Source organism: Tamandua tetradactyla, chromosome 6 (genome assembly GCF_023851605.1).
Source record: "Tamandua tetradactyla isolate mTamTet1 chromosome 6, mTamTet1.pri, whole genome shotgun sequence".
Classification (NCBI taxonomy): domain Eukaryota; kingdom Metazoa; phylum Chordata; class Mammalia; order Pilosa; family Myrmecophagidae; genus Tamandua; species Tamandua tetradactyla.
In genome coordinates, this window is record NC_135332.1 from 125687044 (window position 1) to 125759132 (window position 72089).

The 72089-nt window shown below is 35.4% G+C and overlaps 1 protein-coding gene across 4 annotated transcripts; it reads right to left on the reverse strand.

Moving 5' to 3' along the window:
- Positions 1-2082: 2082 nt before the first annotated feature.
- SNX16 (sorting nexin 16) lies at positions 2083-35727 on the reverse strand. 4 transcript variants are annotated; one of them, XM_077167099.1, is made up of 8 exons: positions 35345-35727; positions 33180-33653; positions 23972-24058; positions 19780-19928; positions 11718-11787; positions 5124-5218; positions 4493-4612; positions 2083-3792 (listed from the first exon to the last, which is right to left on the reverse strand). In XM_077167099.1, the coding sequence occupies exons 2-8, from the start codon at positions 33552-33554 to the stop codon at positions 3696-3698; spliced, it is 993 nt and encodes a 330-aa protein (XP_077023214.1). In that variant the 5' UTR covers positions 33555-33653; positions 35345-35727; the 3' UTR covers positions 2083-3695. The 4 variants fall into 4 exon arrangements, with proteins under 4 accessions (XP_077023214.1, XP_077023213.1, XP_077023210.1 ...); XM_077167098.1 differs by having other exon boundaries at positions 5124-5260; positions 35403-35726; XM_077167095.1 differs by having other exon boundaries at positions 5124-5260; positions 35345-35725.
- Between the last annotated feature and the right edge of the window lie 36362 nt (positions 35728-72089).

A 72089-nucleotide genomic window follows, 5' to 3' on the forward strand; every position in this document is an offset into this window, starting at 1 on the left:
TGGTTTACACGTACCCTCACCAGTATCTATTATAATAAAATGCTACCTTTTGTTGATCGAGTATACATTGACTGTATATGGCTTACTTTTTGTGTTTTTTTTTCCCGGTTTTTGTGCAGATAATAACACTAGTCTACTTTATCATGAATGATAAACATATGTGAGTGGCACCTGGGGTCTGTTATAATTTGAAGCTGTGGTTAAAACCATGAACCCGGTTTTAACCAACACTACTCTGGCCAAAAAAACTACCCACAGCGTACCATTAACTAGCATTTCTAAAGTTGCAATTACATGTTCACTGATCTTGTTTTTTTAAAAGGAAGAATAACTTAACTTTTTGTAATTACTGGCATTATTACTAAATGGTGGCTGTAATTGTGCTGGAGCATGGACATGGCTATGACAAGTTTTTATTTAAATGTAATCTAAAATGTCATTCAAATCTGAGACTATCGGGACAAATATATCTGTGTTTTAACAGGATAAATTAAATAGGGAAGGCAATTAGCATTAAGAAAAGTTAAAGTTATGATTACTACACAAAAGCACAATCCATAGATTCTATACAGTAGCTGGAGGTGAATTACAGTTTGGCTTAGAACTCACAAAATACAAAACAAAGAGGTAAACCTTTAAGAGTAATTGAGTCTAAGATAAAAATAAATCAACTGTTTAGGAGAAGAACAGGATTTACTGGTACTGAGACCTAAGGGAATTTTCTCCCACGGGGCCTCATAAAGGGTACACGATGTGATTTTGTAGCCAACAGCCTTAAAAACTCATGTACTTATAATACATGTTTTGATAATTGCCTTTTGCTAAAAAGTGGCCAACAGTATAGGAGCACAACAGCAAAAGTGCAGCAAATGCAGTTCTATGAAGAGACAAAATGTGGATCAAATATGTAGATCTCTGAAGATCTCCCAGAGGATAAAATTTGGACTTCTGTTTTATTAGTTGGAATACAAACTGTTTTTTAACATAATCTTAAAAACTCCTCTAATCCCACAAGTAATAAAATCCATTTCAAAACCACAAACTATTTTTAGATTTAGGCCACTGTTCCCTTCTAATATGACCCATAGCTGAACATAAATCATTTATCTGAGGAATATAGTTTTCTTTTCTAAATGAGCTTTTACAAGGCACATCTGAGTGCAGAAGACAGATAAAATACATTTAAATACATTAAAATATATATTTAAAAAACACATTAAAATACATTTTAAATGCCAAGTTTCATGGTGGCACTACCAATATGTGAACTTAAATTTTGAATGGTTAAAAGATCATCCACAAAAGTGTTTTCCTTTTTAGTGAGGTTCATTTTTAAATTAATATTGGTTACACTTGAAGTGCATTATACCTATTCACAAAGCCTTAAAATGATCAGTAATATAAAGGGTAAACTTACAAAGATTATCACAGACCCATTCCATATCTGTGAAATGAAGACTTAAACACAATTCAATTTACAATAATAGTAGGAGATAAAGAAAAGAACAACAAAACTGGAGGGGGAAAAGTGGTATTCAACATCCAAACAGCACAGCCTTTATTGTAATGATAAAAATAATTTATTATATGAATATAATACTGGGAATAAAATGTTATTATGAAAGGAAAAAAGTAAATTCTAAATATAAATAACTGATATATCTAATTAGCAGAGTTATTCCTCCCCATCCCAAACTTCAAATTTATTCTCCTGAAAGGTCAGATTTTAAAAGTGTTTGGTTCACTCTAAAGCAGACACGGCACTATAATATCCAAAATTTGGCAAACATTTTGTTTTACCAGACTGGAAATGGCAGTAATCAATGTAAGTGATTATTCTTTTTAAGTTTTTTGTAAGATCTAGAATAATATTTCAAAAATGAACAAGTAGACCAGTTTGCTATATTCATTTCTGTCTCTAAGAACAGTAAACACATTTGTAACATACTTTGTGGAAAATGTTCTGATACAGGGTATACTTATGAATTTGACAAAGACTTAAAATTTTTGGTACTTTAGAAAAATAGGCTTTTTAGATCAAAGGTTAATAACAGCTATTGGATGTGTTGATTCATGTCAGTCAAAATCTTTTTTTTTTTTTTTTTTTTTGCATGGACAGGCACTGGGAATAGAACCCAGGTCTCTAGCATGGCAGGTGAGAACTCTGCCTGCTGAGCCACCGTGGCCTGCCCTATGTCAGTCAAATTTTAAGACAACCATTTCTTAATATGCACATTAAGATACTGATAAACTTTCACATAGTAAAGGAAAAAAAAAGACGGAAATTGTTACTCTATTTCCCCAGTAAGTTTCCTTTAATTTTTAGAAAGCATATGCAGTTTAATATACCACCAGGATTTTTCAAAACGCTGGTATGATTACAATGCATATTAACAGTAATATGTAAAGCAGTAGAAAACAGAAAATAAATGAGTACCTCCAACTATGAAAACGAAACAAGGCACTTTCAACATCAAATGCAAAGTTGAAATAAACACAAAATATTTTTTCCTAAAGCTGACTCAATCACAGACCCTAGTAGGCTTTCGTAAAAAAGTGAAATAGTGAAGGCACTACCTATTTTTTCCTTCTAACTCCACTTTCTAAAGGAATTCATCAATGAAACTTGGCACAAAAGAGTTTAATTAGCATAAAGTGCATCATTTGGCTAAATATATTAAAAAGAAAATCTGCATAATACATTAGCACACCACCTTCACATATACAGAAATACAAATGCAATGCCAGAGGATTCAACCTAATTAGGAACTCTACAGTATATATGGCTTTTTATTTTGTTTTCTTTTTGTAAACTCCGTATTGCTTAGCATCTTCACATAATTTTTAAAAAGTATGGTATGCCTTGATTAGCAAAAAGAGGTAGTGTTCTGAGAAATGCAAATTCACTGATTCTATAGGTTAAGATTTAAGATAAAGATTATCTTAAATAAACAACTAAAACATATTATAATAAGGTGGGACACTTATAATACCCTGATATTAATGAATTAGCTCTTAAAATCAAGGCTATTTTATCACTTTAACTCTGTGATTATAGCTTGTTCAAATAGTTTTCCTTTGGTACTAGAAAGTCATCTTCCTCTTTTAAATAGCATTAACATTCCAAAAGAGCAATTTTTATTTAGAGATGGTAAAAATGTCAACATTTAAAATTCATCTCATCTTGACCTTTACTATGTTGGCCATTAATTTAAACCATTAATGAAAATATATTATACGAGAAATACCAAAAAGCATATATCACACAGATAGCAACAGGCAATTAATTTCTATTTGACTAACTGGTGAATAAAAAAAAACAACAGCATATGTATATATATATATATATCTACACACACACACACACATACACACACATTAGTTTTGAGCAATATGTTGACAAAACAGCATAATAATTATGTACAGTATTGAAGAATGTAGGCCTTGGTAATAGAATTCTAATTATACTTTTTTTTAGTGTATTAAATATAAAGGCTGGAAAAAAGACAAAAGCAGCTGGGAATATATTTCCTATTTCAATAACTTAAAATTTTTTCTTTAGGTAAACTTTATACATGTGCATTCCTGTTTTTTTCTGTACATGCTTCACAGTCTTTTTTTTTTTTAAAGTAAGATTTTCCATTCTATTATAAATTTGCTGAAATGTTAAAACAGAGGAAAATGCTTGTATTGTATTAATTTTCTTCAGCATTATATGCCACTTCTGCTACTTCTATATCCGATACAGAATTTTCAGGTTCACTAAAATTTATGCATGGCTCATTATCAATTCTGCAAAAAAAAGGAAGAGAAACATATTTAATGAAGGGATTGGATGCATGCTATTTCACTTTACTATTACCTTTAAAAATATTTTACCTCATGTAAATAACCTAAATATTTACATATCCAACCACAAATTTAATATCTTTAACTTTTCATTGTCAGATAGCGCCTTTAGAGATAAATTTTAAATTTTTTCAGCTCTCCAAATTACCATTTACCTATAAAAACCTAGTTTGTAATTACTTTTACCATAAAATTTATTCTTATAATTACTACCACTAAAATATTAACAATGAACCCAGACTTATATGCAATAAAAATTCTATGTGCTTTCAAACACACTCTTTTCATCATTCCTATTAGGTAGGAAGGGAGTTTGCTATTATAGTGTCCCCCTTTTTGAAAGGAAGAAAAGGGGATACAGAGGGAGTAATTTGCCAAGATTTACAAAATTAATCAAAAAGTGAGTCAGAGTCCAGTTAATTCAGACATATCTTCATAATAAGTAATAAGGGAACAATGGCTTACGATCTTGACGCCAAAGACTAATTTCTAGGGAGAGCCTAGAATATCTATAGTCCTTCTCTCTTTGCTCAACAGATTCTTGATAAAATAAAATTGAGTTCAAAAAATTGTTCTATACCTTAGAACCATTTCACTCTAATTATTCAAATGATTAGCCTATAATAAACCAAATGTTGTATACCTAGATTTGCCATCCAAGACAACCTGATCAGCCTCAAGTGTAGAGGACTTCACCTTTAGGATCTGTCCACAGTCTGTTTCTGACACGTGCAATGATTCGTCAGTTTCTAAAGACAACGTTCTAAAAGTAAATAAAAGCAAGAAGTTATTTTTCATGAAGAAAATATGCATATGTTTACTATTGTGCATATGTGGCTCCAGTAGTCTTCAGCTGTTATGTCTAATGTAATAAAGTGGTTAATAAATTGCTGAATCAAGGACTCAGTAGAGAAATTAACAATTTTGATTATTTTATAATGATTCTAGCATGAATTAAATATATGCTAACGAAAAGGCAAACTAGAGCTTCTGTAAGTAAAAAGTTGGCATAAATGCCCAGAAACAAATTTGATGTTTAAATAGGTTAAAATGTCTATGTGTTGAATGGCTAGAGGTTTATTTTCCCGAGGTTTCCTATCCTTCAAATAGCCTCCTAAATAAATAAACAAAAGACAATGGTCTCAGTCCAGAAGGAAGGGCCTACAACTTTTGGAATAAAAAACTTCTTAAATTACATTAAAATACAAAGGGCACTACACTCAGATATTACAGGTTGAATTATTCAGACTAAAAACGCAAGTATCACGACATACCTGATTGTGTTCTCTAGGCTGTCGATATGAAGTTGCTTCTCACTAAGCAGTTTCTTCAGTGATTCTACCTCTTTTTGTTTTTCAAGCAGTTCTTTCTGTAAATGGTAATTTGTTTCTTCTAAAGTTTCACAGAAAGCCTAGAACAAAACAAACAATCCCCCCAACCCCAAATACATGAAGAAAAACAGTCAGCTTGATTACTTATGCAGCATTTTCTCAAGAACAATACTGAAGAGTCAAGGAATATTGATAATCAAAATAGTATGTATGCAACCTAAATGATTTGCTTTCTATCCTCATCTTTTTTAATGTATCTGCTAGCCTGGTTCTCTTTTCTCAGCTCCCACCCACCTGGAGGACTTATAAATCCTTCTAGATTAGAAGTTACCAGGGGATGGGATGGGAGAGAAGAAATGGTTGCTTGGTGGGTGTAGAGTTTTTGTAAATATTGGAAAATTTGAAAATCATATTTAAAAATCTACCCCAAAACTAATTAACTGAATCAAATATCAGACTTAGATTGTTTTAGAGGTAAGTTTTATCAAACATTCAAGGAATAAACAATCCAATTTTAATCAAATCATTGTTAAGAACATAAAAGGAAGGAACATTCCTGAATTTTTCTTATGAGCTGGCATAATCTTGACACATAATCCAACAAGAACAATGACAGGAAGGAAAAGCATAGGTTAAAATTCTAAATAAAAATTCTAAATAAGGGTGGTGCGACGATGGCTCAGTGGCAGAATTCTTGCCTGCCATGCTGGAGACCTGGGTTCGATTTCTGGTGCCTGCCCATGCACACAGAAAAAAATTCTAAGTAAAATCTTCACAATCCAAATTTAGCATTAAAAAAAAAGACTATGCTGAATTTATCCCATAATGAATATTTTATCATTTGAGAATTTGAGTGTAATTTATCACATGGAGAGATTAAAAAAAGAAAAACCATACGGTCATTCTTATTGATGCAAGCAAAAAAGGATTACTAACCCATCTTCTCTCAAACACACACACACACACACACACACACACACACACACACACACACAAACACTACGGCCTCTTAACAAACTCGAAATAGAAGGTAAGTTCCTTATCCTAAAAAAGAAACACAACAAACAGAAATAAACCACAACCACTAACAAACCTATAGAAAATGCCAAATCCGATGATGACATATAGAATCACTGCCTACTATAACTGTTTCTATTTAATTCCATATTGGACATGAAGGCCAGTACAATAATACAGGAAAATGAAATGAAAGGTACTAAGGGTTAGAAAGGAAGTAATATAATAGTACTGCAAGATTACCTATATAGAAAATTCTAAAGGATCTAATGAAAGATCAGCAAGGAAGTGACATATAAAATAAACACACAAAAATCAGGACTACAACAGCAATAATTAGAATAGAGTGAAAATACCAAGTACGACATCTACATAACTGTTAAAATACATCCTACACAGTTTTCCTTAGAGTTTAAGGGAAAAAAATGAAACCTTTATCGAAGTACCTTTTAAAAATTTAAGTAAACACATAGCTATTGATAGGAATATTCAATATTTTAAGGACAAAACTCTTCAAAATAAATATAATTTTAAACAAAATGCTAATAGGATTTTGTGTGTAAATGACAAATCAATTCTAAAAGTCATGTGGAAGAGTGACTAGCCAATGAAATGTTGCAGAACAATATCTGTCCTGCCAGATATTGATTATTTGTAAAGTGTGGTAAATAATTCTTATTCTTTATAAAGATATAGACTATAGAATAAAAATATAAAAGAATATATAATATATAGTGATATATAAGAACATAAAAGAATCTAAAATATATAAAAGAATCTAAAACAATAAAAATATAAATTCTCTATTATTTATAAAGGTAAATAAATAATTCCTTATTTACAATAAATAAAAAATCCAAAATATCTATATCCAAGTTAGAGAAAACGTTTTCCCTGAATCAAGCTGAATTTGTAAGACTATTACCAAATAGTACACAACAGGGGAATATATAACAGATTCACTTAAAAGAACATGTTTTGGTGAAACAGATCTTAAACATGTGGTTTCATATGAGAGGCTCTATTTAGTCTACGTGTATTCAGAGACATATTTCTTATCTGACCATAGTTCAATATCAAAGCTGGACAAAGACGTTACAAGAAAGAAAGCTACAGAACAATATCCTTCATGAATATAGACACAAATCCTCAAGAATATAACAGCAAACCAAATTCAGCAAAAGGACTACATTATGACCAATAGGAGATAGCCCAGGAATACAAGGTTGTTTGAACATAAAAAAATCAATAAAATATACCATATTATTAGAATAATGGATTAAAACCATATGTTCATCTCAACAGATGAAGAAAAAACGTTTGATAAAATATAATCCCTTTATGATAAAAAAAAAAAAACAACAACTAAGACTAGAAGAGAACTTTGTTACCCTGATAAAGGGATTCTAAGATAAACCGATAGCTAACATAATGATGAAATACTAAGTGCTTTCCTCCTAAGATTGAGAAGAAAGCAAGAATGTTTGCTCTTCTCATTTCTATACAGTGTTGTACTGGAGGTTCTAGACAGTTCAATAAGGAAATTAAAAAACAAAGAAATTAACGACGCTCATACTGACAAGGAAGAAGCTAAAATGTCTTTATTTATAGATGGCCTTATCTTATATGTAGAAAAACCTAAGGAATTCACAAAAAGTTCAATTAGAATGAGTAAACAAATTTAGTAAGGTGTGATCACAGGATCCATACTAATATTAAAAAAATCTATTATATTTCTATATACTGACAATGAACTTTTGAAAATGAAATTAAAAAAAAAGAACAGATCCATTCACAATGCAATTGCTTGCAATATACTTAGGAATACATTTAGAAAAAGTAGTACGAGATTAAGATACTTAAAATTTCAAACACTGCTAAGAGAAATTAAAGATCTAAAGATATTTCATGTTCAAGTATTGCAAGACCCAAAACTGTCAAATGGCAAGTCTGCCTATCTATAGATTCAATGTAATCCCTATAAAAATCCCAGCAGGCTTTCTTGTAGAAATTGATAAAGCAATGCTAAAGTTTTTTTTTTAATTAAAAGGTTATATATTTTTTAAAACTTTTTTATTGTATAGTATAACATATATACAAAGCAAAGAAATAAAAAAGCAATAGTTTTCAAAGCACTCTTCAAAAAGTAGTTACAGGACAGTTCCCAGAGTTTGTCATGGGCTACTGTATGATCCTCTCATATTTCTCCTTCTAGCTGCTCCAGAATACAGGAGGCCAGAGGGCCAAAATACTTTCCTATTATCACAATCAACTCTTTTTTTCTTCTTTTTTTTGTGAACAATAACATACACACACAAAAAACTATAAATTTCCAAGCACAGCACCACAAGTAGTTGAACAACATATTTCAGACTTTGACATGGGTTACAATTTCACAATTTTAAGTTTTTACTTCTAGCTGCTCTAAAATACTGGAGACTAGAAGAGATAACAATTTAATGATTCAGCATTCACATTCATTTGTTAAGTCCTACCTTCTATGTATGATTCCATCATCACCTTTTATCTTTCTATACCTCTTATTGGGGTTGTTTGGGCTATGGCAATTCTAAATTTTTGATATTGGAAGGGTCTGTTACTAATATGGGGTAGGGAAATGGAACTATCTGGAGAAGCTGGGCTAGGTTTCAGATTTATCTGGACCAGGGACCCATCTGGAGGTTGTAGGTTTCTGGCAAGTTACTCTAGTACCTGGAATGCTAAAGTTTTTATAGAAATCCAAAGGATCTAGAATAGGCAAAGCAATTAGAAAAAAAAAAGTCAAAGTTAAAGTTTTTGTTTCACCTAATTTAAACTGACTATAAAGCTGATGTAAACAAATCACTAGTATTGGCCTAAGGATTGGGAAATAGATCAATGAAACAGAGCTGAGAGCCCAGAAATAAACTCTTATGTTTAGGGTTAATTAACTTTTGACAAAGGTGCCAACATAATTTAACAAATGATGCTGAAACAATTAGATATCTATAGAAACTTGACTCTCATCTTGTACTGTGGTAGTTAGATTCAGTTGTCAACTTGGCCAGGTGAGCGTACCTAGTTTTGTTGCTACGGACATGAGGCAATGGTACGTGAACCTCATCTGTTACTGATTTACATCTGCAGTCGGCTAGGAGGCGTGCCTGCTGCAATGAAGGACATTTGACTTAATTGGCTGATGCTTAAATGAGAGACCACAAAGTAGCACAGCCTAAGCAGCTCAGCATTCCTCTCTCAGCACTCGCAGCTCAGCCCAGGCCTTGGGAGATGCAGAAAGAAGTCACCCCTGGGAAAGTTGTTGGAACCCAGGGGCCTGGAGAGAAGGCCAGCAGAGACCATCCTGTGCCTTCCCACATAAGAAAGAACCTCAGATGAAAGTTAGCTGCCTTTCCTCTGAAGAACTAATGAAATAAATCCCCTTTTATTAAAAGCCAATCCGTCTCTGGTGTGTTGCATTCCAGCAGCTAGCAAACTAGAACATGCACTCATTAAGAAAAATTAAAAATGGATCATAAAAATAAATATAAGAGCTAAGATTATAAAACATCTAGAAAAAAAGTAGGAGAAAATCTTTGTGACCTTGAGTTAGGCAAAGAGTTAACACGATTCAGTGCAAGAAGCATTAACCATCCAAAAATAAAAGATAAGATGGACTTCATCAAAATTGTATCCAGAATGAAGATAAAATTTATTGTTATAAGAGAACACAACTGAATAAGATAAACAGCTTAATTTAAAAATGGACAAAAGACTTGAAAAGACATTTCATCAGTGATGATACATGGGGGTGCATGGGTAGTTCAGTGTAGAAATCTCGCCTGCCATGTGGAAGACCTAGGTTCCATTTCTAGTCCATGCACTCCAAAAAAAAAAACATTCAACAAATGGTGCTGTAATAACAGGACATTTAAATGGCAAAGAATGTAATGTGACCCTCACACTGCACAGCATACAAAAGAAAAAGAAAAAGAAAAAAAAAGATATATGGCTAATAAGCACATAAAAAAGGTGTTTAACATCAGTAGTCATTAAGGAAATGCAAATTAAAACTATAATGGAATACCACCGCATACCCATAAGAATGGATATAACTGAAAAGACAGAAAACACCAAATGCTTATGGGGATATGGAGAAAATGAAACTCTCAAACACTGATGGGAATGTAAAATGATGGTACAGCCACTTTATAAAACAGTTTGTCAGTGTCCTAAGAAAGTTAAACATAAACTTTCCACATAACTAACAATTTCACTCCTAGAGACTGACCCAAGAGAAATGAAAACACATGTCCACACAAAGCACTCTACAACATCGCATTGTTCACAGAAGCATTATTCATAATAACAGAAAACTACAAACAATTTAAATATCAATACAATGTAAAACCATTCAGTAGTAAAATGGAATGAAATACTGATAGAATCTGGATGAGCCTCAAAAACATCATACTAAGTGAAAGCAGCCCAGTGTGAAAGATTACACAGATACATTTTTATTTTTGGTATGATTCTATTTATATGTATGAAACATCCAGAAAAGGTCTCTGTAGAGACTGAAAGTAGATCAGTGGTTGTCTGGGGCTGTGCATGTAGGCTGACTGCAAAGAGCTTTGTAGAAATATTTTTGAGGTGATAAAAATATTCTAAAACTTGATTGTAATGATGGTGGCACAACCTTATAAATTTACTCAAAATTATTAAATTTTGCATTTATAATGAGTGAATTTTAGAGATGAAAATTTTACCTCAATAATTTTTTTTAAAGAACTATGAGGGTGGGTGATGGTGGCTCAGTGGCAGAGTTCTCGCCTGCCATGCCAGAGAGACCAGGGTTCAATTCCTGGTGCCTGCCCATGCAAAAAAAAAAAAGAAAAAAAAACTATGCCATTCATTCTAATACAAAGAACTGACTTAATTTTACTGAAAAACATTACAAAGCTACCAATTAAAATTTCCATTTAAATACTATTAAACATTTGAGAAAAAACTTGCATAAAATCCTAGCTAATCTATTATTACCTGTTTCACAGAATCTGTTTTGTGAATCTAGCCTACTGCTTCAAGAAATAGGCCACTGTAACACGTCAATTAACGTAATTTGAGTAGCATTAAGCGTAAGCGGAATTATCTTTGAAGATAAGCTCTAAATTTAATTTTAACTATAAGTTATATTAGATGGAATAAAACTCAGCAAAAAAAAAAAAAGTACTTTTAAGTGTAGTAAAATAAATTTCCCAATCATTTTCTTTTTTGCAAAAGTAAAAATAGAGAAAAATGCGGATTTATTTTCAGGGCTTCATCAATCATAGGACATGCATTAATTTTCATTTTTTAACTAAAGTAGCTTCATGTACTTCAATGAAAGAAACCTTAGACTTAAACATTAAAAGCTTTTTGTACAAAACTACCATAGTCTGAAATTATATTATTTTGCAATGTGCCATTCCATTCAAGAAACAATATAGCTATTGTACTGTATTATTTGTTCCTCTTTCATGTGATATATAATACAGCACTTACCCTGCTTTCTTCTAGACTATCAAATGGACCTGGGGGATCATCCAGACAAAGAAATTCTCTCACTGCAAGGCTTTGCAAAAAAAATAAAAAAAAAAAAAAAGGATCTGGAATACAAATAAGTTTTCAAAAGATAGCAAAAAGCAAAAGTCATTTTGAAGCTATGTAATTTTTTTAAAGTCAAAATAAGCAATTTTGTTTATGCATTTTCACATAAGTAACCAAACACAAATATTAAATTTATAAACACACAGATTTGTAAGCTTCTTTCTAAGATCTTACGAATTTGTTACATAAAAATATGGCATAAGACATAATTTAGAAAACAGTACAAGAGACCAATTTAAATGGTGAATAGCCTCCTTACTTATTTTTAAGAAAATGACCCCTAAAGAAATATTAGTCTGAACTAGACTAACAAAGCCCATATCCTCTTACGAATAAATACAGTTTCTAATTTGTACTTCAATTGTTTATTTTTCAGTAGGTGCTTCTAAAGTACCTGAAAAGCATTTATTTTGAAGCAAGCTATAAGATTTCCCTCGCAATCCTGTTTTTATTAGTTATTAAATATTTTCCCCAGATAGTTTTAAGAGGAAAAAGTTCTGATTATCCCATTTCTGAATTACCATACATTTTCAAAGTAAAATAATGAATAAATATGGTATTATGCTTGCACTTCAGAAAATAAGAAGGTAGATACTCAAATTTCCTTGTAATCTCCCTGTAATACCCCTCTTTCTAATAAGCAATTTCAGATTAAGTAAAATTCTGTATTCATTTTAAAATATAGATGCGGAGTCTTAATTTCTGTTTTAATTGTAAAAGAGCAAAAATATGATTTCTTGTTGTACAACATAAAGGAGACGTCAAACTATGCTGAAAAGGGAACAGGGCTTTTGGATTCAAACTGAGCCGGATGGGTTGATGATGTTGGGATGGTCATGAAGAGATAAATACGATTTTTAGTGAAACATTTCCTAAAGAAAAAAATTGATACAGAGAAGTGGTATTAAGAAAATAGTCTGTAAGATTTTGAAGACAAAGATAGAAGAAAGGTGGTGGTGTGGTATTTAGAGAAGCAAACGTTTGGATTATGAAATCTTGACAACAAAGGCTAAAAAAAATTTACAAAAATTTATTTCAGCTCAATAAGTATTTATTGAATGTATACCCTGTTCTGCTCAGTGATTTTTATATATTATCAGTTTATGAAATAAGTATTTATTGAATGTGTATCCTGGTTCTGCTCAGTGATTTTTATGTGTTATCAATTTATGATTTATAAACAAATCAAGTGAATTTAAAAATATATATTACCAAAGTCTATATTATTAAATGGTCTGTGGATTAAATAGAAGTCAAATAAAAAAAAATTTGTACTGCTTTTTTTTTTAACTTGTTCACTATTAGGTTCAATTTAGCCCCTAATCTGTGAACCTGTAATACCTGTGCTTCCATTTGACTATCACAGTGAATACGCAAGAAGCAAATCAGGATAGGAGAGAAAGCTATCTGATTAAGAGAAAATCTAACAAACTGGAATTAAAAGGCAAAAGATTCTGAATCTTTCTATTCTTTATATTATCTACAGTATCTTTTAGTGTGCTTGAGAAGACTCTTCTAAAATTGAGATCAGTTGACTTAATTTGCCTAAAGACAAGAAGACCACTGAGGTTTTCTTTCAGCACTGTTTTTATCAGAGCAACATTGTTCTATGAACTTCAACACTTCCTTTGATTTCTCTTGAAAAACTTTTCTTTCCAATAGTTTTAATGCATTTTAAACTTTACTCTCCCACTTCTCATAAAATATTATAAACTATATAACGATCTCTTTAATTCTCATTCATAAACAATTTCATCTAGTAACCCTTCTATTTACTATTACTTTTCCTATTTTTTTTTCATGGCTATGTATCTGTTTACTTTTTACAAATTTTCTTTAAAAGGCCAGTGATCTAATAGTGAAATATGCTTTGTCAAAATTCATGTTTTAAGGGGAATATGCCTTCTAAAATTAATTACTAAAAGGTCAACTATGAACTAAGAAAAAATGTACTAAAGTACTAGATACCAATTCTGTTAAAACAAAACTAAGCCCTCCCTGCCATTACTGCATAAATACACTGAGGGCCTTAAGATGAAAATATTAGATCAGTTAAATATTTCTCCTCAGTGTTCTCTGCTGGTCAAAAGAAAATAATAATAATAAAAAAATGGACATTAAGTACAACCTTAAGGCTAAGGACTCAGGGATCAAGGCCTGTGAGTGAGGCTCAGAGACTTACTTGAGTCTTGGGGTGGGTGGGTGAGAGGCTGAAGGGCTCTCATCCTTAGCCTTGTGTGGAGATGTAATGGCCTGGCAGTGGGGATCTAGTTTAGACTTTATCTTTCACTGATGTCTCTGCTTTCAATTTTATCCCTTTTAATCCACAATATTTCAAAAACAAGTGTTTGATATTAAACCCAGCTTAAAACCCACCTATGTTTCCTCTAGCAAGAAGAACAAAGCCAAACTCTTGGCGTTGGCATAAAGCACCTGCCTATATTCAAGTTTTAATGTTCTCTTTTATTTCATACTCCAGGATTAGTCTATCCTCATGCCTATCATGGTGTTTCATGCCTCCATGCCTTTGTTCATGCTTGCTGCTATTGCCTGGGCACTCTCTTCCACCTCTACTTGGCTAACTTACTTATTGTTCAGGACTCAGCTCAGTTATTTTCTCTTCATGGAAGTTTTCTCTGACTAAACGCCCTTTCCCTATCCTTCACAAGGTTTGTTATTCTTTTATGTATTACCATCCTTTTCCAGAAACCTTATTACACTGTCTTATTAATATTTGCTTACCAAGCAGTCTGCTTCACCAAAAGGTAGATACAAATTTCTGGACTGTGCAGCTCATATCCAAATCAAATAATATAGCACAGCATAAAAATTCAGTAGGTAATGAATTGCTTCTTAAAAGCTATGTAATTAGAAAAAAATTAATAAAGCTATTAAAAGCATCAGAAGAATTTCTACCCACTGTTGGTATATAAACATTACTGTACAATTCTCAAATTTGAAAAGGATTTTAGTTTTCAATAGATACTTCTACTTTCTCAAGGTAAGGCAAAAAGATACTACCTCTTTGTTTATGGCTTCCTTTTCTTGATTTTGGTTGAGGATATTCTATCTCTGTATTCTTGCATGGTTTCAATGAGATGAAACAAGAGTAAAAACTGGTAATAACATTCATGTTATTGTGGAAATCAGGAACAAACAGAGCATTGTCCTGTAGTCTCAAATGGCTCATGATAGTAAGTTGAGACCAAAGGTCTTATGATTTAAAAAGGTTAGCATTTGGCTGTTTTGTACATTATGACCTCAAAATTCACAAAGAAGTGCAACAAAAAGAATAGAATATGAAAAATTTAGAGTTGAAAGGGGATTTTTAGGGAATATCTAGCCCAATTACCTCATTTTCCAAATAAAAACAAGTGTAACATCAATGAAAAATTTGTTGAAATTATTTTGCCACTGGCATGGTCAGGTTCATATGTCAACTTGGCCAGGTGGTGGTGCCCAGTTGTCTGGTCAGGCAAGAACTGGCTTGTCTGTGGCTATGAGGACATTTCATGGACTTAAATCATGATCACACTGGCTGCATCCACAGCTGATTGCACTTGTAATCAGCTAAGGGGTGTGTCTTCTGCAATAAGTGATGCTTAACCTAATAACCAGAAGACTTTTAAGGAGGATTCAGAAGAGACACTTCTGCTTCAGCCAGTGAGCCTCTCCTGTGGAGTTCATTCAGACCTTTCACTGGAGCTGCCAGCTTCTAGCTGCCCTACAGATTTTAGACTCCTTCATTCCCACAGCTGCCCAACCAGCTTCTCCTGAGAGTTCACTGAGGACCTTCATCAGAGTTGCCAGTTTGTGGCCTGCCCTACAGACCTTGGACTCTACATTCCCAGGGTCACGTGAGTTGCTTTTATAAATTTTATATCTATGGATATCTCCTGCTGAATCTGTTTCTCTAGAGAACCCTAGCTAAAACACCCACTAAGCCTACAAAATTGAGTTTTGCATAAGGTCTTGTAGACCCAATTTAATTAGGTAAGAGTTTATATATATATCTGAATATAAAATATTTGGCTTTATTCAATGTTTTGATTTTCATAATTGAATTTCTACCAAACTAACATTTGTAACCTAAATCATTCAACCAATCTTAGCAATGTGTTGATTCTTATGAAATTCCATTCATCATATGAACTACTGCATATATAACTGAATTCCTCTTCATTTTATAGAAAACTAATACCTATCCAAATTCTCTTAATAACATATCCTTATTAAATAAAAACATTTTACAGATATTAACAATAAAAATTTCTGTGAGAAGACAGGTAAAGTTGAAGAGTCTATAAATAGTTACCACTAAGTGTTCTTGTTCAAGAATTATAAAATTAGTGACTCTCACAACTGGAAGAGACCTAAGAAGTCATCTAACCCAGCTTATCATCCCATTTAATAAATTCCCTATCAATGACATTAAAAAATAATTGTCTAGCCTCTTTAAAAACTAATAAGGTAAAGATAAACCTTCTCAAAAGGTAAGACATTTATATGACAGCTTGCCATGGCATAACTTTTTCTTATTTGAGATAACAGTGCCTTCCTCTAACTCTCACTACTGTTCCTAGTTCTACACTTTAACCTTGTTTTCAAAGTGAGGTCCCTCAATCAGCAGTAAAAGCATTACCTCGAAACCTATTAGAAATGCAGATCTTTAACTCAGACCTGCTGAATCAGGAAGCACTATTTAACAAGATCCCCAGGTGATTCATATGAACACTAGAGTTTGAGAAGCGCTGTTCTTAAAGATAAATATCATCTGATCAATCCTTCTAATCACAATCTTTCAAATATATGAAGATGGCTTCAAGTTCTTTTTTCTTTTTAAAGAATATTTTTTTTACTATGAATTGCTGTTAATTCAGATTTATTTTGAATTTTGTTTTAAATGGATGTAGGATTTAAGACACTGAATTTTGACAAGGAAGCCTTTACTGATGAATGGGAATATAAGGAATCACATGTAATTTTTTTCTTTTTTTCACACGGGCAGGTACCGGGAATTGAACCTGAGTCTCTGGCATGGCAGGCAAGAACCCTGCCTGCTGAGCCACTGTGGCCCACCCCCACAAGTAATTTTAATTCCTGTATTTTAAAGAATTAAAAAAGGAGGAAAATTTTAGTAAATCAGAAGATATCTAGAATATGTCTGAAAATAGAGCCCTTCTTCATCTTCTTTCTGTCAGTCCAGATCTTACTAATTCTTTAAAATCCAGTTTGACTGTCTGTCTCCAGGAAGCCTCCTCTAATTATCCCAGCAAAAGTTCTCGCTCTGTTTCTCCTCTAAAAGAGATTAAATCTCTATCCATTAAAGTTATTTTGGACATGAAAACAGGATCAGCATCTAATTCATCTTTGTATAGTTGCAATACCTAATATATAGAAGACCTAAACATATTTATTGAACAAATGAAACCTTTAATAAATCCTTTCATCATGGAAATATTAATCTTTTTTATCTGTTCTCTTATTTCATATATTTAAATGCATCTGAAAATATTATTCTCTTAAAGCAATCAAACTAACAGTTCTTAATATCAATTTAGATCTTATTTTCTTCCACGTCTGCTCTGTAATGGTTAGGAAAGTTATACTATTAAGTGCCGCCAACTGTGTAATGGCAAGTTTTTAGCCAACATGAAGGTTAAGAAATAGTTGTGCTATAAGCTGCTAAGGATATCAGAAAGGAAAGTCAAAGAACTGTATAAAGAATTAATATCAAATATTTATTTGGTCATATAAAGATAGTAACCTTTTCTATGCTGCTATTCTAACTGTAACAGGACACTAATAGGTGTTACAACATGTAATGTACAACTAACTGATGTTTTAAGAAGTGATTCTTAAATGTAGTTTTATGTTTTCATAAAGAGGTGTCAGGGATTTTTTTCTTTTCCTTAGGAGTTATTTCCCTTCTTTTTAATTGTAAATAATAAAAGAACCTTTTTTTCACATTTCTCCTACAATTTTAGATACAATTAAGTTTTTGTCTGGTGCACTGCCTTATAAGCCCAACTACTATTTTAATTTAGACTGTGGAGCTATTTAAAATCCTTGCTGTACAGTATAACAGTAAGAGTAACACTAATAGCAGAATCACTAAGGTAATTCAGCTCTAGACGCTGAGAATTAGGCATTTATTTTAAAGAAGGAACAGTACTGAGGTCCAGGGACATATTTCCTACATATCTTCTAATTATTGTTTCTGACTTATATCCATCCTACTACCCAGAATCATAATCTAGCCCTCAAGGCTCTTGAATCCTACCTCCAGGGTTGTCTGATCATTGCAAACAGGACTGACCTTCCCAGCATTTAGACTTTCTATGAGACACTATGAGAAAAGAACTATCCTGGTCTTCAGTGGTGGTGGTGGGTGAAGAAAGCCAGTTACTAAAGAAGTAAAGTCTGTGTTGAAATATGAAAGATGCACAGGAGTCACCTAGGCCAGGGTTGGGTGGGGCAGTAGTGTGAAAGACTGCTGCGTTTCTAGGCAGAGGGAATAGGAGAGGTGAAGACCCTAAGGAATAAAGTGATTTTGGAGAATAAACGGAAGCCCAATATAGTTGATTGTGGGAGGCGGTGGGGAGAAGATAGAATACAAAACATGAGGTTGGAAAGCCAGGGGACCAGAAAGAATAACTTCATCAGACTGCATTACAAAAGATCACTGTGGCTCCAATGGGCTACAGCATTAAGTGGATGGGAAAGAAGACCAATGGGGAAGATTCTGCAAGCAGTAAGGCGAGATAACTGTTTGGCCTAGGATGGTGTTGGCAGGGACTGAGAAAAGTAGACAGATTTGAATGATATTTAAATTGAAAAGGAAGGAATAATGGTAGCAAGGTATATGTGAAGAATGACTTGCAGGTCTGGATGGAGGATGGTGCTAAAAAATGAAGAAGGAAAAATTCTGGAGAGCAAGCTTTTAAGTGTTTTAGGCTTGAGGTAACACAGATATCTAAAGGAGATGTTAAGGAGGCAGTGGGATTTTATGAATCTGGAGTTGAGAGCGGGGTCTGGCTTGTAGTTGTTTTCTTAGAGGAACACTTGATATAATAAGAAGATATGGCCAGGTATTTTGAGAAGCCATAAAACTTAGGAAGCGCACATTAAGAAGCAAGATATGTATGTATAGTATGTATGTTGTACATCAAACTAATACACATAACAGAAGGATGGAGAAAAAGAGGGTAAGAAGAGTGAGACGTGAGGGATCTCTCAATTGTTTCCCATCCTTAAATGAAATACTAGAGATGTTACAGATGTAGATATGTATACAATATGCTATTGCTGCATTGTAAATGCTATTTATTTTCAAAATAGTTCTAATTTATCTGATAATGTAAATTCCAGAATTAGATACCAATTAAATTGTATTAAATTATAAAGCACTTTACAATATTAATTGTAAAGCACTTTTTTTTATATATTCAGAAGCAAAAAACCCCATATAGACCTTTTCTCTTCCTTGTTAAAATGATTTTTAGGATTTTCACTTTGCTGTCTCTACAAACTAATCCAACTTTCTAAGTCTCATATTTTCTACTACTTTGGAGAAATATAAAGAATGATTATCCTCAAAATTATATAGTACCATGTTAACCAACAGCTTATTAATATGTGAGCTTATTTTGTTTAAATAATTGTTAAAATATTGAATACTAAAATCAAGTTTACAGTTGGATGATTTGAGCAAATGGTAGACTGAATTTTAACTCTGCTGACTTTTTTAAAGCTTACTATAAAAAGCAAACACTAAATAAAGTCCTTACTGAAAGAAAGCAAGAAAATCCCATGTAACACCTTATTAAAGAGGACAAATAATTATACTCCTACTCTGTATTTTTGTGCTTGAATAACTCTGTTCCTAGATTTATTCCTTAGTTTATGCTAGTTGTTGGAATGTTTTGATAATCTCTTACTTCAATTTGTTACATACCAGTTAGCAATGTCCTTGTGGGCTACTAAATTTTGAAGAAATGCTTGTAATCCTAATTGTCTATCTTCTAAGAAGTCAACATTGTAATTATCCTTAAACCAGCGTTTTGGTGGAAGTGCTAATCGAAACCCTGGAAACATCTCCTTTAACTGAAAAAGAAGAAAAGAGAAAATAAAATGCTTAGTTCAATTATATCAATTCTACAAAATCTAGGCTGTTGACTATATTGAAATTATTCATGAACTTAGTTTAAAACACAAGAAATAGAAAGTAACTTGGACAACTTATTTGATTTCCAAATGAAACTAGATATCTAAGGTGGTCTTGGATTTTGCTATTTAACAAAATCCAAGCCTACCTCATTTTCTTTATCAAGGAAAATAAAATAATAAATGTCATAAGGAATATATAAAAATCATTTTATTAATTTATGCTTTACATTTTAAATGCCATTTACATCCAAATATATGGTTACATATTTTTTTCCTTAAAAATTTACTTTCAGAAGAGAAGGAGATGTCCCACAACTGAATCCCCACAGTCTTTACATTATGTTATACTTACTCAATTACTTTATTTTGAACAACAAATTACAATTTGAAGACTACACATTAGCTTGAAAGAAGTTGAAACAATACTAGTTTTTTTATTTCATTAAATTAAAATATTAATACACTTTCTGAGAAAATGACATCATGGCAGGTATTTTGATGTGTCTATAAATAAGCCTTCAAAAGGATAATGCACGTTTTGGGGTATAAAATTCAGCATACTCATTAATTCAGTTTACTTGTGTAGCCTCCCTATAACTAGAATGAAGAACAAAAAAACATATTAAAACAATATTTGGAAACTAAACTGTAGAGTTAGATTGGTAATTGTCTTAGTAAAGTCAAGAAAAGCTGAAATGTAGGAAAATCTATTTCAATTAAATATGTACTACAGAGTCCTTCGACTACGTAGGAAATGGCAGCACCAAGCAGGAGCTTGGAAGGCACTTCTCTGGAGAGTTAGAGCAACTCAAGAGGAAGCCCCAAAGATACTGACATCAGATCTCCAAAGACTTTCAAATCACCTAAATCCCCCTACAGTGAAGCTTAGTTAACAAAAGCCTTATCCATGCAGTCAGAGATTCCAATCAGCTTTTAGTACCCAACTTTTAATCAGGATCAGACCACCAAGAATTATTACTATTACATTACAACATACACAGCTCTCTCAGATGGAAGATAAAGACAATGAGAAAAGGAACTCAGAAAAAACAGACTACACAAGAAAAAGAGAACATAAAAAAGTCAAAAAAAAACAAATAAAAATATGAAAAAGTAGACTAAGATATTACATTCAAGAAATAAGAATAGAATGATAAAAAAAGGAACATTCTGAGAGTAACAAAGATGCTCTTAGAAAGAGATGAAAAGTCTCCACCCAAATAGCCAAAAGGATAGAGAATAAGAAAGGGAAGAAAAGATAAGGAAATTAGACCAGCTCAAAAGATCTATTTTAACAGAAAGAGAAGTTATAGAAAAAGAGAACAGAACATAGAAGGGAAGAAATCATTAGTGAAGTAATTAAAATACTTTTATTCTGAATGAAGGATATGAGTTGTCAGATTAAATGAACCCAGTGAATGTCCAACAGAAAAGAAGAAAACAAACCCTACAGGGCATTGTGAAATTTCAGAACACTAGGGATACAGAGAAGATTCTAAAGCCTTCTAAAGAAAGAAGAAATAGGTCGCATACAAATGATCAGGAATCAGAATAGTTTTGGACTTCTCAATAGCAATACTTAAAGCAAGGTGACAATGGATTAATGCTTTCAAAATTCTGAAGAAAAACTATTTCAACTAGATTCTATACCTAGGCCAAATTTCAATCAAGTATGAGGATAGAATAAAGATACTTTCAAACATCCAAGGTCTGAAAAACATACTGGATGTATAATCTTCCTCAAGAAGTACTGGGGAATTTGTTCTACTAAAAGAAAAGACTAATTCAAGAAAGAGGAAGACATGGGGTATAGGAAACAGAAGCTCCAACAAAGGAGAAAAATGAAAGAACCCCCAGAAGGATGAAAGCCAATCTGTGATACCAATCTATGACAAAATTCAGTTATACAACATATTGGGGGCAATCAGTTCAGGATAGAGGAGTATAATTCAAGGGACAGTCACATTAAGGACTACCAATGAAAGCTCTTTTAATGTGAGGAATGAATGCCTGGTTGACCTGGTCCAGATTTTCATACGAACTTGGCTTGTTTGGACAATGAGCTGGTAGCAATCCTGCTCCCCCTCTATTTTCTGCTGCCTGAAATTAGCTGAGAACAATACATTAACGCACAAAAATGTTCTGCTTTGATCTACTCCTATGACCTTAAAAGTAGAAAATAGTGAGCTTTGAAGTAAACATACAGAATAACCTACTTCTCATGGCCATAGTTCTATATCCTGCGCATCACTGACTCATTAAGAGTTCATGCATTCAAGGTGCCCCCCCACTGTTTTTTCGCTTGTAACTTTTTTCTGTGAAATGGGGAAAACTACCTGATATCTGGATGTAAGTTTTTGACTACAAATACAGTAGTCAAAGTTTCAAGTTTCAAGTAGTTCAAAGCAGTGGGAAGATGGCAGGTGGAAGAGGGTAGGATCAATAAAGTTTTCTGCACTAAACACCTGTCAAAATAGGGAGTCGTTTTTCTGTATTTTAAGGTCATCTTACTTGGTCTCTCAGAAGCAATATAAATCCCTGGCTTCTTCTGGAAAAATGGTCTTTTTCTTGGCTTCCAAATGCTAACCACTCTCTACTTGCCTCATCTTTCCTTTAGCTCTCTGTATAGGTCAGCTCTTCTAACTGTATTATATTCTAAATCCAATTCATTTAATCAATTATTATTGGAAATTTGGGTTGCTTCTAATTTTTAACTCTCAAAAGCAAGTAAAACACAAACAAATAGAATAACAATAAATAAAAACCTTAAGTACCCTTACAGCTAAAAGTTGCCCATATTCATGATTGATTATACAGGATAAATCTCAGAAATATCACTAGTGTGTAAAATTTATATAAAACTTCAGGTTTTTTCCAAGAAGCTTTATAATTCTAACATTTAAATCTTGTCAACTTGGAAGGTGAAAAGTAGTTTCTTAATTTCTTTTCTTGAGTACTTATGATATTTAATATTTTCCATTTTTGTCAGTCATTAATATTTTTCTGTGAATCACCAGGATCATATCATTTGTTGTAGTTTCTACTTTTGTGTTTGCTCTTTATATATTGAGACTTATTATTAATGTCTCAGTTTAGTTCATATGTGCATCAAAATTTTAGATGATCCCATGACTTCTACCCCTGATGTTGCTTCTGGGATTTACTACTTTACATAGCAGAAGGATCTTGCACATGCAATTAAAGTTGCTAATTAGTAGACTTTAAGATGAGAAGATAATCCAGGTGAGCCTAATCTTAGCACATGAAACATTTAAAAACAGTTTTCCTTGGCTGATGGCAAAAGAGGAAGTCAGAGAGATCAAAGCACATGAAGAAATGTGATGTGCAGTGGCTGGCTTTAAAGATGAAGGGACCAGGTGCACTGGAGACCCTGGTGCAATTCAGCTGCAAGGAACTGAATTCTGTCAACAACCTGAAGAACGTGGATGCTAACTCTTCCCCAGAGCCTCTAGCTAAGTGCCCAGCCTGGATGACAGCTTGATTTTGATCTTAAGAGACTCTTAGGAGCAAAGCCAGCTGAGCCCAACCAACCCATGAGATAATGAATGAGTGTGGTATTAAGCCACTAAGTTTCTAGTAATTTGTTATACAGCAATAGAAAACTAACACAATATTTAAAAAATATTTTGTGGTCATTCTCTTATAATCATATAATTTGATTACATCCTTTCCAAATCCACAAGATTGTATAAATAATCACTTACATTTTCTTTTAGTACTTTTAAGGTTCACATTTCCATACTAAAAATATTTTTTTCCATAAAAATGAAGTTATATATAGAGATGGAAGTTCGAGCAACTGAAGTGAAATAAAACATTTAACTTTCTCATAAGCTTGCAAACTTTGATTTGATTCATATATTATTAAGCAAGAAAACCTACAAGTCTAACAGAGGAAGGGAAAGGAATATGGTAATTCAAAATCGAAAAGCCAATTTTGGATTTATTTAAGTACTTACCCTGTCATTAAGCCTAGAGAAGTCAGTATATCTTCTGAAAACTACCCAGCTTTCTTCTGGGGTTTTCTTTACTAGTATTTTATAAACCTGTGCAGAGAGAGAGATAAAAAGTTTTATATATCACATATCTAGGTATGTGTGTGTGTATATATATACACACATATATATACATACAGATAAATAAAGCTATTTAAAAACTCCAACTAAATATTTTTAAACCTTTACTTGACAACACAAACAAAACATCTCCATATCTTTTCTTTTAAACTTTTATATATAAGGGTTAAAGTTGTGGTACTTTTAAGTGATGCTTTCCCTATTAGGGACATGTTCCCCTATTAGGGAAATTAAGCAAATTCTACAATTTGATATAAACATCTATGCATATTATTTAACCTTTAAGATAAAATCACAAAGGGATGTTATGAACATTATGATATAAAAATATCAGAAATGAGTTAGACCATCAAATGTACAGTAGGCACCAAAAGCAAGACTTTTTTCTTAAGAAACATGAATATGACAAATATGAGAGAAAATAACTTTTCTATGCACATGAGTAATGAACCCATCACCTCCCAAATGCTTTGTCAACATATTCCAAAATTGATAAATGAATAGATCAAGTTTGAAAAACTGTGAAAAATAGTCACTCTTGTCCTATCTAAACAATTATGTTTAAACCCAATAACTATCAAGCAAATAAATTTAATGCTATTATCATCTTCAAGGTTCAAAACAACTAAAATAATATCCACAGTAGATAAGATTTTACATTTCTGTAATTATGCACAATTATCCAAGCTACTGAACAGAAAAGCTTGGTGGAAGCAAATCAACATATTTTAAAAAGCATATAATGTGAAAAAATTAAGTTCTATTTTTTATAAGTATAATCTTAGAATTTATTATGAGAAAATTCTATTAATGACAGAATCCCAGAGAAATATTTCTTATTAGTTTCTGGTGCAGTATTTTGGGTTCAGATAAATATATGGCACATATGAGCTTCTTAATAAAAGTCTGATGAATAAATGGAACTCTCAAAAAGAGTAACTTCTCTTCTTAAACTCTGCTGTACAATAATTTCACTTGTGGTTCTAAAGTGGTGCTGTCCAATATGGCAGCTACTAACCACGTGACTACTAAGTACTCAAATGTGGCTAGTCCAAATTGAGATATGCTATGTCTGTACAATACATACTGAACTTCGAAGACTTCATACAAAGAAAGGAAAAATAACATAAAATTATTTTATATTGAAGACAGTGAAATGAGAATATTTTGGATGTATTAGGCTAAATAAAATATATTATTAAAAATAATTTTACCTGCTTATTTTTACTTTTTTAAAACATGGCTACCAAAAATTAAAAATTACAAATGTGACTCAACCATAGCTGTAATTACATGTCTACTGAGCATTGTTGCTCTAGAAACAATTCCTTATTTACGATTTACTTTTTCTCCCTCACAGACACGTTTTTCAGTTTTTATAGGAAAATTAGTAAGGTATAAGGTAAATCCTTTAACTTTGATGTAAAAAAACTAAGTAATTTATCTTTGCAATAAACAAAGGGAGGAACAAGCTTGTTTGGATACCCTTTAAAGTGTGCTGATCTAAGATAGCTGCAATGGGAATACAAAGGAAACTTTCTTTGAGTTACTAATTAAAACAAAAGGGATAAACCGACTATAAAATTTTGAGGCTCAATGACTGACACATGAAAGAAGTCAACTTAAAAGGGGAAATTGCAGGTTATATATATTATAAGAATAAAAACGAGAAGAAGTCCATAATGATGGACTATGGTTAATGGTACAAGTATAAGAATATTCTTTCATGAATTGTAATAAATATACAACAATAATACAAGTTAGTAATAGGGTGGCATATGGAGGAAAATATGCTTAATAGAGGTCATAGATGATAGGTAATAGTACCATTTTAATAATTTTTCATCAATCGTAACAAGCCTAACTGTTAAAAAAAATAGTACAATTATAAAAAGTGCTATTGTCAATTGTAACACATGTTCCATGCCAATGCAAGGTGTTGACGTTGGAGTACTATATAGGAATCCTGTATTTTATGCATTAATTTAAAAACAAAAAATCAACTTCAAATACCTAGGTTCATCTGCAAATAGTCCCTATCTGCATTATTTTCCAACTTTAGAAAATGAACCCTTCTGTCTCACTAACCTGTGCTCCACAGTGGCCCCAATAACGTGTAAATTTTCATGCTTTATCTTTTCAAGAAAACTCTACCATCCTACTTGTTTAAGTAGTGCTTTCTCAATGAAAACTTTATAGACAGTACTGATCATTCCCTCCTTCAAGTTCCAAGAGAAGTTACTGTTACCACTTTTTATTTGAAACTTAGTGTGATGTTTAAGTTCATGTGTCAACTTGGCCAGGTGATGGTGGTCCAATTGTTTGATCAAGCAAGCACTAGCCTGATTGTAACTGTGAGGCTATCTCATAGACTTAAATCATGAGTGAGTTGATTGCATCTATGGCTGATTCCATCTATGGCCAACTGAGGAGATTGCCTTCAACAATAAGAGAAGTCTCATCCAATCAGCTGAAGGCCTTAAAAGGAGAAGTGATGATTTCAGCAGTCAGAAAGGATAACTTCCAACTCTACTTCAGCCAGCCAGCTTCACCTGGGGAATTCCTTGAAAACCTTCATCAGAGTTTCCAACTTGTCAACTGCCTTACAGAATTTGGACCTGTACAGCTTCACAGTTGTGTGAGACAATTTTATAAAAATCTCATAATATTTATAGATATCTCTTGTCTTTTCTGTTTCCCTATATTAATATACTTACTATATACTATCTTACATTAATTTTTTTGCAGTCCCTCAAGATTTTTAAGTAAATCATAATATATCTAGAAGCTTGCACTGAATCATAAAATAAATAAGGTATATAGATAATAAATTAAAAATGATGAATTTTTGGAAAGTGAACATAGTCATGAAGCTAGCACCCAAATAAGAAACAAGATATTGCCAAAAGCAGAAGCACATTTCATTCCCAACCCTCTTAACCATTCTACAATTCACGTAAGCAGATTTTAATTAGAGAAGTTATGGATTTACAGTACCATCATGCATAAAATACAGGATTCCCAAACACTACACGATCACCACCACCCTACATTAATGTGGATCATGTGTTACAATTGAAGACAGCACATTTTTACAATGTGATGTTAAAGTCCACAGTTTACATTAGGGCTCAATGTTTGTATACTATAGTTCCATGGGTTTTCTTTTTTTAATTTTTATTCTGTTACCATATATATGATGTACCATTTCCCCTTTTAATCATATTCAGATATATATATTTCAGTGTTGTTAAATGCATTCATGATGTTGTTCTATCATCACCACCATCTATTGCCCAAATATTTCCAAACAGAAACCCTGAACATTTTAAGCCTTAACTTCCCACTCCACATCCCAACCCGGTCTCCTGGTAACCTATATCTCAGATTCTCCTTCTTATGAGTTTGCTTATTCTAATTGTTTTAAATCAGTGAGAGCATATAATATTTGTCCTTCTGTGGCTGCTGTATTTCACTCAATATGACGTCTTCAAGTTTCATTCATATTGTTGTATGTATCATGACTTCATTCCTTTTTATGGCTGAATAATATTCCATTTTAATGTATTGTATTTGTTTGCTAAAGCTGCCAGAATGAGATACAACAGAAATGGAACAGCTTTTAAAAAAGGAATTTATTACATTACAAGTTTTCAGTTCTAAGATTGTGAAAATGTCCAAATTAAGGCACCAACAAGAGGCTACCTTCACTCAAGAGAGGCTGATGCCATCTGCAACAACTTCTGTTAGCTAGGAAGGCTTGTGGCTGGCATCTGCTGGTCCTTGTTCCTGGTTCTGTTGTTTCCAGCTTCTGACACTAGTGTTTCCCCTCTCTAAGCTTCTCTGGGTCTTCACTTAGCTCCTCTGAAATAACAACTCTGGATTCTGGCTTGCTTAGCATCTCATGGGAAGGCAGATGGTGACATCTGCTGGTTTCTGACCATGTCTAGGCATCTGTTCTGTCGGCATTCCAAGCATGCCCAAACATCCGTATCTGTCAGCTTTGAGGCAACTGTTCTCCAAGCATCTGCATTGAGGTTTCTCCAAAATGTTTCCCCTTTTAGAGGATTCTAGTAAACTAATCAAGACCCAATTTGAATGGGTGCAGTCACACCTCCATCTAATCAAAAGGTTACACCACATCACTGTGAGGATAATCTAATCATAAGTTTCTGCCCCACAATCTTGAATTAGAATGAAAAGAAACAGCTGCCCACTGCAAGATTGAATCAGGATTAAAACATGGCTTTTCTGGGTACATAATAGTTTCAAACTAGCAGATGTATACATCACATTTTATTTATCTATTCATTGTTGATATACACTTCTATCTCTTGGCAATCGTTAATTATGCCGCTAGAGCATCAGTGTGAAAATATCTATTCACATTGCTGCTTTCAATTTTTGGGGGTACATACTTAGTAATGGGATTGCCAGATCATGTGGTAGTAGTATACTTAGCTTTCTGAGAAACCACCAAACTGTCCATTTTACATTGCCACCAGGAATGAATAATGCTCCTATTTCTCCTCATGCTCTCCAATATTTGTTAGATACCACTTTTTCAAAAAAAAAAGCAGCCATTTTAATGGGTGTGAAATGGTATCTCTTGTAGTTTTAATTTGCATTTCGCTGATGGCTAATGAGGTTGAACACTTTTTCATGTGATTTCTGGACATTTGTATATCTTCTTTGGAGAGATGTCTGTTCAAGTCTTTTGCTCATTTTTAATTAAGTTGCTTTATTTTTTTTGAGAATTTCTTAATATATTCTCGATATTAAGCTTTTATATGTGGTTTCTAAACATCTTCTCCCATTCTGTAGGTTGCAATAAAGTCATTTACAGCACAAAATTTTTAATTCTGTAGTCCAACTTATTTATTTTTCATTCGTTACTTGTGCTTCGGATGTAAACTCTAAGAAACACTGCCTAACACAGGTCCTGCGGATGTTTCCCTACATTTTCTTCTAGGAGCCTTATATGTCTGGAGATTATAGTTAGGTCTTTGATCCATTTTGAGTTGATTTTTTATTATGGTGTGAGGTAGGGTTCAACCTTCATTCATTCTTTTGCAAATGGAGACCCAGTTTTCCCAGCACCACTTGTTGAAGAGACTATTCTTTTCTAATTGAAGGGTCTTTGCTTCCTTGCAAAACTCAGTTGGCCATAAACGTGAGAACTGATTTCTGAACTCTCAAATAGATTTCATTGGTCTATATGTCTGTCCTTGTGCCAGTATCATGCTGTTTTGGTTACGTGTGGCTTTCTAATAAATTTTAAGCTCAGAAAGCCTTAGCCCTCCAACTTCATTCCTTTTCAAGATGGCTTTGGCTATTCATGGCCCCTTATCCTTCTGTATGAATTTGATGATGGGCTTTTCATTTTTTGCAAAGAAAGTTATTAGAATTTTGACTGGGATTGCACTGAATCTATAAATCACTTTGGGCAGACACATCTTAGTATTTTGTCTTCCAGTCCATGGACATGAAATGTCCTTCCATTTATGCAGACCTTCATTGATTTCCTTTAGCAATGTTTTATGGTTTTCTATGTATAAGTTCTTTACATTCTTGGTTAAATTTATTCCTAGATATTGGATTCTTTTAGTTGTTATTGTAAATGGAATTTGTTTCATGATTTCTTCTTCTAACTTTTCACTGCTTGTGTATTGAAATACCAGTGATTTTTGTGTGTTGATCTTACACCCTGCCTATGTAATAAATGTGTTAGTTCTAGGAGATTCGTTGCAGACTTTTCAGGACTTTCAATATATATAGGATCATATCAACAAATAGGGAAGTTTTATTTCTTTTCTAATATGGATGCCTTTTATTTCTTTTTCTTGCCTAACTGCTGAGGCAAGAACTTCCAGCACAGTGTTGAATAACAGTGGTGACAGTGGGCGTTTTTGTCTTATTTCTAATCTGAGAGAAAAATTTCAGTCTTTCATGATTAAATAGGATGTTAGTTGTGGGCTTTTCATATATGCCCTTTATTTTATTGAGGAAGTTTCCTTCTATCCCTAGTTTTCTGAGTGTTTTTTTTTTCTTTAATCAAGAAGGGGTACTGCATTTTGTCAAATGCCTTTTCTGCATCAACTGAGATTATCATGTGGTATTTTTCCTTCGTTCTGTAAATGTGGTATATTACATTAAATGCTTTTCTTATGTTTAACCACCCTTGCATATCTTGGATAAATCCCACTAGATCACCAAGAGCATTCTGTTTTCATTCTTCACTCATACAATCTTGTTTCAATTCAGTAGCCAGAATGTACCTTTTAAAACAATGTCAGTAATGTGACTTACAAAGAAAACAACAAACTTTTAAAAGATTCCTATCTCCTGCAGAGTAAATCCCAAGTCCTTACAATGGCCAACAAGGCTCTGGATTTGTGTGCCATATCTCCTGCCTTTACCTGCTATCTCATCTCCTACATCTCTCCCTCTGGCTTACTCTGTTCTCAAACCCAAGAGTCTCTGTACTTGTCCCCTCTGTTTGGAAAACTCTGTCCCCAGATATCCTCATGGTTCATGCCCTTTGACTGCTAAAATTTCCTCTGTAAGGCCTTGACTAACAATGCTATTCAAATTGTAACCCAGCATTAGGGAGGCTCTCTATGACCCTTCCCTTTTTATTTTTCTCAGCAGCATTTATCACTATGTGACATACGAAGGGTTTGTTTTATTTACGTTTTTCTTTACCTGTTTAGTTGGAATTGCTGTCCTGTTATTACCCAGAACAATGCTTGCCTCATAACAGGTACTCAAAAAAAAAAAGTTTCATGAATTAATGAATGAATATGACTAATTTCATTTTACTTCTTCCTCTATCGAGTCTTGAAAACTTTATATAAAACTGCCTTAAAATTGTCTACAAACTTGCATCTTTACACATATGATGCTACTAATTATAATTCTTTCATAAGATAGATAGGTTAATGTAAGGAAATGAGCCATCAATGTACTATTTCCAAATGTGCTCTCAAAAAGACAGTTCCAAGAAGATTTTCCATTCCATCACTGTTCTTATGACAACTTTAGGTCTCTTTGTAAATTATCTCAACAATTGTTTTCTTGGAGGTCCACCCATTCTGTTATAAATTTACAGCATGAAATGATGACGTAAACAGAAAAGCTTTACTGTAAGAAAATACAAATTAAAGAACAAACTATTTGAACTAATATTTCACAAGACTACTGAATTCAATCATACACAGGTCAACATATATAAACATACAAAGTCAACATACAGAAACTAGTACTGAACAAATAGAAAACAAAAAGATACCACTTCAGGAATATCAAATAACATCCATATCTGGAATAAACGTAATTGCAAGATAAAAAAACTTCCTCTGAAAATCATAAAATATTATTAACAGAAATTAAAGAAAACCTACACAAATGGATTAGGCTCATAGATTATAAAACTCAATGGTCTCATTCCCCCCCTGATTAATCTATAGATTCATCACAATTCCAAAGCAAAGGATGAAAAATAATCAAATGAATCCTGAAGAACAACAACCAAGCTAAAGTATTTATACTACCTGATAGCAAGACCTATCATAAAGGTATAGTAATTAAGAAAGTGTGGAATTGGTAAAAGATGGAAAAAATGGAACATAAAAATAGACCCCAACATTTATTGTAACCTGATCTGACACAGGCAATAGTACAAATGCAGAGGAGAAATAGTGTTTTTTTCAATAAAAGTCCAATTAATGACAGTACATGGAAAATAAAGTTTCTTTATCCTTACCTTATATCATGGACAAAAATCAATTCTGCAAAATAAAATGTAACAAAACAACAAAAAACTGATGCAAATAAAATGAAATTTTGGATGGTTTTGAGATTTAATGAGAAAGGTCAAACAGTAAAGTTTTAGAAGAAAACATCAGACATCTTTTTGATTGCAGAGTAGGCAAAGATTTCAAAAAGCACTAGCCAAAGAGAAAATAATAAATTGGATTATATTAAAATGAAGGACTTTTGCTTGTCAAATACATCAAAAACAAAGTGAAAAGACAAAAAACCACAGAGTGAGAGAAGATATTTATAATACATGAACCTGAAAAAGGACTTACACCCAGAATGCATAGAAACTACGAATCAAAATGGAAAAGATATCCTAAAAGAAAACTGAACAGATGTCTTTAATGGATATTTCGCCAAAAGGAATATCCAAATGGCCAATCAACCAAACATCAAGAAACCTCATTCGTTCAAAAAGACCTTTAATTTAATTAGTCATTAGGGAAACTCAAACTAACATCCAATGTGATATTACTCTATATCCACTAGAATGGCTAAAATGACAAAGATGGAAAATATCAAGTATTGGAGAAGATGTGGAACAGCCAGAACTCTCATACATTGCTTATAGGAATGCAGATTGGTAGAATCACTATAGGACTTTGTTCCACAGTACTTTCTAAAGCTGCAGAATTCCCTATGTTCCAGCAATTCTACTCCTCAATTGACATCAAACAGAAATATGTACGTGTTCACCAAATGACAAATTCGAAAATGTTCATAGCAGTAATATTAGCAAGAGCCCCAGAATGGAAAGTACCCAAACACTTTTCAATGGATAAATAAATTATGGTACATACACACAAAAGATACTATCAGCAATGAAAATGAACTAACTACAATTACATGCAATATTGAGTATGAATCTTACAAGCATAATGCTGAACAAGAGACCAAACCCCAAAAGGTATATATGCAATAATTCCATTTATATAAAGTACAAAGATAGGCACATCTTATCTATGCTTTCAGGAAAGTGTTTACTCTTGGGGAAGGGTGGGTGGATATTGACTGGTAGTGGGGGCTTTTAGGAAGCTAATAATCTTCTATTTCTTGATCTGTGTGCTAGTTACAAAGATGTATTCTGCTGGCAAAAATTCATTAAGATAAAACAAAAATTTGTGACAGCATGATGGAATTTAGTGGTATAAAAACCCATCTGAATATAATAGTCAAGAAATTACAAGTGCAGACAACATTAATCAATTTAACAAGGTCTAAATCACAGGTTAGCCAATATTTCACTCTTCACTATGAAATCAATACTTACAGTAAATTTAGCTCTTTCTTCCATCACTTCATAACCCAGTATAGTGGGTGTAGATGGTCTATCTTCCCAATTCACTGTTTCAGGATTTTGTTCTTCACTTTCCCTAGGTCTAGTAGAATATTCAATGGAAGAATTTGCACCTGTAAATTTAGTCCTAATGAGAGGGCTGCTATAGACAGATGAAGTACTGTCCGTTTGATCAGGTACTCTTGTCTGCTTATAATTATCCATATTTGAGTCTTCTAACTGGCCTTTGGATGAGTTTGAGCTAGTTGAGATACTCCCAAAAGAAGAACTTCTTTGGTTTCTATTGGTTGTAAAATTGGAAGCAGAGTTTCCTATGGGCATAGGAACAGGGACATAAGGAGTTGCCATCTTCTTTTGGCTTTTCCAACAAACCTGCAAACTGCTGAGTCCAACTGCTTAGAGAATAACTAATATGCAGTCCATATTTTCTTTTTAGTAATTCAATATCTACAAAAGAAAAGGACATGTCAAAAGAGTATAGTCTTTAATCTGAAGCATGATCCAAAAGAAAACAAAATATTCATATCCATTTCTTTTTAATTTTGTGACACTCTATTATTCTTGTTTTTGAACGGAGATACATGCCCCAAACCTCTTCCTTGAATCCCCAAATATCATCTCTAAGGATGCCAATCACTGAAGTAAAGAGAGTAGCAGAACTAATCCACACCTTTCTTTTTGACCCTCATGGTACATTATTCCCCACTTTCCCCCCACCTTTTTTTTCACTTTATTTCTTTGTGAAGGATTTCTGTAATACTCATTCTAACCTGAGTTCATCTATATAAAAGTGCTGGAAGGAGGGAGAGTGGTAAAAAACGTCCTGAAGCTTTATTTTCTGCTTATGGTTCTGATAGTACTGCAGAATATAGGAAAGGAAAGGGAGGAAGGGAGGGAAATTATTCATTTTATTTTTCATTAGTGAAACTTTGAAGAATTATCATAATAACTGAATCAGCAGTGCAAATGTGATTGGTAAGTATCAACTGCTTTTAAAGTAACATTTTATAGAATCCAAGAACAAATGTATTTGAAAACAACTTAATAAAATTAAATTTAATCAAATAAAACCCAATGTACATTAAACTATATATCCAACAAGATTACATCATTCAAAGTTTGCATTCTTCCTAACTTCCCCATCATCACTAATGCTGCTTTGCCATAAACTGAGGGTGTTAAACATACCTTTCAACTCATACTCAGTAATCCTTCTTGTTAAAAAGACTAGTAAATCTTCTATCAGAAGAACTTCATAATACAAAGCAGAAACGTTTTTAATCAAGTTGTTAAATAATAAAGTAACCAAGAAATCCTAATAACTACAGACCAACCAGATGACAGGACTACACATAGCAATACGTCCGCTTACTCAATTCCATTTATACAACTCTACTGATGGGAAAAGGAGAACACTAATGAGCCGTCTGGATTTGGATAGACGCTGAAATAAGATTTTTAACCCCGCACGTGGTTCTGGGCAACCCTTCCCATCAGCGAAGAGTCAAGAAACTCCAGCTGCTGATTCACTGCTGCGTGGTTCCGCCTGATGGCCTCTCAAAAAAAGTAAATAAAAGTCTGCAATCTCAAGCTTTTTAAGGCCGGTGGGATAGCCCTACCCTTTGCCATTCGAACACCTGACGCCTCTGGGCTCACCGGAGGACCACCGTAATCAACGTCAACACCAACGGCCTGAAACGTGACCCCTACCGAAGCGTTAATAAAAGTAACTGGGCCCACACTGTACATCTTCATTTCTGCCCTGGTTTGGAGACGCTCCGAAAACCAGTAGCTTAGTCCCACTCTGAACATCTCGGGCAGGTAGAAGTGGCCCAACCTTAAGCAACTGGTCAGGAGACAGAAGTGGGTGGCTGGAAGAAAGTGAGCAACCCCAGCGTACCTCGACGCTAGGCGCGACAGGCCGCGGTCTGCGCAGGCCGAGGGTCTTCGGGTCGGGGGTCGGCGAGACCCACCAGGAGCCCCGAGACCCTCCCGCTTCCGCGGCCCAGTGCGCTGCCAGCGCCTCCCAGAAGCTCGGGGGAGTGGACGGGAGCCTGCGGGGTGAACTGGCAGCTCCGGGTCAAGCTCAGGTGGCGCCCGCAGAGCACCCAGGGCGGCGCCCGCCTCCCGGCCCCTACCTTAGCGCACTTCGCGATCCCATCCCAGCGCGCTTCCCGGTGACGTTTTAAACCAGACCTTTCTGAACTACAGCAGATCGCCTCCTCTTATAACAAGGAGAGGCCTCACGTGACCCTCCGCCCGGAAAACGGCAGTTCCACTCCGCCCGCCCTGGCCGCGGTGCCCAAGATCCCAGCGAACGGAGGGAGGAGCAGGGCCGGGCGCCTCTCCGGTAGTGACATCACTCCACTTGCTCCCTCCCTGTGAGTCGTAGACAGGAGTTGTTGGGCCAGGACTCTCTGGCATCCTGGTTGGGCCTTGTTTTGTGTCACCTAGTTAACCTTCTCTACCCTTGCTTTATTTTTCGAGGTGAACTTTTGAGAAGTAGAGGCTAAGATATTTTGTTTGCCTGACAGGTGAGCAGAAGACTACAATTCCCAGGAGGTTCCTAGGGCTGGGCTCCTGCGTTGCATCATGGGACTTGTAGTCATCGCCAGCTTGGGCTATTTCTAATAGGTTATAGATTGCTTTCCAAAATTAGCATCGCTTTAAGGGAAGACAATCGGTTAAAAGACTGGGAAGATAGAACAATGCACCGTAGTCGATCCGTCCAACATTATTCAGAAGCGTGCACCGGCAGAGAAACCCTGAAATTCTTGTTATTTTTGGCCCTCTGGGAAGCAATTTTATCCCAAATGATGCATTGTTCGACTTGTGTATCTGGAGACCAGGCGTGCTATCAGAAAAGTCTTCTTCTTTTTTTTTTTTTATAACCAAATACCGTGTTTCCATTAGCCTGCAGGTCTATTCATCATTAGAATAGAATACTTTTATTCAAAGATCATTCCGTGTGTTTTCGAGCTTTTGGAGTAGTCTCTAAGACAGAAAAAAATGATAGTTGTAATTTTAAAATGAACATAGGAAGATAATCTGGTTCGTGGCATAATGATGGTTTTGTGGTTTTACTTTGAGATATATTGACCTTCCAGTGAAATGAGACGTAAAAATAGAATTCTGTAGAAAGGTAGTCTAAAACATAGGTAGTTACCAGGATAAACTTGCAGCTATTGGCGTTGAGATTGCAATTCAACCCATGAATTCTGAAAGTGAATAAGGGTATTAAGAGAAAAACACAGAAAAGAAAAATGAGTCTAGGTATATGTCTCTCATTTCTGGGACAGTGAAACAGATTAGGCTTTTCTCTATACCTCGGAAGCCAAGAAAAATGAAACTTTCAAGACGTAAACGTGAACAGACAGGATAGTTAGAGGATGATAAAGCTCTAGAGAAGTCATTGAAATTGTCCAATAAGAACTTCTTTCTCAAATTATTGAAAGGAACATAATGTAATATACATACTACATGTTTCTTCAAACTTTCAGAATATCTGGTATTGATAGATGGCAAGATTTTACTTTTGGGAAATGAACTGAAAATCTTTGTAATCATGAGAGAATATCCTGTGGTTGGTCAGAGTAAAATTACATTATCATAGGTCATATATGATGGCTAGTCCCTGTTAATGGAATATTTTAGTTAAGCTTTTGTATACCTCTATACAGTGTCCATAATCAAATTGCAGTATATACATTTTAACTTGTAGAGTTAAAGAAAACCATTTTCTGCCCCTTTCATTATTTTAATTTTATACAAAATATGTACCCCCAGAAGAGCATTTCAAGCCCACCCATGATGATATATGGATTTTGATAACTTGGTAGTAAAAAACACAGCAAGGAAAACAAAGTATGTGCAGCAGGCAGACACCACTTGAGGTGGCTTTCTAGATTTCACCATTTCCTCCTTCTCTGCAATTGGTCCCTCATGTACACAACATGACTGGGCCCCTGGTAGACACATTTGTAATATGAGACTCTGTTTCTTTTCATGGTCAATTGTGCCTACAGAGGACATTTGACCCATGTTGTGTCTAACAGATGCTTTCTGTCAGGAATTTAAACTTTGGAAAAAAAGAGATGCAGGTTGAAGTCATTAGGTGGCTAAAGTTGAACAAATGGAAGCTCTGTGGTAAGAAGTGCCAGGTAGTCCACCACTGAGGCTCCTGAATTCAATCTGTCCCCTCCCCATTCAGGGTTTTTTCCCTTGGAATCAATAAGTTAACCTAGTATCCTTTCAATACATTAGCTTTTTGCTTTAGTCTGGTTGCTTCATCTGACTTTACCTCCGATGTTGTCTGTTTTAGTGTGTTGAGCTGCCAGAATGCACTATACCAGAAACAGAATGGCTTTTAAAAAAGGAATTTAAGCTGCAAGTTTACAGGTCTAAGGCCATGAAAATATCCAAACTAAGGCATCTAGAGAAAGATACCTTAACTCCAAAGAAAGGGCTGATGAAATTCAGGGTTTTGCTCTCAGCTGGGAAGGCACATGGCGCTGTCTCTTAGCTTTCTCTCCTCATTTCATAAGCCTTCCACAGAAGTGTTTTCCTTCTGCATCTCCAAACTTCTGTGGCTGTGTGTGCTTTGGCGGCACTTTCTAAAATGGTTCTCTCTTTTTTTTTTCTTATATTTTTATTGATAAAACTTATACAAGCATACAAACCCTCTTAACATACAAACATTCCATATGTGGTATACAATTAATGGTTCACAATATTATCGTAGTTGTGTATTCATCACCATGATCATTTTTTGAACATTTGCATCACTCCAGAAAAAGCAATAAAAAAGAGAAAACACATACATACCATTCCCCTTAACCTTCCCTCTCATTGACCACTAGTATTTTCATCTACCCAATTTATTTTAACCTTCATCCTCCCTATTGTTTATTTTTCATCCATTTTTTTTACTCATCTGTCTATACCCTAGATAAAAGGAGCATCAGCACAAGGTTTTCACAATCACACAGTTACACTCTAAAAGCTATATCATTATACAATCATCTTCAAGTAACAAGGCTACTAGAACACAGCTCTACAATTTCAGGTACTTTCCTGTAGCCACTCCAATACACCATAAACTAAAAAGGGATATCTTTATAATGTGTAAGAATAACCTCCAGTGTGACCTCTCAACTCTGTTTGAAATCTCTTAGACACTGACACTTTATTTTTTCTTATTTCTCTCTTCCCCATTTTGGTCAGGAAGGTTTTCTCAGTTCCCTGATACCAGACCCTGGCTCATCCTGGAATTTCTGTCCCATGTTGCCGGGGAGATTTACACCCCTGGGAGTCATGTCCCACATAGGGGGCTAGGGCAGTGAGTTCACTTGCTGTGTTGGCTTAGATGTGGTCTCTGAGCAACAAAAGAGGTTCTCTGGGGGTGAGTCTTAGGCCTAATTTTAAGTAGGCTTAGTCTATCCTTTGCAGGAGTAAGTTTCATAGGGGAAAACCCCAAGATTGAAGGCTTCACCTATTGGTTTGGTTGTCCCCACTGCTTGTGAGAATATCAGAAATTCTCCAAATGGGGAATTTGAATATTTTCCCCTTTCTCCACATTCCCCCAAGGGGATTTTGCAAATACTTCTTTATTCACTGTTCAAATCACTCTTGGGTTTATCAGGGCATCATACTAACCTGGGCAAACCAACACAATCTCACACCCTATTCAAGATTTCATGTACTTATGGTGTTCAACAAACTGACCATACAAGTTAAATTAGGAAATGCACTACCCATAATATAGATATTGCACCAAATAAACATCTTTCCCTTTAGTCTCATGCAGAAGTTGAAGTTTTAAAATATGGCTGATATCATCCTTTACCTAGTCTTCTGATATACCTTAGTCCTATCCAGATAAGCTTCATTCATATCTCTACTTAATGTCTGATCACTTTTTCAACTTTTTAAACAGTTCCTGTATGGAGTACTGCTGACTTTCATAGCTTCAGAGCTTTAACTTTGAGTCTCAGGTATTACATAAATACTTGAAGTTTCTGGGAAAGACCAGTATCTCAGAATTTAGAATTAACAGTTACAGCTACTGAATATATGACTGCTGCAAGAGCTTACAATCCAGGACCCTTTACAATAAGCCCCAGCCTGATAACCCATGTTCTTGACTCTAGTAAAGCAAATTTTTATATTATAGTTAGTCCATATGATTGAGGCATGTCCCTGTCCCTGATAGTTCATTCAACATGCAGCTCTTAAGGTTCATTCATCTAGTTGCATGCCTCACAACTTCATCCCTTCTTGTGCTGCTCAGTAGTCCATTGTATGTATACACCATAGTTCCCCCTTCCATTCTTCAATTGTTGTACTCTTAGACCACCTCCATTCATTGTGGATCATGAACACTTCCACCAGAAACACCAGTGTGCCAATGTCCATTCATGTCCCCACACTCAGTTCCTCCAAGTATATGCTGAACAACAGGGTTTTAGGATCATATGGCAACCCCACCCCTAGTCTCCTGTGGAACCACCACACTGTCCTCCAAGAGGCTACACCTCTCATTTCTCTACCAACAGTGAATAGGTACATCTCTTTCTCTGAATTTCCTCTAGCACTTGTTTCTCTCTGTTCATTTTTAGATAGTTTTATTCTCTGCATTTCCTCTAGCACTTGTTTCTCTCTGCTCATTTTTAGATAGTTTTATTCACACATCATACAATCCAGCCTAAGTATATAGACATTCCTTCGCCACCATACTCCATCTGATGACATTCCCTTTTCTTCCATAATTAATCCATATCTGTTTGCCAATCCCCGTGCCTGTTGACATTTAGTTTTGGCATAATGCCTTTGTTACTTCAGTGGAAGTGTACTACAATGTTACTGTTGACTACAGACCCTACAATGATTATACTTTTTCCCATATACCATCTATTTTCAACATCCTGCAAAACTGACATTCCTCTGTTCTTCCTCATGAAAATTTTTTTTTTTTAGTTTGTACATATAGTCACCATCATTGTACACTCTAGGCATTCCTAAATTATACCATCTCAGTCTTTATGCTCTATCTTTCCTTCTGGTGAGAAGGGCTGGGGGCATGTATAAAACCAAAATGATTCCCTCTTAAGGGCTTCAGTAGGCAACTCCACCTTGAATGGGTTTCTCCATGGAAACCATCTAATCAAAAGTTATCACCCACGATTGGGTGGGTCACATCTCTATGGAAACAATAAAATAGAACCTATCCAGCAATATTGAATGACGAATGAAGAACATGGCTTTTCTGGGGTACACAACAGTGTCAAACCAGCTCAACTTCCAGAATGCATCTCTTGGTTCTTTTGCATAGTACCAAAAGAACAATGGATAGAGCAGATTAGAGTGAGGAAAACTGAAAATTTTAATAGTAGAAGCCAATAAAATAAAATGCTTTTCCAGTTTTTGTGACTAGCTGTCAACAATTCATACTCTAAGCTCTTAAAGTATGGTATTTCATAAAGTTGTCAAACATAAAGAAATAAGTACTTCTCCATAATTTTTAATAACTAGATAAACAACTCTTTTGAAATTCTTCCTTTGGTATAATTCCACAGATTCTCTAATTTGTATACATTGTTTTCCATAGGAAGTGTTTTCTTAATATTAATATTTAGATTCTGTACTCCATCAGCTTTCTCTTTTCTTATTGCCATGAAATTATAAGACTCTAGAGAAAGAACTTACAAATAATCTATTCTTGGAGTAAAGGTGGATGGCCAAAGTAGAAGCAGGACAACGTGACAGCAGACTTTAGTGCGTTGGACCTGTGAACAGTGCAATTTTCTAAACCAACAGTAGGAATTATATGGCATTGATAATGGCACAGAGAGACACTCTTTAATAGTGCTACTACTGATTAGTGATTTTCTGCTCATCATATTACATAAGAAAAGTTTTGAAAGGGTTTCCTTAACAGCAAGTATGGAAATCCTTTTGGAATTATAATGAAGAGATCAAATTCCTCTCAAAATTATAGAATCGTAATCATGGAATTAAAAGTGATCATAATAATCATGAAGATAATGCCACATTTTATAGATAGGAATACTAAGGAAAACAGAAACTAAAATATTTGCTTGAAGTTACAGAGCCAGTTAGTCCCAGATACTCAAACTAGTAAGCATCTCACCACACACAATAAGAGACTCTTCCAATGGGAAACCTTTTCTGAGCGCATCCATCCTTTATGTCTTTCAACCTTCCAATAATGTCTTGCCTCTAGTTCATTCTTAATAAACACTTGATATCTGGGAAGTCTCAAGGGATTTTATGCAGGAGCAAGGTCTTGCATTAGACATTTAAGAACTGGGAGAAACTGGATAAGGAGAAGAGGAAGGCTGAGCATACCAGGCAAAGCCAAAGCCCTGAGGGGAGACATGACAAGAGGCAAGACAAGACATGACCATGTGCTATGAGACAGTGTCTGGTTAGTTTGAAGGGAGCATGCTAGGATATAGTTGGAAGAAAAGAGATGAGCTCCTGCTCTCCCTTGTGCATCTTCAATATAATCTGATCAGTAATACTTTCCTGGTTTTTCAGGTGGGATTAAATTGAACCCTCCTCTAACAGTACTTTGTCTGATGCCTAAATAAGGCAGATATTTCACATATATACCTCATAATTGCTATCTTTTTACTTTTGGTCCACTTGTTTATATTTTCCACCAGATTCCTGTAGATACTTGCATTTACAACCCCTAGTTTAGAGATCAAAATTCAAAACTTTGGGTAGGTTGAAGCTTTTACCTACTTTAAAAGCCTTATTTATTCCAGACTGATTAGTCAACTAACCAACTGCTTACTGAGTACCTATCATATGCAATGAACCTCAAAGTTCAATCGTATCAATTATTTCCAATTCTAAACTCTTGATTTTTTCTCTTGCTAGCATTTGTTGTTGCCTTTGCCTCGAACTCTCCCACTCTGTCCAATCCATTTTCCAGGCTCACCTCTAGGTCTCCTCTTCTCTTAAAGCTTGTCTGATTCTCTCTCCACTGTTTTCTCACAGCAACTTCTACATGATTCTATTATGGCCTTACTCCCACTGATGGAGTTACCGCTATACATCTGCCTCCCCGACTAGAACATGAGTTCCTGGGTTCAGTGACTGTGCCTTCTTCTTCTTCACCGGCTGGCAAAACCTCTGGCACATAGTAGGACTAAACTGAATGGATAAATTAATGAAAAACATTTTCTTACTGGATTAGCTTGATGGTTTAATATAAATAGATAAACACACATTTGCAGAAGAATTTTGTTTCAAAGAAACAATAAGTGAAAGCTCACTCTATAAAACATAAATAAGAGTGACACAGCTTTGGTGCAAAAGGAAGCATTCCTTCACTTGTTCAGAATAGTTTGTAAATCACCCAATTAGTTAGATGATTTCCAAAATCCACTTCAGATGGAATGTTTTATGAGTCTACGCCAATTACCTAAAATCTAAAGTAGATAATCAAAAACAGATACCACATCCTGATTAGCATCACGAAGGTCCATAAATGGCATTTGCCAGAGCAAAACCAAAAACAAAGCAAAACCTGGAATGAAGCAGACTAATGAATCATCCATCATTGTACACAGGTCCTTGTTTATTAATTAATTCTGAGATATTCTCAACTCCAACTGTATGCTGAAGAAGGAAATCTGTTCTCTGAAGTTCCATTGCCTGTTGTCAGCAACCCAGTTTATAGGAGACACTTCCAAAAAAAAAAAAAAAAAAAAAAATCCCAGAGGGAAACAGAAACTTGACAGGAGCAGCACCAGGATTTCTGCTAATAATCTTCTAGGGAAGCTTGATATCTTTTCTGGAAGGTCTTAAATTGTCTGGATTTCTCTCTGGCTCTTTGGTTTGGGTTCACTCTGACTTTTTGGTTGACTGCCGTGTCATTAAAGGAGTCATCTTTTTAACCAGAAAGAGATTTATTTCCCTATGATTTACATATGTCCCTGAGGACCCTAGTATCTTGCAATTTCTTTTGAGTTGTTTATCTGCAACCTTTACAGTAATAATTAGTTTAATAATGGTATCCTTAAAAGTAATTCAGATGTGATGTCTCTTCATTTACTATTTCAGGATGATTATAAATCTTCATTTACAATGCAGATTCTATTTTTTTCAGTACTTCAGTGTCCAATTTGTGTTTAATATCTTATATATTCAACCCTGGAAATAAAGTTTTCTGATTCCATAAATATTCCTCATAGGATCCTCTCTACTTAGACCACCAGCTACTATGTGGCAAAGTGTAGTAGACTGAATTATGTAGCCTGGAAAAAATATGTTTTTAATGTTCATTTCTGTGTGTTGGAACCCATTGTAAATAGGACCTTTCAAAGGTGTTATTTTTAATAAAAGTGTGACTGAATGAGGTTGGGCCTTAATCAGGATTACAGGAGTCCTTTGTAAGCAGAAGAAATTCGGGCAGAAAAAAAGAAAAAGCTAAAGGAAGAAGTCAGAAGTCAACGGAATCCAGAAGAGAAGGAGAGAACATCACCTCGTGCCAGGAAAATAGCATACAAGTCAAGGAAACCTGAAGATTGCCTGCAGCCAGGACCAAAATGTTCGGACTTTGGGAGAAAGCACCACCTTGCTGATCTCTCAATTTTGGGTTTCTCTAGTTTCAAAACCATGAGCCAATAAATTCCCATTGTTTATACCGGCCCATTATATGGTTTTTGTCACAGCAATCTGGCAAATAAAGGTATGCTAGTTTCTTTAGTCAATTCATTATTTTGAATCATTGACTGGTTTATATAGTGTATTCACTGATTTTACTGAGATACAATTAACATACCACAAAATGCACACTTTAAAAATGTACAAGTCAGTACATTCAGTTTATTCATAAAATTGTGCAACCATCTCCATTATTTTCATCACTTCAAAAGGAAACTCATATCCATTAGCAGGCATTCCCCATTCCCCCTGCCCACTGCACCCTCCCACTGGCCTCCCAGCCTCTGTCAACCGATAATCTGTTTTTTGTCTCTATGGGTTTGTCTGTTCTGTGTATTTCATATAAATGCAAATCATATAACATAGTATTTTGTGTCTGGCTTCCTTCATTTAGCATAATGTTTTCAATGTTCATGATACTGAGGTATGTGTCAATGTTTAATTCTTTTTATGGCCCAATAATATGCCATTGTGGTGGTATACCCCAGTTTGTTTATCTGCTAATCCAATGATGAGCATTTGCTTTGTTCTCATTTCTTGGCGATTATGATAATGCTGCTATGAACATTATGTACAAGTTTTTGTGTGGACATATGTTTTCAATTTTCTTGGGGATATACTTAGAAGTGGAGTTGCTGGATCATACATTAACACTCTGTTTAACATCTTGAAGAATTTCCATACTTTTTCCAAAGCAGCCGCATCATATTACATTCTCACCAGCAGTTCAGGAGGGTTTTGATTTGTCTCCATCCTCACCAACATTTGTAAGTATCTGTCTGTTGATTATGTGATATTTGTGGTTTTGATTTGCATTTCCATAATGACTATTGATGTTGAGCATCTTTTCATGTGCCTGCTGGCCATCTGTATATTTCTTTAAAGAAATCTCTATTCAAATCCTTTGTGTATTTTTAAATTGTATTATTTTTCTTTTTATTATTAAGTTGGAAGTATTCTTATGTATATTCTAGAATACAAATATTTTATCAAATAAATGAGTGGTAAATATTTCTTCCTATTCCATGGTTGTCTTTTTACTTATTTGGTGGTATCGTGTTCAACACAAAACTTTTTAATTGTGAAGTAGCTCAATATATCAATTTATCTTTTCTCTCTTATTTCTTGTGTTTTAGATGTCATATCTAAATAACCATTGTTTACTATAAGGTCATGAAGATTTATGATTATGTTTTCTCCTAAAAGCTTTATAGTTCTAGTTCTTACTTTCAGGCTTGTGATATATTTTGAGTTAATTTTTGCATATGATGTAAGGTAGGAGTCTAATTTCATTCTTTTGTATATGGCTATCCAGTTGTCTGAACATCATTTGTTAAACAGATTATTCTTTCCCCATTGAAAAATCAGTTGACTATAAATATAAGGGTTTATTTCTGGATAGCTTATTCCTCAGCTTTACTTTTAAGGATTTTATTCAGCTGTTTGCCCCAACTATGTCACCACCTCAATCAGCTGGGCTATTTAATGGTTGCCGCTGGTTATTTTTAATAAATATTCCTGGGAAGAGACTGCTGCGAGCAAGTTCTGAGTCAGGTTAAATAAAGACCAGCTTTCTAGTGGGAGCTTCCAGAAATTGCCAGACAGATCAAATAATGACAATTTTCTGGAAAGAGAGCTTTAGGGTAACTACAAATCCATTCTACTCCCTCCAGCCACTACTAGGCTGGTGGTTTTCACAATTATTGCTAGACTATATTGGTTGTGAAAGCTACCATAGAGCTGGGGAGAGGGTGATGAGAATATGATAAGTTAAAACATGTTAAATTGAAAACAAACTCTGAAAACCAAGGTACAGAATAAGTTTTTTGAGCTAAGTGACATGCGTGGGAGCAGAACTAAAAAAAAAAAAAGTTACTGCTCAAAGAAAAGTGGTGTGGAAACCATTTCTATACCTGCTTAGATCAAAGAAAGGGTATGGGGGAACGGAGAGGGGGAGGCAAAGAGGATGCGAGCTACGTGAGTTGTTTAGGGTGGGGCGTCCTTGGGTATCATAAATCTGCAAATACTGCCCAGGCAGAATGTTTGTATCGGAATGGGCCTATTTGGTGATGATAAGCAGCTGGCTGGAGTCAGCATGACTTGTTTATCACACTGCCACCTTTTCCAGAGGCAGGGGTCTTAATTAGCACCACAAAGGATTGTTGGTATGACAGTCTGCCTCAGTTACTTTTGGTTTCTTCTTTGTCATCTCCTGAGTAAAAATGGAAGTTTAAGCAGATTATGATGATCAGTAAAGCCATTTACCATTCTAACTTCAAAAACACTACAAAACTTGCTGTTCTTACTGAGATTAAGCTATTTATCTTGGGTGTATGCTCATGGCATTTTTACCAGCCATTTGGCTTAATTTGTAGAGTTCTGAAAATGTGGACTTTTGACATTTTTTGCATATATTCTAATTTTATTTATGGAAGAGTGTATTTTCTGAGTGCTTTATGCCACCATTCTTGCTGATGTCACACTATAGTGAATTCATTTTCAGAATCATTTAAAAAATATTTTCTCATGTGTTTCAGGGAGCCTATGCGTGTCTTGATATTTTGTGTCTCAAAAACATTCATTTTTATTTTTTCTGGGAGAAAAGTCTAGGAAATAAAAGAAAAGTGCTCCCTTTTCTTTCCCCCAACATCTCCAATTCTAGAAAAAAAACTAGTTAGCAAAAGTGCTCCCTTTTCTTTCCCCCAACATCTCCAATTCTAGGAAATAAAAGGCCAGGTGTTTTTCTAATCACGTATGTGATCCAAATGTCCCTTAGGCATTGGATTTTAACATTAATACCCAAATCTTGCTTGTTTCAAACACCCACTTCCTCGTTAAAGGATTCTATTCACTTATAAATTTTCCCTTTCCTAAATATCCTCAGAGTCTCCACTGGGTATTTTCAATCCTCCAGGGAATGCCTCTAGTCTTTTTTTTTGGCATGGACAGACACTGGGAATTGAACCCACATGGCAGGCGAGAACTCTGCCACTGGGCCACTGTGGCCCACCCTTGCCTCTAGTTTTTGCTCCATGCCACTGTTTTTGGATCATTGCTGTCAGTGCTTTTGCCTCTGGTAAGTCACTGATTGCCTTGACAGCTCTACAGTATAACCTTTGCTCTAACAAAGATTAGATGTCCAGCGTCTCATGAGTCAAACTCTGACACCACTAATGCAAGCTGGAGATCTTCCAGTAGTGCTACTCTGCCTCTGCTGAGCCAGAAACCCACATAGCAGCAGTCTGCTGCCAGTTGAAATGGAGAACATTCTTTCTCTTTTGCTTGAATACTGAAGTGTTACAGAGTTCGGTGAACCAGCCCTTTCTATTTTGTTCACACTGCCTGTCTTCTTTTCTCTAGGGAGCGCCATACTCCTTGGGTGACTGAGTTGGCAGAAACCCTTGTTACAATTCTATAGTGAATTTTACTGGCTGTCAATTATCTGAACCTTTTTCTGTGTGTAGGAAATTCCTGCCCTATGAATCTTGTCCACTTCTCACTATAAAATCCTAAATTGCTATATCCTTGCTTTCTCAACCTCCCTTGAAGCAAGGATATAGATACATGCCCTGGACTTTGCTGATCAGATGAGCCCTTTTCCCCCACCTGCCATGTTGATGGTTCAAGGTGCAGGGCCTAATGCCCAATGGCATCCTTGCAGGACTAGTATGTAGATTTTTGTTTTTAAGGCACTGCTCCTGGATGCATTGTTCCCAAGCTTCCCAGAGATTCTGTGAGCTAGAAAATATATTTTTAAAGGTCTTCCTGCATAAATTGGACAGTTGCTTTTGACTGCTTGCCACATAAGCAGGTAAAGAGAAGGACCAAGAGAAAAGAGAATGTAAGGGTTCATATATCCTGTGCTGGGCAGGGTGGGGGGTGGGTAGGGAAGTGATCCTTACTCTTCAATTGGGTATGAACAAGAAAGCACAAGTCTTGATTGGCAACTGCAAAGAAATCACTTTGGGATGAAACCAAAATGAGGATGGTAGTGAAGAGGGATAAAGTTTCTTGATGATATTACCGAGCCTCTGATTTTTCTGTGCCTGGAGTCCACTCTGCTTCTGGACTTGATATTTCATAAGATAACAAATTTCTAAAAGCAGGCATAAGTTTTTTTCTTTGTTACTACCTTAACAAAAATAACAGATAATAAAAATATAATTAAATAGTAATAATGCTGCACTTAGTACAATGTTGCAGGTACCCTTCATTCATTCAACAAATATTTATTGGACACCTGTATAAATTAACACATTTAAGTGTTAAAAAATCCCTGATGTCATACCAACATAGGATTATGTATGCAGTGGAAATATAGATGTGTACATAAACATAGGCATAGAAATACGTATGTATATAGATATAGACATGGGCTTGGATATAGATATAGATATATGTGTGAATTAATGGACATGACCATTGAGAGGTATAAGTATATATCTGGCTATGGATATAGATATAGACATAAACCTAGAGGTGTGCAACTAGGCAATAAATGAGATATTCCTGTTATCCTAAGATGGTAGCTAAGGTCCAATGATGAAGATTCAAGTTGGTAAGTGCCCTGTATTTTTAGTTTATAGTGCACAAGTGGCTTGGACCAGAAATCTTCTCCAACATTCCTATCAAGGGGTGCCAGTTCAGAGATTTGGCCCAATCACCAACATCACCTAGGTAATATTACTGGAGAGAAAATGATGCACCCTTTTGGAAAGTGCAATGTGAGTAAACAGAGGTTATTGATTTCCTATTATAATAGGTGACAGCTGAACCAATAATTTTGCAACCCCCTAACCAGGTTTGCCAACTCCTCAGCCTGGTGTATTACCCTTAACCCTGCCTTCCTCACTCAGCCAGTTTTGTATTTTAATAGCAGGTTCTGAATTAGTAGGATGCCTTGGGGGTTGTAAATAATAGAAAATATGACTCAGATTTGCAGAAACATTAGTAAACATATTTATTGGATTAATTACCAAAACATCCAGAAATAGGAGAGGGTTGGGTGATCCAATAACTTAATGATTCTACCCTGCTTTCTATGGTGTTATACCAATTAGCCTCAGAGGCATAAGACAGCTATCAGTAGTGATCAAGTATATGTATTTCCTTGTTTATTCTAGTGTGTAAAAGAACTTCTGCCTGAATATTATGAGCAAGAGTCCTGAGATTCATCCTAATTGTATTGAATAGAACATGTTTACTGACTTAAGTCAACCATGGTCTACCCTTTAGGTTGGAGACTCAGAAAAGCTTTGCCCAAAGTATATAGAGTGCATGGGGAGAGGGTGGATATCTAATGACAATCTGTTCGCAGTTAGGAAGAGAGAATAAAGCATGAATGCTGAAAAAAGCAACCAATAATGTTCTATATAAGAAGAGTTGGTGACACAGTGAGAGGTGAATCAATAATGGGGATATATGCGAATCCTAGATAAGAGGCAGAAGAACTTCAAAGATTTCTGACCAATAGGTAAAGATGTGCAGCTTGTACAGAAAGGTTGGGATAGCTTAGACAAATTCATTTTCAATAAAAAGCAGCTTAATAGTTCAGCTGCAGAACTGATAAAGTCGATCCTCTTCCCCCTTCCGCTTTTCCCCTCCCCAGAAGTACAGAGATGAACTCTTTGGGACAGAAGGACAAGCCTATCACTTAGGCTTATTTCCCAAAGATGGTCCAATATTTCTACCTGAATGTCCCTCCAGCACTTGTAAGTCATCATTTCTTCATTATCTCCCTCTCCCCAGGTATTCCTTCCCTACTCTATTTTGGTTTATGATGGTATTGCTATCAATCCAATCACCCAAGGCAAAACCCTTGGGTATTGTCCCAGATTTCCTCTCTTTCATTCCCTACACCCTGCCAGAAGCCATTTCTGTCAGTTGTTTTCCGAATATATTTCAAAACTCTTTTCTCTTCCATCCTCACTGTTAATATCTTCTTTCAGGCATTCACGTATACAGCTTTGAACTAAAATAGTAGCCTCCAGCTTGGATTCCTGACACCAGACTCGTCTCCCAAATAGCTGTTTTCCACTTTGCTACTAGAGCAAGCATTCTGGAACACAAATCTACATGCATTATAATTTACCTTCTCAGAATCCTTTATTAATGATCAGCATTTAGGAGAAAAAATGCAAAACTCTAGCTGACCTAGCATTCAAAGACCTTTATGATCTGGTCCCTGCTAACCACTCTAGTTTTATCACCCCTTATATTCTTTTTTTCTCTCCCTTTTGTCCATACATGCTGGATAATCACTTGTCATAAAATGCCCCCTCTCCTTGGTTTATATTGTTCCTTCTCTTTCTGAAAAATTCCATTCATTAGTTAAACTACAGCTCAAAATTTAAATCCTCCATTGGTTTCTGTAACTTTCCCAAGCTCATTTGGCATTTCTTTTTGTCCTTTGCAGCGATTTTTTTATGGACTTTACCACATTGTATTGAAATTGTTTCAATATTTTTCTCCCACTCATTCAGTCAGCCCACATTTCTTGCGTACCTTGTGTATGTGAGTCACCGCTCCAGGTGCTGGGCTTATAAAAATAAATACTTGGGTGGGCCATGGTGGCTCAGTGGCAGAATTCTCACCTGCCATGCTTGAGACCTGTGTTCTGCAGTGTGGGCAGAAGGCAGGACTTGGCAAAGATAGATCATCTCTGCTCTACTCAGTGACAGCTGGAGTGGTTTGAAGGCTGGGGACTAGAATCATCTGTGGGCTCATTCACATGCATGGCAATTGATGCTAATAAGTGGCTGGAAACTTTGCTGGCGCTGTGAACCACATGACCTTTTCTTATGTCCTGGGCTTCCTCTCAATATGGTGGCTGGGCTCCAAGGGTAAACTTTTTCTAACTAGCATTGGAAGTCACTGCATTCCACTTGTTAGGAGTGACTTGCTAAGGCCAGCCCATTTTTAAAGAAAAGGGAATTAAACTCCACTTTTTGATGGGAGGAGTGTCATGGTATTTGTGGACATGTTTTAAATTCACAACAGTGCCTCATCAAGCACTCTTCTATAATCTTTATGTATACTGAGTTGTTTAACCCTGTAGTTTTTACTTATATTGATTGATTTAATCCTCATGGCAATTTATATTTTTATGCCTGTTTCATATGTGAGGATTTCTAGGCACAGTAGATCAAGTATTTTACCCAAGAGCAAACATTTAGTAAGGGATGGAAGCACTATTGGAGCCAGACAGTCTGTCTCTGGGGCCTCTATTCTTAACCACTATGCTATGTTGTTTATGGCAGTGTTTGGAATATAGGCTGGATCAATATATATTTGCTGAAGAAATGCTTTGTACTTTGGGCTTCCCTGAAATGCTAGTAAAACTATTCCTTTTTTTTTTTTTGATACTTAAAATAATATCTCTATTTTCCTTCCAATTATCTTACTATTTTTAAAATTCTAAGCAAGAATTATAAATTATGGTTGAGAGTGCCTTTTGCATTAGCTGATGCTTGCATTCCATAAAATAGCTGACAATACAGATGGCTATGGGATCAAATGCCTGTAATCTAGCCTCATCCTTGCCACTCTTCCAAACAGAGCACAGGCTTGGAATTCAAGGAAACATAGGTATCATGTTTCCCACTTATGTAACTGTCATGAGGTTTATCCTTATGTTTTTTACTCATCTGTCCATACTCTAGATGAAAGGAGCACCAGACACAAGGTTTCACAATCACATGGTCACATTGTAAAAGAGCCAAGGCTACCGGAACACAGCTCAACAATTCCAGGTATTTCCCTCCAGTCATTCGTAAAACCATTCCTTAAGTGAATGATTTTATACACTACCCTGCATTGGACATTGGATGGGAGATGTGCTCCTAGACATGTGAAAAAAAGGTAGCAATTGTGAATTGCCATGTAAGTTATGAAAGAAACTATTTCGGGTGCTTCAATTTCAAGGCTGCCTTGGTACAACATTGCAGTTACTTAGGAGCTTAGCTGTCTTCTACATAGATGTGCTATGTTAACAGTCTCTCTCTCTCTCTGTGTCTCCTCTCACACCACATACATATATATATACACACACACACAGAGAGAAATCCCTGAAATAACATTTAGTTGTATATGTATTATATTGTATTTGGTTTTTTCCCTCTCTTCCCCAAATTGTCTTGATCTAAATAGCATTCACTTTAAAAGAACACTTAAGAAATAATATATTTTCTATGGAAGTTGTTTTATAGAGCTGCTTTATATGATGCAGTTAATTCAGAATCTAAGAAGAGCCACCTTGTGGCAAAATTTAGCATTTCATATTTATATACAGCTGTAAAAGAAATCTGGTTAGCAAAATGAAATATATTGATACTGTATACAATATCAATCATGTAATATGATTTCTGGGATATATAGTGTTTGGAATATTATTTGAAGGTTGTTATTGAGAATTCAAAAAGCCTAGGATAACACATGGAAAATATATTGCATCTACTTATAAGGCAAAAAATGTCTCAGGATTATAAAAATTATTTTGTCCTTGTGACCCCCTAAAAGGTCTTGTAAGACCTTCACGGAGGGGTCCGTGGACCAAACTTTGAAAATCGCTGCTGTAGAGATCATATAGAGTCCTCGTCTCTTAGAATTCTGATCTTTCCTTGGCTTCCTGCTGAAGCTTCTCCCCCAGCTTCAGAATAGCCACCGGAAGCCTCATATCTCCTACTCTCCAGCATTCATTTAACAAATGATTCCGAACTTGGTGTCAACAGATAGAAAATAGAACTGTCAATTGGGCACAAATAACATGGTAATTACTATAAAGATTACATCACTAACAGAATTGTTCCACTACTTCCTCCTTCTCACATTAAACAAACAAACAAGCAAACAAAAACCTGGCTGGAATTGGAGTTTTAACCATGAGCTAAAATCTAGAACTGCTCTTTAAAGAAAGTGAGTGATTTGTCAGAGTGAGTCCACCTGTGGGGTTGGGCTTGCCAGGGAAACAGCAGAACTTGATTTGACCCTAGAATTTAATATCTGATACCAACAGGGGGAAAACAATTCACCTCTAGCCAGGAGCCTCTCCTCCCTACTTATCCACTAATATGGTCTTCTTCAATTTTTAATTTCAAGAATTTTATATAACATGTGTTACCATATGGGATTGTTCTTTTTCATCCAGCACATGTTTTTGAAGATTCATCTAGGTTGTATGTATCAATAATTTGCTCCTTCTTCTTTTCGAGTAGTAGTCCGTAGTACAGATGCAGCACAGTTTGTCTGCCCATTCAGCTGTTGAAGGAGACCTGCTTTTTTGCAGTTTTGAGCCATTACAAATAAAGCTGCTATAGACATTTGTGTACAGGTTTTTGTGTAAACATAAGTCTTCATTTCTCTAGGATAAATGTATAGGAGTTCACTTGCTGGGTCCTAGGTAGTTGCATGTTTAGTTTTAAAAGACTTCTAGAGCTGCTGTGCCATTTTTACATTCCTACCAGCAATGCATGAGTCATCTAGAGTCTCTATATCCTTGCCAGTGTTAGGTATTGTCACCATTTTTTATTTTAACCATTCTAATATGGGGATAGTGACATCTCATTGTGATTTTATTTGCATGTCTTTAACAGCTAAAAATTTTGAACATATTTTCACATGCTCATTTGCCATCTGTATATTCTCTTCCATGAAATGTCTCTCCATATCTTTTGCCCATTTTCTAGTTATATTGTTTGATTTTTATTGTTGTTTTGAGAGTTCTTTGTGTATTTTAGATACTAGTCCTTTGTTAGATATATGGTTTGCAAATGTTTTCTCTCAGTCTGTACCTTGTTTTTTCATCCTCTTAATAGGGTCTTTTCCATAGTAAAATTTTGATTAAGTTCAACTTATCATTTTTTCTTTTTATTGATCACACTTTTGATGTCAATTCTTAGAACTTTTTGCCTACCATTAGGTCCTGAAGATTTCCTCTTATACTTTTATTAATTTGATAATTTTATATTTTACTTTAAGTCTGTGGTCCATTTTGAGTTAACTTTTGTTTAAGACTTAGGCTAAGGTTAATTTTTTTTTTTTTTGCCTATGGTGCATTTTTGTGTGTGTGTGTGTGTGTGTGTGTGTGCCAATACACTATTTGCTGAAAAGGCTATTTTTCCTGCATGTACTGCTTTTGCATCTTTTTAAAAAATCAGTTGGGCATATTTGTGCAGGTCTAATTCTGGTTTACATACATGTTCTATTGACCTGTATGTCTCCCTTTCCACCAATACCACACAATCTTGAATACTGTAGCCATATAATAAAGATTGAATTTGGATAGGCCAATTCCTCCATATTTATTCTTTTAAAAAATTATGCTAGGTATCTAGTTATTTTGCTTTCCATATAAATTTTAGAATCATATTATATATGCAAATACAAAAGTTCATGCTTGGATTTTGAAATAAGGTGTATTAAACCTTTACTCTATTTTTTCTCTGTTGTTCAGGTTGGGCAATTTCTATCCTATAGCTAACTGATTCTTTTCTTTATCTCCCCCATTCTTCTGTTGAGTCCATTCACTCAGCTTTTTAGTTCTGCTATTGTATTTTTCAGCTCTAAAATTTCTACTTAGTTCTTCTTTATATCTACTATTTTTTTTGCTGAGACTTTATATTTCTTTGCAGTGACTCTGTTTTTTTTTCAGATGTGTCTGTAATTGCTCACGAAGCATTTTTATCATGGCTGATTTATAATCTTTTCAAATAATTCTAATATCTCTGTTGTCTTGGTGTTGACATGTATTAATTGCCTTTTATTCAGTTTGAGATCATTCTGGTGTCTGTATGATGAATGAATTTCATTGGAAACATGAACATTTCTGTATTATGCTATGAAAGTCTGTATCATATTTAAAACTTCTGTTTAAGCTGACTGTTTTGATACTACCCTAGGGGGGAGGTGGGGGTGATGCTTCATTACTGCAAGGTGGGGATTCCCCACTCAGATGCTGTTGACAAATCAGGAGGGTGCTCTTCACTACTGCTGGCTCCTCACATGGTATCCCCTGGCACCACAGTTGGGTGGCCTCATTACAGATGGCTAATGTTGAATGTCCTGCCTCTCCTCTAGGTCTCCTCTGGCTCCCTGTCCTCCATGGTCTCTTTACTGCCTGCAAGGGATGGGGTGAAAGGCCAAGCTCCCTCCTTTGTCTTTTATGACACAGCTCATGTGTGGCATGTCTGACACCACTGATGTTAGTCTAAGCTGTGCACTCAGCTTTTGCAAGTTTCAGTGGAAGCAGGGGTACTGCTTTTTTCTGTGATGATTGACTGGAGTAGAGTGATTCTGGAGTGGTCTTCCTAGGTTGTTCCTTTCCTGGTCTTTTGGCTGGCAAGAGCGTGTTCTTGTTGGGGCTTTTATCATAGCCTAAACTCAGTAACATTTCTGGGTTTCCAGCTTCTTCAATTCCAAATGTAAGATATATGAGGTAAAAAGAAAACCCAGGGAACTCAATACTGTGCTGTTTCTTGGGTTTTGAGTTCCCTAGCTAGTCTGCCTTTTTCTCTTCATGTTTTAGAGTCTCCTTATATCTAATGTTTTTATATCTAATGTCCAGGGTTTTTCATTGTACTTATGGGAGGAATAGGGAAAAGTACATCTACTCTATCATCTTGGAGGTGGAAGTCCTAATTTCCTTTTTTTCCCAGTTTACTTTTTAAAGATCACTCTTGTCATGTGAATAACATTGGGAAGGGGAAGGAAATAGTGAAGTAGGAGAAGCTGGAAGGCCAGTTAAAAAGTTGTTTCTATCAATCAGTTAAGAGATAATGTTGACCTGTAATCTAGGGGCAGTGGAAATGGAACGAAGTGTGTGTTTATGCTTACATAAAGGCATTCTTGGTTAGATATTTATTTATATAACTTTTTTTCATTTGACATATATTAATTGAGCACATACCAGGCACTGCACTAGGCATTGGATAGAGTAATAAACAACATGGGTATGACCACTGATTTTATGGACTGAATAATTACGGATTGTGGCAGTGCTATGAATGAAGTAATCTTGTGATGAAAGAATATAGTTAAGGACTTCTATTTACATAGGATAGTCAGAGAAGGCCTTTGAATATATGATATTTAATATGACACCTGAAGAATGTGAAAAGCTGGAATTTAGACAGATGGAGATGGGAGGGGAATTGGGTAAGATTGGAGTCTGTAAAAAGAAATAAAGCTCTGAAAAGGGATGACATGGGGGCTTGGACTTTGGTGAAGACTTGAGAAAGCAGGAACATATAGCATTATGTTGCTAATCTTGTTGGCTCGAGGAAGGTTGTGCCCTTCATTCTTAGGCTATGAATACTGAATACTGTGTTTAGCAGGAAGGGGTTTTCAGTGCAGCTGCTGCCTCAAGGATCATGAGCTATGACATCTGACAGGGGTGTTGCTCACTCAAGACCACTCTTGGCATTTGGTCCTGATGAGCAGCTTGGCTTCCTCAGGCAGCAGTGGTGAAACTTGTAAAAAGCTTCCTGATTGTTTTTATTTCTACTAAATCTGTTTTTAACAGTGTCACACTTTAATTGCCTTGTTTAGCTAGTATTTATTAAGTTCATGTGCACAGCAATCTGTATACTATATCAGTACCCAGATGGTGCTAACATGGTTATTTAACTTTCTTCATTGAATGAGGATAAGTTTAAACAGATACACTTGAAATGCTCTGTGGCTTGATATGTGTCCATGATGAAAATTATGGTAAGAGAAGATAATGCAAATAACTAGAGGGGATTAGCAATATAAAATGAAGATGCACTAATGCACAACCTCTTTGATTTAAATTTTGGCTACTTTAACTAAAACACATTTCTATGGAAGTAAAATATTAAAACTTTTTTTTGGGGGGGTGGGGAGAAGAAAGAACTCCTCATCAAATAAAAAAAACTTACGTATATCTTCCACACTTAGCCTGAAAATCCACCTTTAGCTTGTATACATTCATGGAGGGTATATCATTGAATTCCAAGACCTCCATAACACCTGGCACCTACAAGGTGCTAAATAAAGGCCTGTTAAATGAATGAATAAATAAATGAACAAAGGAAAGAAATGCTTAAGCTGATACCTCTGAATACCTACCAGCATGAATTCTGATCATTTGAAATGGTGAACTACAGGTGTAATGTGTATGAATATCCATGTACATCCTGCTCTAAGTGATAATAGAAACAAATTAGAAAACAGGTTCATCACGAAGGAGTTTTTGTCCACTTTGTCTGCTCTGGGCTATTCCATCCATTCCCTTCATCTCTGTCAGTTATAACCTTCTGACTTAAAGTTTATTAGGAGGCTTTTGGGATGTACCACTTTCAATAATGGATAGACCATGTAGACAGAAGATCAATAAAGAGATAGAAGACTTGAATGTACTCTAAACCAACTAAATAAAACAGACACATCTAGAACACTTCATGCCACAGCAACATTCTTATCCACTGCACAAGGATTATTATCCACAATAGACTATACATTAAGTCACAAAGCAAGTCTCAATAAATTTAAAAATATTGAAATCATACAATATTTCTTTTCAGACCACAAAAGAAGGAAGCTAGAAGTCAATAATAGAGGGATAAATGGGAAATTCACAGATATGTGGAAATTAAGCAACATATACCTAAACAAAGGGTGAAAGAGGAAATCACTGGGAGATTAGGAAATATCTTAAAGCAAATGAAATGAAAGTGCATTTCAAAACTTAGGGGTTGCAGCAAGGTAGCATTAAAGGGAAATTTATATCTCTAAATACTTACATTCAAAAAGAAGAAAGTCTTCAAATCAGAGACCTAACCTCAAAACTGGAAAAACTAGAAAGAGAACAAACTAAACCCAAAGAGAGCAGAAGAAATGAAATCACAAAGATTAGTGCAGAGACAAATGAGCATAAAAAGTAATGGAATCAACAAATCCAAAAGTTGATACTTTGAAAAGATCAATAAAATCAACAAACTTTAGCTAGATTGAAAAAAAAAGAAAGAGAGAGAACACAGAAATGGGGGGACATACTACCAATTCCACTAAAATAAAATGGACTATAAGAAGATCCTATGAACAACTGTACACCAACAAATTAGATAACCTAGGTGAAATAGACAAATTCCTAGAAACACACAAATTACCCACATTAACTCAAGGAGAAAGAAATCTCAACAAACCAATAACTAGTGAAGAGCTTGACCCAGTAGTCAAAAACCTCCCAACAAAGAAAAGCCAGGACAAGATGGCTTCACAGGGGAATTTTATGACCAATCATTCTCAGACTTTCCAAAAAATTAAGAGGAGGGGGTGCTCCCTTAATTCATTCAATGTGGTCAACATCATGTTCATACCGAAGCAAGATAAAGATATCACAAGAAAAGAAAATTACAGACCAATATCACTTATGAATATAGATGCAAAAATCTTCAACAAAATACCAGTAACCTGAATTCAACAGCACATTAAAAGAATTATACACCCTGATCTAGTGGGATTTATAGCAGATATGCAAGTGTGGTTCAACATAAGAAAATAAATTAATGTAGTACACCACATCAACACAATGAAGAAAAAAACCCCACACAATCAATACAATTGATGCAGAAAAGGCATTTGACAAAAACCAGCATACCTTCTTCATGAAAACACTTCAAAACTAGAAATAGAAGGAAAGTTCCTCAACATAATAAAGGGCATATATGACAAACCCATAGCTGCCATCATACTTAATGGTGAAAGACTAAAAACTTTCCCCCTAAATTCAGGATCAAGATAAGGATGCCCACTGTCACCACTGTTATTCAGTGTTGTATTGTGAGTTCTAGCCAGGACAATGAGGCAAGAAAAAGAAATAAAAGGCATCCGAGTTAGAAAGAAAGAAATAAAACTTTCTCTAGGTGCAGATGACATGATCTTACATATATAGAAAACTTGTTGCATATATGGTACTAGAATAATAATTTTTAAAAAATCCATGGAACTGTTCAACACAGTGAACACTAAGTTGAATCACGAACTATATTTAATGGTTCAAGTATAACAATATGCCCTCCTCAATTGTAACAAATGTGCCATACCAATGCAAGGTGTTAATAATAGGGTGGTATATGGAACCCCTGTATTTTACGGATGAGTTTTCTGTAAACACAAAACTTCTCTAATTAAAAAAAACATAGATAAGTGTTAAATGTTCTTTGTGATTAGCATGGTATTGGAGCTTCAATAGACCTCTGGAGAAGACATGAAGACATTTAATTATGTATCTTTGGCCTAAATTGTAGGTTAGTTTATTAAGAATAAAGATAGATCATAGTCACAAAATATTGCCTTGAACGGTAGGAAGAGCTATTTATTCTACTTCTAAATACTTCTTTCCTGTTACTCCCTTTTACATACTAGTAGAAGGTGCAAGAAGATTAGCAAATGGGATTTAAGAACATTTTTTGAGGGGTGCAGGGTAGTTCAGTAGTAGAATTCTTGCCTGCCATGTGGGAGACCTGGGTTCGAGCCCTGGCCCATGCATCTCCCCCACAAAAATTCAACAAATGGTGCTGCAATAACAGGATAGCCACATGGATAAAGAATGAAATATGACCTCCACCATACATCATACAAAAAAGCAACAAGCAAAAATATTTTTTTCTTAAATTATTTTGGTAATATATCTTACAATATAAAAAGCTAAATATATAGAAAAATACATAAAAGTTAAAGTACATCTTCACCTCCTACTCCTATAAAGCTTTCATTTCCAGAGGTAATTATTCCTAATAGTTTGGTTTCTTTTTCTGTCCCTCTTGATCTATCAGTTTGGTCTCTCTCTCTGTCTCTATCATCGTCTACTTATAATTTTAACATCATATAAATGTAATTGTGTTATATTTAGTATTATGCTTTTACTCTTAATATATATCTTAGAGATCTTTCTAGGTTAATACATATAGATTTACCACATTCTTTTATATTGCTACAATTCTATGGTGTGAACATACTGAATTTTATTGAAATATCCCCCTATTCATTGACATAGGCTCTTCCTATCTTTTTTGTTGCAATTGTAAACAATGCTGTGAAAAGCATATTTGCTTCCATAGAAGTGAATTACTGGGTAAAAGGATATACCCATTTAATATTTTGATAGATACTCACAAATTACTTGTCAAAATATACACCTACCAATATTTCCTGATATCCTGTTAATATTGACTGGTGTGATTGGCCTGGGAAATTTATAGCATAATACATTAAAGAACCCCATGTCAACAAAGAGAGAATTTTTGAATCAGTCATCTAGCTTTAAATTTTTACCCTGCCACTTAACTAGTTGTGTGATCTTAAGTAAATTACTTTCCCAAACTGTATTTCTTCATCCATAAAATGTGGACTATGACAGCAAGCTTTGTGGATCTTCGAAAAGAGTAAACGAGGTAATACATATGTTAAATGCTTGGTAAAATTCTTGGAGCTAAGTAAATTGTAGTTAAATTATTTTTCTTTCCTTCCTCAAAATTTTATTTTTTAAATACATTAGCTTAAAGTGTAAGACCTATTTTGACCCTTAAACTCCTTCTTACTCTATGGGTTTTATTTCTTCTGAAAATACAGTTTAAAATTCAAAAAGCTGGGTGGGCCACGGTGGCTCAGCAGGCAGAGTTCTCACCTGCCATGCCAGAGGACCTGGGTTCGATTCCCGGTTCCTGCCATGTTAAAAAAAAAAAAATTCAAAAAGTTATATATTTGGAAAAATGTATTTTGATTTTGCTGGCTTAAAAAATTTGCACACATTTGTGGTAATTTCTTAAAACTTCCTTTGAATTGCTCTCTTTGGTTGTTTAACAACAATCATGTTTCTTGTTATATTAATTGATGTATTTGGGTCTTGCAAAATATATTTTAATAGTGCTGTGTCCTCTAATCCTGGACAAAGCTATAGTTTTCCTATATTTTAATTTTATTGGCAGATGTGCTGCCTTAGTGAAATAAAATGTTGGAATTATATTTCTGTTCATATAAAATGTCCCTAGAACAAGATAAAAGGTGACATTAAAACATCAAAATATACTGTAACCTTTGACTGTGTTTCCAGAAGTTTCTTGGGCTGAATAAAATTATTTGATTTGTAATGAGTTTTAGAAAAAATGAAGAGAATGGAAGTTTTGGAAAATGAAGTATGTCTCTTAATTGAAAAGAGACTATTACTGTTTCTTTCCAGTCTAAATCAAATTATTATGACAGTGGGTTCAGGCAATTGGGAAGAGGAATTATTCTCTGGCAATAATGATCTCATTATATAACCTGAAAAAATATAAGTTAAAAGAAACTTTAGTTGCCTTCCTGCTGAAATAAATGATTTTAAAATGAAAAATATTTGTATTGTTTATCTGCAGAATTCATTGTTTTTCCTCAAAATGAAATATAGGCATTAGAAGACAGGTGCCTGATTCTTTACCAGACTCATCATGTGGACTACCACAAGAAATAAGGTACCTAGGATGAAGAAGTGAAATGAAGCTTTTTATAATGTAAATAAAATGTTTATGACCTTAACTGATTTACTTTCAAAGAAGTTTCATGAAATTCCTTTATTTCCTATTTGTGATGAATATAATTTAAATTTTTATTAATATAATCTACATTTTTATATTTTACACACAAAATCTCATAATATAAGAAAAAGTACTGTAGGTTCATGCTTATGAAGGAAGCATGATGAATTCATTTTCCTCACTTGCCATTTGGGGTAAGAAATACTTTCAAAGATTTCTTTTTTGCCTAAAGGTAAAATGATCTCCCCAAAACTCCAATACTCACTAGAATTTTAATAATGTGAAAGAGTACCCAATTTTAACCTCAAGAACAAAAACTAATTGCCCAAATCCAGATGTTGGAAATGATTGCTAAAGCTTTCAATCATTTTCCCTTTTCCATTTAACAGTATATGGACCATGCAAATCATTATTTAGGCATAGCTTTTAAACTCTTAGAATCTTGTCTTGGTGGTGATTTTCACAATTTGGGAACTGGAAAATTTAGTAAAATAATGTAGTAATATTTATTATCTGTCTAGCTCTCCATTTATCCAGTTAAATATCTATCCATTCTATCAATCTGCCCATCTCTTACCATTCTACCTATAGAATATATACTGTCTAAATCTTCTTTCTGCTGAACACATACTACCTTCTCCTGACTACATTGTGTCAGTCACTCTTATTTCTAATTTTTGTATAACATTCAATATATTATACTTTGAGCATAGAAGTGCTATCAAATGCTCATATAATCACAGGGTTAAAAGAGATTTAGCTCAGCTACCTTGACGTCCCTGCCAGGATTAATCAAATTGTTCTATCTCTCCACTCATATGGCTCTGACTCTCCCTAAGCTCAGTGTCCTAGTTTGCTAGCTGCCGGAATGCAACACACCAGAGACGGATTGGCTTTTAATAAAAGGGGATTTATTTCGTTAGTTCTTCAGAGGAAAGGCAGCTTTCAACTGAGGTTCTTTCTTCCGTGGGAAGGCACAGGGTGGTCTCTGCTGGCCTTCTCTCCAGGCCTCTGGGTTCCAATAACTTTCTCCGAGGTGATTTCTTTCTGCACCTCCAAAGGCCTGGGCTGAGCTGCGAGTGCTGAGATGAGGAATGCTGAGCTGCTTGGGCTGTGCTACATTGTGCTGTCTCATTTAAGCACCAGCCAATTAAGTCAAACATCATTCATTGCAGCAGGCACGCCTCCTAGTGGACTGCAGATGTAATCAGGAACAGATGAGGTTCCCGTACCATTGGCTCATGTCCGCAGCAACAGAACTAGGTGCCTTCACCTGGCCAAGATCACAACTGAATCTAACTACCACACTCAGTTTACCTTTAGATGGTTGTAATTTGAAGATTTTTTTCTTGTGTTAAACTAGAAACTTCTACCTACTGGGCTCAGTTCTACTAACAAGCAGTAGGATAATCATTCTTCAAAGTCTGATCTCATTTGATAGCTCTCTTGATCATTTTTCCTTTCATCTTCAACCAAATCCTCTCCTGGAGGCTTTTACACTCAGCTTTGTTGCTTTGTTTTTGGTATATATCTCTGAACATGAACTGTTTGTAGGTACAAAAATATGTATGTGCCACTTCACCCTGGTTAGTTTCTTTTTCTGTTTTCTGATTGTTAATCTTATTTCCCATGAATCTTCATTGCAACAATTCCTAAAGACTTTGCATATGTGCATACTAATAGGCAGGGTGGAGGTAATAAATGAAATAACTTGAAATTATAAACCAGTTTGGGTAAAATAACCTCATGGGATTCATTTTGATTTTTTCTGTGTGTTACTTTCAAAGAGAAATCTTCCTAAAATAAGTCTTGCTCAAATCAATTTCTCAAAACCTTTCACTAAGTCCTTTTACTTAGTGAAAGAATGTTTAAAGAATGAAGTAGATTGTGTGTTCCTTGGGAGGAGATACACCTATTGCCTAGCAAAATTCCTGACAAATGATGCTCAAGGAAAGTCTGCAACTGATGAGTTGAGGTGGTAAGGTAATGCAAAACACTTCTGGTTATTAAATACCTACTCTTTGCTCAAATATTGTTTCCTCCTTTTTAGACAAAAGAAGTAGAACAAACTTGCCATGAATCTCTGGGTTCTTTTGCAGAGCCTCGTGGCCTGCTAATCTACTCAGTGCATTTTCTTTCTGGTACATGCTATTTCTCTCCTGGAACAAGTTGGTCTCATATTCTTGGCATAAATGTAGATAAAGCTCAACCCTTTAGAAATAAGGGTTTCTTTGGGAATTGAAATCCATAAGAGATGTGGGCCTCAAATCTCCAGTGGTAATGCTGGGTGCATCACAAAAGTTTGTTTTAGGAAATTTTGACACCAGCGTCATCTTTTTCTGAACATATCTGTCAGTGGAACTTTAGAGTCCTTCTGCAGCAACTCTTCAGTTGTTTAATGTAGAAATATTTCTCTCAAGTATACAGTTTCCTCTTTTCAACCCTAATAGTTTTCATATAATAATATATCTTTGTCAACCAACACTTGCCATGCGTGCTACATTAGATATCAAACATGGCACAAAGCAAGGAAGGTCTTACTCTTTTATCAGTGCAATGTTTCTATCTATCATTCATGCTGACCTGGTGTCAGCAGCTATTTCATGAGACACCATCATCAGCACTTACAGTTAACCATAGAGATGTATTGGATTTTGACCTTTGCTCTACACACTGAGGATAAAGGACAAGAAAAAGAAAGATGGTGCATCATATCAGAAAAATGATAGGATAGGAAAGGTAGCACTGAGTAAAAAATTCTATCATTTATTATAATTTTGTGGTTTGAAGGCAATTTCAAAACAATATATGCCCATTTTGACTAAATATATTGAAATCTTTCAAACACAGCAGATCTATTATCTTATTACCTAATTTACTACTTTATAATTTTAATAATTTGTATTTTTGCTGTCCATTATTATCTCTTCCTGGTTTATGAGACAAGTTATTAGATCATAACAATATTTGGTAGTACATCAATGGTATTATTTGTCTTGTACTTTATGTAGTGTTCAATGAACTCAAAGAAATTATATTGGCAATATAGGACACTTGGTTTAATACTAAAATTAGTATTTGGTGGATCTTTGAGAGGGCCAAAAAGTGCTACTCTCTTCCAAGGGACAAGACAGGCAAATAGAAGTTTGGGCTTCCAAATATTATCTGTATTTGTGATAAAGCTAATATTGCAGAATGTGACTTGTATCTGTAGGCAAATGCATTTTTTAATACTGAATAATGGAATAAGGCAAATTTTTTCACAAGGTAAAGCTGACTGAAATAAAGTAGATTCCTCCCATCCCACTGTAAACACATATACCACACCCCAAGGGCAGGAATCTGTGACTAGAGCTGAACACCTCCAGTGTCGCCTTCCAAACTCACTACTTACCTGAAGTTAGTCAAACTGTGAGTCTGAGGATGCAGTCCCTCAGACTGGAAAGTTTGCTCAAGATGTCTGACCTCAACTGTAAGGAGTAGGGTCCAAGTACAAGTTAGAGAAAATAGTCCATATAAGACTTCCCTCATTTTTGATACCAACTTCAAGTTCAGTGGTTTCTTAAAACCACCCTGAGTTTCAATAATTAACTTAAAAAAGAACCCATTGAAACCCACTATACTCATAGTTATAGTTTATTACAGGGAAAGTAAACAGTTAGAACCAGCCAAAGGAAGAGACACATAGGGCAGAGTATGGGAGAGTTCCAAACATGAAGCTTCCATTGTCATCAAGATATGTTACACTTTTGGTAATTTATGTATGAAACATTACAGAGTATTGTCAACTAGGGAAGCTCACCCAAGCTTTGCGTCCAGAATTTTATTAGGACTTCATTGTATAGTCATGGCTGAGTGATTGATATACTACGTATTTCAAGGGACCCACTCTGAATTACTGACACTCCTATCACTTGCAATACTTCAAGGGCTTAGAGGTTACTTCTCAGGAGCCAGGAACAAGGTCAAATTCTTTACTATCTACTAATTATCTAAATCATTTGGGGATCAGTAATGAGAGGGCAGAGAGATACCTGGAATGCTTTAATAATGGAGTTCTCTATGCCTCAGGGAAACATCAGAAATGGGAAATAAGCATTTTGTCACCTCTAAAATTTCTTAGGGTTTTGCTCTCTTAATGCATTGGGTCTAATTATAAACCTTTGGTCAACTGAAGATGTGGCTGTATTAATGGGACAAGGGAGCATTAGTCTCTCATAATTGTCCTGTCCCCACTTCTAGGAAGCTAGTTAGGAGGTAAATATTAATCACTGCACCTTTGAGTACCTACCAGGACCACTGGTAGGCAGTGTAGATTTTGATGCCAAAGGCTTTGAAATGGGTCAGAACAGTAACCAATTAAATTACCTCCTCCAAGGCCACTCAGTATTCAAGGTAAAAGTTCACTGATATGTTACTTTAAATCCCTAATTTTCTTCTAGGCACAAACCCAGAATGGACTATCAAAGGTTCTCAAAGAAAGCAATAGCAAATTATAAAACAGAATCTTGTTCCTATTTTCAAATTTCCAGGGAGAAATTACATATTTATACTTAAATATACTTTCAACTTGTATCCATAGGGTATTAGCAGGGAGCAGAAGGCAAATTCAAACTGGGCAATTGGGAAGAGTTTAATAAAAGGACCATTTGCTTTGGTATGGACAGGGTGGGTATAGGGAAACCAACAAGAATTGACAGTGCTCGGGGGTTGTCAACAGAAAGTACCTGTTATCCCCCATAGATCTGAAGAGGCACAGGAAGGGAGAGATTCTCCGAACCTGGAGAAAGTGGTGGCATGAAGAAGATGGCTTTAAACAGAGGGATGAAGCCAACACACAGTAACCTGGCAGGGAAGAAACCAAGGAAGAAATACACTGATTTAATTTTCTTCCTATCTTACTAGTATTTTCCATTGGCTGAATCCAGTGGGAAGCCTGAGGGCAAGGAGCTTGTGCTGCCTAACAGGATAGAGTGGATCTGGAAGAGCAAGCAGAAAATAACAAGCTCACAAATTCTAGTTTAAGAAAGAATGTGAAGGAAATAAAGTCCAAAATCAAATTCTCTTTCCTTTGTGTTATAAAATGTCAAAGAGATTTAAGTACAAGATCCATCCTCTTTAACTTACTATTCTGCACAGTCTCAGCTAGAGGAGTTCTCCATGCCTGGTAGAGAGGATTTCTTTCAGAAGCCACGGCCTGGTCTATCCGTTACTGAAATGTATGTAGATCCTTCAGGGCCTCAGAAGTGGTATTGTCTTAATACAAGTAATGTTCTCAGAATCCTGAACCCAACATTTAGTCTAATCAAATATTGTTGCTAAAAACTACAGTATAGGGTCAATGACATATGCGAGAAGTAACGCAGACAGAAAAAGTGTACTTGGGTTTAGCCTTACTAAAATACTATCAGTCATGCAGGTTGTGCTGAATTCATAAAATCCATTGTGAAAACTCTCAGCAAGAGGTTAATTTTTTTTTTTTTTAATACATGGGCAGGCACCGGGAATTGAACCCAGGTCCTCTGGCATTCCAGGCAAGTGTTCTTGCCTGCTGACCCACTGTGGCCCACCCAAGAGGGCATTAATTTTGACATTATGCATGAATGGAAGAAATATCTACTTTTGTAGCCTATTTCTTCTCCTAGAGAGTGACATTTGAGATCCTGCTGCTGTTTTTCAAAATTTAGAAATTTTTAATGGTGGAAGCTCTATACAGCACATCTTATTTGAGCAGGCCATTCCCATCCCATCCTCAAAGCCTCTTATTTTTGCATTTATCCCTTTGTATTGTTAATATATGCCTGGCACTAATAACTGAAAATTAGAACTTTACTAGTGCATTGTAGCACATGTAAAACAGAGGCATAGCGTGTTGTAAATTATTTGGGCATAACAGCAGCAGATGTTATTCGGCCTCTTAATATCTAATAGGCTTAGGTCTAAAAAGAACTGTTTGTTACAGTTGAGTTTTTGTCTCAGCCCTATGTGCTTCTGTGTGGTCCAAAGTAAAGCAACGATCTCCTGCCTCTTGAGCATTCTTAAGTCTGCTATATGTCAATCCTTTCATGAAGCCCACGAACCCACACTCCTTATGGCTACCACCTGACTTAGACCTATTGTGTGCTCTCTGTCACTAACAAGTTAAAAAATACTGTGGGCTGGGTGGTGTGATGGTGGCTCAGTGGCAGAATTCTGCCTTTCCATGCCAGAGACCCGGGTTCAATTCCCAGTGCCTGCCCATGAAAAAAAGTCTTCATGGCAGGCTAAGCCTTAATGTCTTTCTAGCTACTGCACAAAAACATTTGCACAATAGCAAATTGATAGTTTGATATAAGTTTCTACACATGGTCAAATTTGAAACTGAAATGATGGGTCATAGCTACCCCAGTCACTTCTGGTGTTTATCACCCCCTCAAATCTTAATCCTCATTTTTGTTACAAGGTCCTTGACACCATGTACCAGATATTTTATCTCTCAATAGTAAATGCAAGACTCCTTACTTACCCACCATTAGGTAAACCTTAAGTCCTTTTGGAGCAGGTAAGAGCTTAATCTATCTTTTATCAGGAGTTTGGCTCCCATTAAAAAGGAGAAAGGGAAGAATTAGTTAACAGGAGCCCAGTTTCTCCTTCTCTGGTGGCCATGAAGATGCACTGCATTGCTCCCCTGCATAACTGGAAGCGTAATTGATTGCCACAATTCCAGTCTCTTTAGAGCCAAATCTGCAATTTTTCTGAAGCCACATTACCTGTGGTTTCTCGTAGGCAAGGATTGAGCCATGTTGGCTATTCTTGTCGACGCCTCTAAAGGGAAACCTGGGCCCGAAGTCCCTCAGGATCTTACCTTGCCAAAGGCTTGCTAAAGCTTTCTTGGAATTGCATGATAGTCTAGACTCTTATTAACCCATTCTCCTCAAAGATGTCATATTTGCACTACCTTATGAGGGCTTTTCCTGGCTTCCCTGGCTCCTTCCCCTTCACAGAAATTTACTAGATATGTAAGAGGAACTAGACTGTAGTCCCATTTTTGCATCTGCTTCTTGGAGGACCTAAACTAACACATATTCCAAACTCACCACAGTCTGAAGTAGGTCTGCCTGTCCCTCCTAGGACTGAGTGAGGGGAGGGAGAGAGACAAGAGTGTAAAGCCAGTAACTGCCCCTCCACATGAAAGAAGACATCAGGATTGGTAAATAAACTATGGATTCATTAGGAGAAGGTAGACAAGGCAGCGTGTATCTTGAATCTTTCATCTACTTCAAATATGTCTACCTCAAAATAGTTAATGGAGTTGCTGAATATTGAGCAGAGACTTGATATGGCCTTATGTAGTTTTCCTTAATGATAACAAAATCCAGCCATTAATTTAACAAGTTGCATAAAAATTAAACTCAACAATAGTGAGTTTTTCCTTTCAAATAATTCCTTTTGTATCTTGTAAATGATATATCTGGCTGATTCGGTTATTCTAGCATATTTCTACCTTTTGGTTAAAATTGTCAACATCCATTCAGTCACTCAATCTAGAAATTTTGATTCATCTTTTTCTTTCATGGTCCATAATTAATCAATCACCAAGAACTTTAAAGTGCACTGTTCAAAGATACCCAGAATCCGTTCCCTCCATTCCATTCTTTCTGATACTGCCCTTGTCATCTCATTTGATCCACTTAAGTAGCCTTCTTACAGTCTTTCTGCCTTCAATCTTTTTACTATTCTCATCAATCCTTTTTCTAATGTACAATTAGAATTATTGTACCTTTCTAATTAGAAATTATTTCCCATTACTTTTTAGGTGAAGATAAAATCCCTCATCATGATACAAAAATACCTTTATAGTGTGATTTCAACCTCTGTTTTGACACTCCTTTATTCATATCCCCTGTTCCAGTCACACAAACTCACCAGCTATTCCTTATATTTGCTGGTTGTTTCCCTTTTCTGTACCATTTCCAATTTTTTTTCTTTAGAGAATGAATTTTCTTTCTTCTTTCTGCGTTTCTTTATCTGTTGTCTTCCTTCACATTTTTTAAAGCCAGGCTCAAAGTAATCTCCTCTGAAAGGACTTTCTGGGTTTTCCCAGGCAGAATTAACTATTTCTAATGTTTTCTTTTAAAACATTTTATGTAAAACTCTACCACAGAATTTTAAAATTGCATTTTAAAATATTTTTCCCTATGTGTCTTTGACCCTTTTGATTGTGAACTCCAGTGAGAGTAGGGGATTATGGTTGACATATAATATATTTTTGTTGAGTTTGCTGAGTTTTCCAAGATTTCACAGAAAAAATAATCAATATTAAAATGTATTTTTCTTTAACTTGCATAGTTCAGTTCAATAAATACTAAACAAATAGTAAATTTACATAGTAAATAATATAAATTAAATGATCAGAACCTTGCTATAGCCTAAATTTCAATATCATGAAATTTGTTAGAGTTTGGTTTGCATACAAAGGGCTGCAATATGCAGAATTACTTACATTTTATTATCATAAAGGACTCCAGTAATGGATTAAGACTCACCTTGAATTGGGTGGGTCACATCTCAATTGAAGCAACCTAATCAAAAGGTTCCACCCACAATAGGTCTGTCCCCACAAGAATGGATTAAAAGAAATGGCCTTTTCTGGGGTACATAAGAGCTCCAAACTACCACACTCCACCCTCTGGCCCCCCAAGGATGTGTTCTTTCCATATGTGAAATACATTAATCCCATTACAATATCATGAAAATCTTAAATCATTTCGGCAACAATATTAAATTCAAAGTTTTATCAAAATTAGTTACAGACATGGTCTGTCCTAAACTAAAATTCTCCTCTGGCTGTGGACCTGTGAACTTAGAACAAGTTATCTGCTTCTAATATACAAAACAGGAACAGTCATAGTATAAATATTCCCATTTCCATAGGGAGAGCTTTGGAGAAAAACTGGGTTCAAAGGTTCCAAACTGTTCCAAAAAGTTTGCAGGGCATGCTTTACAAGATTTTCATGTTTAAAGATCATCTATAGAATGATGCTTTATTGTGGGTCTTGAGAGAGTGGCAGTCCCACCCTCTCCAAGGGCTTATGTAGCAGCTCTGCTCTCTCTAAACATTGGGGTGAGGGTTCCAACATCTCCAAGCATTTGGGAGACCACGATGTTCTCAGGCCCACCCTCTTTAAGCATCAGGGCAGCACCCTAATTCTCTGCCTTCTCTGGGGCACATGCTTATCCCCTTCAGAACAGTGGGGCGGTAGTCAATCTCTCTCCAATCTCTGGGGAATATGCTCAATCCTCTCTGAGGCCTGATGTGGCAGAATTTTTCCTGTGAAGCAGGACAGCCACGCTCCCCTCAATTCCCCAGGCATCTGAGAGCCCTGGGGTGGTAACACTCTTCCTGAACAACAAGGTAGAAGCCCCCCTTCTACAAGCTCTGGGGCAAACTCACCCTATCCACGTACATGAGTGGGTCCACGCTCCTGGCCTGAGGTTTCTTTGCTTCAGACCACAGTTTCCATAATTCAGTCTTTGAATTCATTTTTTTCTTCAATCTATACACTTTCTGTCCCTTTTAGTCCAGCCTGAAAGTAGTCTGTTCATACAGATCTCAAAAAAAATACTTGTCTGTTTCTCATGTAGCAAACAGCAGTCACAACTATCAAACAATAGGACTTTCTATAAATCCTTTCTGCATAACTCCATTTCCAATCCTGACTTTATTCTGAAATGGCTACGTGGTTCCATGTTTGGTTAAATCCTCACATGGGGCACTATTCTCTGAAAACTTATTTCCCAAAAGCTCAGAATTTTCCAAACTATCAATTTCTGGTTTCTCTGTACCCAAGAGTTAAATTCTCACCTTCTCCCTTTTCTCTCATATTTACTATAAGTTGCAAGGAGAAGCCAGGTTGCATTATGCATATTTAGTTTGGAAATTTCCTCAGCTAGATATCCAAGTTCGTCATTTTCAAATTCTCCATGACATCTGACATCAGGACTCAATTTTGCCAAATTCTCTGCTCCTTTGAAACAAGAGTCATTTTTCCTCCAGTTTGCAATGACAAGTTCAGCATTTCTGTCTAGGGCCTCATTGTAAGTACCTTTAACATTCATATTTCTACTAACAGTCTTTTCGAAGCAAGCCCTTTCTATCAAGCTCCTCACAATCTTCCAGAATCTTCCCCTTACCTATTTATAAAACCTTTCCAGCATTTTTGGTATTTGCATCTTGCAGTACCCCCTTCTCGGCATCAAAATCTATTTTGGTTTGCTAAAGCTGTCATAATACAATATACCAGAAGTGGGTTGGCTTTTACAATGGGGATTTATTAGTTAACAAATTTACAGTTTTAAGGCCATGAAAATATCCAAATTAAGGCATCAAGAGGAAGATACCATCTCTGAGGAAGGGCTGCTGGCACCCTCAGTTCCTGTGTCACATGGGAAGGCACATGGATGGCATCTGCTGGTCCTTCACTCCCAGATTCTGATGCTTTCAGGTTCTGAGTAGTGGCCCCCCTTTCTGAGTCTCCGTGGGTCCTCTCTCAGCATCTCTGGGGTGTTCCTCCCTAGGCTGTCTCTGTTTCTGACTTTTTTCCTCTCATAAGGAAGTCCAGTAAAGTAATAAGACCCACCTTGAATGGGTTGCATTGTATCTCAAAAAAAGTTC

Coding starts and splice junctions, on each gene's coding strand:
- SNX16 (XM_077167098.1), bottom strand. CDS start 33,554: ATGGCAACTCCTTATGTCCCTGTTCCTATGCCCATAGGAAACTCTGCT. Junction 5,261..11,717: donor ATAGTCTAGAAGAAAGCAGG/GTAAGTGCTGTA, acceptor GTTTTGTTCTAG/GCTTTCTGTGAAACTTTAGA. Junction 3,793..4,492: donor GTCTTGGATGGCAAATCTAG/GTATACAACATT, acceptor TTTTTTTTGCAG/AATTGATAATGAGCCATGCA.